Source organism: Schistocerca cancellata, unplaced genomic scaffold, assembly GCF_023864275.1.
Source record: "Schistocerca cancellata isolate TAMUIC-IGC-003103 unplaced genomic scaffold, iqSchCanc2.1 HiC_scaffold_782, whole genome shotgun sequence".
Lineage (NCBI taxonomy): Eukaryota > Metazoa > Arthropoda > Insecta > Orthoptera > Acrididae > Schistocerca > Schistocerca cancellata.
This window is the reverse complement of record NW_026046793.1, coordinates 1-67,379: the sequence shown is the minus strand read 5'-3', so window position 1 is coordinate 67,379 and position 67,379 is coordinate 1. Positions and strand designations below refer to the sequence as shown.

Here is a 67,379-nt window from a genome sequence, read left to right as displayed (position 1 = left end):
GGGTCCCTCTAAACATGTCAGCAGGTCTAAGGTGTGCACTAGGCCTCCACATCAGATGCTGCTACTCTGGTAGCTGACTGTGTGGGGTGTACACAAGGTTTTTTTTTAGATTAAGTGACTCTCCATCCAATCCAGATAACAATAGCTGTACAAGACTCAGAAGTATCAGTGTAAGGTTGAAAGAAAGGCCTCTCACAGATGAGAGCATTAAAATCCTAACGGTTAACTGCTGAAGCATTCACTAAAAAGTGGCAGAGTTCAAATTGCTTACGAAAATCAGTGAAGCTCTCGTAACACTACGTACAGAAATCTGCTCGAAACCTGAAATTGATAGTAGTGAGATTTTTGTGGAAAATCTAAGTGTATATCAAAAGGAAAGGCAAATGCAATTTGTTGCAGCAGACAAGAAACTCAAATCCACTGAGATAGAAATTGAAGCTGCATCTGACACTGTTTGGGCAAGACTCAGTATCAGGTGTGGGCATAAAATGACAATTTGAGCCTTCTATCATCCAACTGACTCATCTCTTGATGTAACTGAAAACTTTGGAGAGAACCTCAGTTCATTTGCACGCAAGTTCCTCGGCCATAATGTAATCGTTGGTGGAGACCTTAATAACCCGCTAATCGATTGGGAAAATTACAGTTTTGTTAGTGATCTGTGTGATAAAACATCCTGTGAAACATTACTGAAACCTGCCTAGAACAGATAGTTCAGAACTCTACTCACGTTGTAAATATATTAGAAATATTGGTAACAAATAGACCTGACCTCTTCGAGGATGCCCACGTGGAAACCAGTGTCAGTGACCATGACACAGTTGTGGCAACAATGATTACCTAAGTACAAAGGACTACTAAAAAAAGGAAAGATATATGTGTGTTCAATAAAATAGATAAGAAATCAGTAGTATCATATCTTAGTGAGGAACTTGAAACTTTCAGCACAGGGCATGAGCATGGCTCAAGTTTAAAAAGAATAATTGACCGTGGACTGGTTAGATATGTACCTAGTAGAACATTTCATAATGAGAGAGACTCTCCTTGGTACTCAAAAGGGAACCTCCCAATTGCACCCCCCTCAGATTTAGTTATAAGTTGGCATAGTGGATAGGCCTTGAAAAACTGAACACAGATCAATTGAGAAAACAGGGAGAAGTTGTGTGGAACTATGAAAAAAATAAGTTAAATATACAAACTGAGTAGTCCGTGCGCAAGATAGGCAACATTTAGGACAGTGTGAGCTCAGGAGCGCCCTGGTCCCGTGGTTAGCACGAGCAGCTGCGGAACGAGAGGTCCTCGGTTCAAGTCTTCCATTGAATTGAAAGTTTAATTTTTTATTTTCAGTTTATGTGACAAACTCTTATGTTTTCATCACTTTTTTTGAGAGCGATTATCACATCCACAAAAAAACCTAAATTGGGCAAGGTAGAAGAATCTTTTTACCCATTCGCCAAGTGTACAAGTTAGGTGGGTCGATAACATATTCCTGTCATGTGACGCACATGCCGTCACAAGTGTCGTATAGAAAATATCGGGTTCCCATTGGAGACGCACGTCCTTTCGTCTACTAATCGCACAGTTTTGCAGTGCGAACTTATTACAGTGAACAGAGATGTCAATGAATGAACGGACAGATCATAACTTTGCGAAAATGGTTTTGCGGTGCGGTCGCAAAACACAGACACTAAACTTATTACAGTGAACATAGACGTCAATGAATGAACGGACAGATCATAACTTTGCGAAAATATAGAAAGTAAACTTTTCACTCGAGGGAAGACTTGAACCGAGGACCTCTCTATCCGCAGCTGCTCACGTTAACCACAGGACCACGGGACTCCTGAGCTCACACTATCCTTGATGTTGCCTATCTTGGACATGGACTACTCAGTTTGTATATTTTGCTTATTTTTTCATAGTTCCATACAACTTCTTCCTGTTTCCTCGATTGATCTGTGTTCAGTTTTTCAAGGCCTATCCACTGTGCCAACTTATAACTAAATCTGAGGGGGCGTGCGATGGGGAGGTTCCCTTGTCAGTCATTCTAAAGAAACTTCTAAAGAAACAGAGATAACTGAATAATAGCTGTAAAAACAAAGCATAGGTTTATACAGTGCTTTTTTTCTAAAAAAAAAGTTTGAGGGTACTCCGACATTGGATATAATGCAGCAAAAATTACTTGTAACTGAAGCATGGGATACCACTCGTCTGCTTTTAGCCGTGACGTCATCAACATGTCGAACTACAAAAAAATGGTATCGGACTTGTTCCAAAGTCCAACACTCTGGACGATCATTTAATTTTCTATCATGCACTAGTTCGTTCACTGCATTTTCCACGTAGGTTCAATGCTCAGGTTTACAGTTTCACTTTCGTCATCCACTGATGAACTTCCTAGCTTTTCACTCGCACACGAATTATTGACAGTTTTTGGTTTTTTAGACGCAGAACAAGTAAAATAGTTTGTTAGTTTTCTGATTGAAACAGTCAATGGCATCGCTTTTCCCACCAAAAACTGCACTGGTATCATTCCTATTGCAATTACCAACACGAAAAAATTAAATAAAAAATTTACGCCTGTGAAATAAATCTTTGGCACTCTTCCAAGTTCTCAATATCGTAAAAAAATTACTTTGTTGACGAAAAAGTTTAGGGTTAGGCATCGCCCAGCGTTCCCCCACAAAAACAGCATTGGGTTTATAGATACAGAGCTGCTGAATGAAGCAGGTTTGGCTGTCAAGAGGACAATGGTTTAAGTCTTCAATGACTACCATAGCTGACCTGTGTCAAACGATTTTTCATAAAACCCTAAGAAATTACGGTCCTATGTAAAGGCTGTTAGTGGCCCCAAAGTTAGTGTCCAAACCCTAATGAATGAAACAGGAACTGAAATTCAGAGTAGCAAAGCAAAAGCTGAAATGCCTAACTCTATTTTCAAATGTTCCTTTACGAAGGAAAACCCAGGAGAATTGCCCTGTTTTTAATCCTCTTACCATTGGAAAGATAAATGAAGTCAGTGTTCAGTGGTAGTGTCAGTGGTGTTGAGAAAGGGAAGAAATCCTTAAAATTGAACAAAACTGTAGGACCCGATGGAATCTGTCAGGTTCTATACTGAATTTGTGGCCAACATAGCCCCTCTTTCAACTATACTCTCTTGTAGACCCTTCAAACAAAAAACCTTGCCCAGTTCAGGGAGAAAAGCACAGGTCAAACCCATCTACAATGAGGCTAGAAGAAGTGATCCACAAAACTACCGTCCAATATCCTCGACATCAATTTGTTGTAGAATCTTAGAACTTATTCTGAGCTCCAACATAACGAGGTATCTTGAACAGAATAACCTCCTCAATGCCAACCAGTATGGAGTCCAAAGAGTCAATCATGTGAAGCCCAACTTGCACTTTTCTCACATAACATACTGAAAGATTTGGATCAGACTGTCAGGTAAATGCATTATTTCTTGATTTCTGGTAAGTGTTTAACTCAGTACCATACCTACACTTACTGTCAAAAGTACGATCATACGAGGTATTAAGTGAAATTTGTGGCTGGACTGGAACATTTAGGCAGGGAAGACACAGCATGCTACCTTGCACAGAGAGTCATTATCAGATGTAGAAACATCATCAGACATGCCCCAGGGAAGTTGCTGGGACTCTTGCTGTTCATGATGTCTATCAATGAACTTTCACACAATATTAAGACTTTTTATAGATGACGCAATTATCTGTGCTGAATGAAGCTGCATAGATATTCAGTCGAATCTTCATAAGATTTCAAAGTGGTGCAAAGATTGGCAACTTGCTCTCAATGCTCAGAAACAAAAAATTGTGCACTTTACAAGAAGAAAAAACAAACATAGTATCCTACAACTGTAGTATCAATGAGTCACTGTTGGAATCAGCCAACTCATACAAATACCTAGATGTAACACTTTGTGGTGATATGAAATGGAATGCTCACAAGGTCTCAGTTGAGGGTAAAACAGATTTCGGTTTGTTGGTAGAATACTGGGGAAGTGCAATCAGTCTATAAAGGATATTGTTTACAAATGACTCGTGTGACCAGTTCTGGAGTATTGCACAAGTGTGTAGGACCTGTACTAAAGAGGACTAACAGGGGATATTGAACACATACAGAGTAAGGCAGCAAGAATGAGCACCAGTGTGGGAGAGTGCTACAGTGTTGCTGAAGAAATTGAACTAGCAGATTGCTGAAGATAAATGTGAACTATTCTGAGAAAATCTACTAACAAAGTTTCAAGAACCAGCTTTAATTATTACTCTAGGAATAAACTTCAATTCGCTATGTATCACACACATATGGATTGTGAGGGTGAGATTAAAAAAATTACAGTGTGCAAAGAGGCATTCAAACAATCATTCCTTCCACACACCATACGTGAATGAAATGGGAAGAAATCCTAATAAGCACTTCATGATGGTTTGCAGAGTACAGGTATAGGTGTAGATGTAATTGTAGATTTCTCGTATTTTGAAGAGTTAAGTGTAAATCAATTGCATGTTAATGCAGTACTGTAAAAAGGTATGAACCGATGTTCAGCTGCCATTCACAGAGACAATATATTACTGTACGATACAGACATATTTTACAATACACGCACCACTAAACATTACACTTTTTTGTAAGATTTTTGATTGTGTGAATGTTTTCATTTTGTTACTGTTTTAATATGGAACAATATTTCATATAGTATTTCCAGTTGAACATTGAAGTTGTGCTGTACTGTATTATGACGATGTGGGTCAATAAAAGTGTTGTTCTGATAATCCAGCCTTTTTGTGGTGTGACCATGCTTCTGGTCCTGTAGGATGTGGATAGTGGGGTTCTGCTATACTTGGCAACATCAGTTCGCTTGGTTGTGTTGGTCTAGTATATCACTGATGTTACTCACATCTCTCTTTGATTGTTATGATAGTCAGCCTTGTGGTACACAACAGACTTACAGAGGCCTAAATCATCTTTAATATTACAAAAGTGCTTTCTATCTTAGTTGAAAGGAGTGAAATACAACAGATACCATGTTCTCACTGGACTCCACCAATCTTTCCAGATATTTGGTCAGCGTAAGCCAGACAAGCAATTCTTAGTTCCTGTTCTTCTTTCTCAGTCTCAACCTCTATCTCACATATTCTTTATTTTGATTTCATATGATAATGAGTACCCATTCCTTCAGAACATTATTCATAAGTGTTTTAAATTTTTCAGCAAGGGTCTTCTTGTCTGAAAGTGTTTGAGCTCCAAGTGTAACAAAGCGAGATGGGATATTTTTAATTCCCCTCTTATTTTGCCATCTGTCTACTTAAATTTGTTTTTTTCATTTTTGAACTAATTACCAATAACATACATGAGTATAATCTGTATTTTCATAATACAGAAAGGGTGGCCCTCAGTTTTAAGGAATATAACACCAGATCTAATTTTGTGCTTAGTTTTATATGTGTAATTGACTTTCTAATTTATTTTGACTATTATTAGTTAGTATCTTTCATTATAGGGTGAAATCAGTAATTGTTTCTTAACTTAAATTCTACTGTTGACATATAAACAAATATAAATTCTGTAATAATTGTAAAGATTTGGAAGATAAAATACTAGTAATCTTAAAGTATCCATTTGGCTCTATTCAAAAACATGTTAGCAAAGCCAGCCTTTAATTAATTTCAAAGTAATTAACAGTTTTGTCCAAAGTATTGTTTGTGTACTTATATTTGTTAATTTCATGATTTAAACAAATAATTCGGCCTACATCTTGTAGTAGAAGAAACTGTTAAAAAGAACCAATTTTTTGATGTATTCAGTTAATTTAATGAGTTAAGTTTTAATTGTAATTTCTGTAGATTAAACATTGAACAATGTGTAGTTTCAGGGCCTACTATTCTGATGATATACAACGGCCCACTTTTTGGTCATGAGTCAGTCAGTCAGTCCACGTCCGAATTTCAGATGAGAAATCTGTGTTGGTTAGAACAACAACGACAATACTTCAACTTAACTGTGGAATAAGTGTTAAACAATTAGGCCACGTGTCAAACCAATGACAGTGTCTGCTCCATATGTACCTTGCTATTCTTCAAGAACTGTGAACTTTGTGGTTAGGTTTTTACTGCTCGTAGATGTTCAACAGTAAACTATTGTAGCAGTATTTGAAGTTCTGCCTGCAAACTATTAAAAAGACTGTGCACTGGGCAAATAACTGTATTATTAGCGGGTTGTGAACAGTGAAATTAAAGTACTGTGAAGCGCAACTGTGCACCTGTCGGCTACATTGTTTACAGTAGTCAGTGTCGGAATCCACAACTCATTTTTCAGCCAGTGTAGCAATGCAGTACGTCATCACCGAGGACAACAAATGAAGAAACAAAGCAGACGGAACCACTACACATGAACCATTCTTTAGCATCAAATTCCTTTGTGATGGATGGCAATGGCTTTATTCTTGGAGATATATGTCAGTATACGTAGACTTTCTACGTACACTGTGACCTAGGGTTGGTTGGTTGGTTTAGGGGAAGAGACCAAACAGCAAGGTCATCGGTCTCATCGGATTAGGGAAGGACGGAGAAGGAAGTCGGCCGTGCCCTTTCAATGGAACCATCCCGGCATTTGCCTGGAGTGATTTAGGGAAATCACAGAAAACCTAAATCAGGATGGCCGGACGCGGGATTGAACTGTCGTCCTCCCGAATGCGAGTCCAGTGTGCTAGCCACTGTGCCACCTCGCTTGGTGTGACCTAGAGATCCATTGTGATTCTTCTCATAACTAACACATCAATGAAAGGTAGCTTGATCTCTCTCTCAGTTCCATCACAAATTTTGTATTATGATGGACAGAGTTTAAATGTTCCAGTAACTCTTCAGCTCTTCTGTTCCAAGTGCTAACACCCCATAAATGTATCATATACCAACAGAAACAAATTAGCGAAATTAGGGTCTTTGCATAGGCTGGTACTGAATAATGGACTACCCACTACCACATCATTAGTTTGTTCATAATAGTTACCGAAGAACAGGAGATAAACTGATGTCACAATGTGCATAAAAACGTCTGTGAAACAACTGTCTGGCTTCAGCGTATTCTGAGAGCCTTAATCATGTTGCATGACAAGCCTTGAGTCATTGAGAAGGGTCAGACTTCCTTTTGATTTTACTTGTAGGGTCGACATTTATTTGTCTGTATGCTACATAATTGAAAAGGTGAAAAATCTTATTGTAGTCCTTGTGACATTAGGATTGTAGGATCGCCTTATTGGCAGGTAGGACTATAATTTCCTTGTCCCCTTGCAGATTTCTCAGTGTTGCTTGCTCTTCCTTGGAGATGCTGGATCTTAGTATAGGCACTGTGATAAGTGCTCTAAAGGTTTTACAACAAACCACCTCTTCTGCTTCCGGTGGTAGAGAAGCTGCAACATATTCCATGGAGCTGATGTAATCTACTACTGGTATAATTTTTGGAGTGTGTATGAAATTGAGCCCTTTAGCAAGGATCTTCACTGTATTCTCATCTACATGATTGTCGGTGAGATTAATGACAGTATGTTTCCCTGTACCTTGTCTTGGCTTTTTGTGCTAATGATTGAATTTTGTTTTCTGGTGCGAAGTAATTTTCAACTGCACTGATTCTGTTTGTGACAAGGCCATATTGTCACCGCATTCCCAAGAATTCCAGAGTGTGTAGCTGACATGTAAAGATGGAGATGAAGAATTTTTTTAAGTGATCTCTGGCATTCTTCGGATTTCATGAATTCTCTCTCTTACTAGGGCCAAGTTTGCAAGGCTGGTGTGTTAATGTGATGTTCGATGTATGCAGATGTAGGTACGGCTTTTTCATCCTGACACCTTGTCGAATAGATCTGTGTACTGAGAAGTCTACCTTTCACCTGGCACAGCTTCTCCAACTGATATGCATTGTGAAATGTTTACTCCCTGTTGAATGAAGTGAGGTGATCTCTCAGGCTTTCCAAGTGTGGTTGGTTAATGGTGTGTTGTGCTGAGTCCTCCTCCCCCCCCCCCCCCCCCCCCCCCCAAGGCAACTGCGGAAGCGGAATATTGATATTATGGTCAGTTTCAGTGGTATTGCCCTCTTGACCAGGTTCCACTTTGACACCTTGGAACTAATCATGGAAAACATTGAAGATTGTATCACAGAAAGTTTTGTGTGTTTTCTGAAGTCAACTTATTTCCTATTCAAAGGAAAATATGATGACCAAACCCCTGATGGCAAACCTATTCATGGAACCCAATTAAACAAAGGTACTAAAATCCTCCAAGCTGAAACATGTTTCTATTGGCACATGGACGGCACTTGTCTTTTGGTCACATCAAGCAGAAAAACTTTAGCTCCTGGAACACGTAAACTCTTTGTAACATAAAACCCATGATGCAACTTTGAAAAGAGAACTAGCTACCTTTCCTTGACATGATATGAGAACACGTTGACACCTTTGTCACAATGCATAAGGCAAACCTATATGCACTGACCTATCTCCATGCCTCAAGTCATCATCAGCTAACAAAAATTTGTTGCTACAAAATCTGGTCAATACTTTCAGACAAGGAGAGCATCATTGAAGAATTACAAGCAATGCTCCAAAGGAGTGGGTACTCAGATTGTCAAAATCAAGAATGAATGAGAAAAAGATTAATGAGAAATAGATTAAGTCTGAGAAGGAAGAAGAGAAGCAAACAAATGCTTACATATCTAATGCTGGCCAAATATTCAGAAAGATCAGTAGGCTCCTATAGAAATATGGCACACAGTGCATTTCACTCCTTTCAACTAAGATAAAAAGTAGTCTTTACAGTGTTAAAGACAATATGTCACCTTGAGGTTGAAGCTCTTCTGTCCACCTTTGCTTACAAATAGATTTGATTTTGGAGAGGGTCCACCTCGAGCAAAACACAATTTTATTTTTTCCTCTATCTTCCAGACATGTTTCACTGAAGTTCCAACATCATCAGTGGGGCTTTATTTTTGTCCTTGTTACAAAATGCTATCGTTTTCCCATGTTTTTGTATTTCTTATTATAATTGTTTTTTTCACAGTTTGTCATTTTTTGTGGTTTCACCACTATCTCCACTGTGAAGACCTGCACTATGTAACATTCACTATAACTGTTTACAAATTATGTCTCCAAAAGTCTGGCGTATATCAAATGCCATTAGAACATAGCCCGTCTTACGTGGGGGCAGACTATTGGGACATTCGAGGAGAGGTGAAAGCACATCAGTGACACATCCGACTGTAACAACCAGGCAAACCAGCTATCGCTAAGTACTGCCTCGAATATAATTATGAAATGAAATATAATGTGAACAGCCTTGTAGTGGAAATATCAGGTTTCTGGGACAGCATAATTAAGGAGCCAACTGCAATAAGTATGTTAGAAAACCTAACAAACAAGGACAAAGGCTTGATTTTCAACGAGGCTTGAGGCCCTGCACTCATTTTTTTTTCTCTCTGGCCATTATATTCACCAGAGCTGGGACACAGAATTTGCATTTCATGGAATTTCAGCTTGAGCTCTGAAAAACAAGCACATCAAAGGGCAAAGTAGGTGTCTGGAATCCAACTCAGCTAGAAATAGCAGCATGACACCAATAATAAGTCAAGTCTTTCGGAGTGCATGCATCGAGTACACACAGCAGCAAACTTTGCAGCACTTTAGGAAGACAGTTGGGCTAGTAATCAACATGTTGTACATAAAATGGAAACAACTCAGCAAAATAACTGGAAGAACACAATCTGTCACACCGATAAAACCTGAGAGATGGCAAGAAACTGGCTACTTTGCAGTAACACGAGTATCCACATGGTCAGTGGGACGAAGTCTGGAGCACTATCTACTGTCAGTATGTTTGTCACTGTGGTGACATACACTAATACAGTGGCAGTGAGAAGAACACCGGTGGAAAGAGGCACAACCACAGCGGTGTGCGCAACAAAAACATTGTATTTAATACTGACAAGACAAATTCTGTTTAGATGAGTCCCAGCTCTGCATACACTATTGTGATGGATGTAATCATGTGGGGTAGCTCTGAGTATAAACATTGTCATATGAGCCCAGCACCTAGTGTGATGATATGGGGGCACTACCAAGTTCACAAGTTCTAAGGTAACATATCACTTTAACAAGCAGAGGTGTTGCACAACATTTACCAAACCAACGAATGATGATTGCAACAACAAAAATTTAAGTAATGAGTTAGTATAGCATGCTGTTTGGAAATTTGTTTTCTTTCTGTGTGTTTAAGTTGAATGGACACAGCATATCTGCTAGTCAGGATGACAACAGGAATCTTACTAAGCTTCATAGTACCTGTTGGTTTTGCATTGTCTGCTCCTACCTTGGAGATATGGTACAATCCACAGGAGGAGGACGTCTGTGACAGTCGTGATGATGTCCCCAATATCTGGAGAGTCTTTGAGATCGTTCAGTTAGCTGTCATCCAAGAGAGAATAAAGGTCAATTACTATCATACGTAATTGTATTGAGCAAATCTAATGATACTGCTCCTTGGTCATAAAGGAATGTATGACATGTTTGACTGTTGTAATTAATAGATCAATGTATTCATATTAACAAAGAACGTTTCTACATTATTTATTGGAAATTTGAGATTTGTAAGAGATCTGTTCAACTTCCAGCACAGAAGTTGCAGAAGGAAATAAAGTCCACAGTAACGAAGACTGCACAGCTAGTCCGATCTAGGTATGAATAATTCTATAATGGCAAACAGAAATTTATACACGGGTATATTACATTACATAAAACATGATATAACACCTCAACACAATCACTTCTGGTTCCAACAGATATTAATACAGACAGCATAATTTGCATTTCTGGCAAGTGGCTTAGCCGAGATGAGTCTCCGAAGTCACTGTGACAATCTGTGAACAAGGCAACTTAATATCACATGTCACCATTGCTGTCCTGACCTACGCACCTAGATACAGTGATTGTTCTGCTACTGCTCTGGCCAATATGTTTTCCAGAACTTCGACCAACTGAAAACACCTGCCCATTTGCTGAGAGACTGGCACGCCAACAACCAACAGCTGCTATGACTGATGAACTCTGCCATAAGGCTGAAGCAGAATAGAATGCCAGAATGAAATTTTCGCTTTGTGGTGGAGTGTGGACTGATATGAAACTACCTGACATACTAAATGTGTGTGCTGGATCAAAAGTTGAAGTGTGGACCTTTGCCTTCTTTGGGCCCATACTCTACCGGCTGAGGTCGCCAAGCACGACTCGTGAACAGCCCTCAAAGTCTTACTTCCATAATTATCTGGTCTTCTACCTTCCAAACTTCACAGAGGCGTATTTTTGGGTAGCTCAGTCAGTACAGCACTTGCCACGGAAAAATCAAAGGTCCTCAGTTCATGTCTTGATCCGGTACACGGTTTTAGAATAGAACGAATTACCCATACCTAAAGTCAAATCTCAGTTCAACCCAATGCTCAGCCTGGTTGGAGCCATTGTTGCGGCTACAGTTGGCAGCTTTGTGTACGTTTCACATCCTGTATACTCCACAACCACATACAAACAAAATTGTGTATTCTTCTTACTATACAGCATAGTGAGGTGACAGAAGTCTTGGGATACCTCCTACTATCATGTTGGACTTTCTTCTGCTTGGCGTAGTGCAGAAACTATGTGGCATGGACTCAATGGATGTCCCGTGCAGAAATATTGAGCCATGGTGTCTCTATAGCCATCCATAACTGCAAATAGTGTTACTGGTGCAGGATTTTGTGCACAAACTAACCTCTCATTTATGTCCTATAAATGTTTGATGGGATTTATGTCGGGGAATCTGGTGGCCCAATAATTCATGCAAATTGTCCAGAATGTTCTTCAAACCAACAGCAAAGAACTGTGACCTTCCACAATTGTTTGGGAAGTTGAAATCCATGAATGGCTGCAAATGGTCTCCAAGCTGCTGAACATAACCCTTTCCTGTCAATGATTGGTACGGTTGGACCACAGAACCTGGTCCATTTCATGTAAACAAAGCCCACATTATCTGAAATCTAAACTCATCTGAACAGGCCATAGTTTCCAAGTCATCTAGTGTCCATGCAATATGGTCACAAGCCAGGAGAATTACTGCAGATGATGTTATGCTGTTAGCAGAGGCACTTGCAACAGTTATCTGCTGCCATAGCTCATTAACACAAATTTCGTTGGACTGTCCCAATGGATACGTTCATCATATGTTCCACATCGAATTCTATGGTCATTGCATCCACTGTTGCTTGTCTGTTAACACTGACAACTCTACACAAATGCCACCTCTCTCAGTCATCAAGTGAAGGTCACTGGCCACCACTTCACTCATGGTGAGAAGTAATGCCTGAAATTTGCTATTTTCGGCACACTTGACACTGAAGATCACGGAATATTGAATTCCCTAATGATTTCTTAAATGGAATGTCACATTAGTCTAGCTTCAACTACCACTCCACATTCAGAGACTTAATTCCCACTGTGCAGCCACAACCATGCTGGAAACTTTTTCACATGACTCACCTGAGTACAAATTACAGCCCCGCCAATGCACTGCCCTCTCATACCTTGTGTACACAATACTACCACCATCTATATATGTGCACATTGTTATCCCATGACTTGTCACCTCATTGTACATGCACAATAAGTAAGATTCCATTATTTGCTTTTTTTCTGTGTGTTGATGTCAAGCACTGCCTTAATCAAACAGACTTTCCATAGGTGGAGTACCGATACTGAAAATGTGTGGAATAAAAAGAAATATTTTTTTTTGTTTTTAGTTTGAGAAATCTTGGTGTTTTTTGGTACAAAGTGGATGCCTTGGAAGGTGTGTGTGTGTGTGTGTGTGTGTGTGTGTGTGTGTGTGTGTGTGTGTGTGTGTGTAGAATAGTGAAGGACTGGCCCTGCTGGGAGGGGAGAGACATACAGGACAATAAGGGGGCAGGAAATAACGGGACATTAGGAAAGCATATGGAAATAGTCTTTTGGTGACACAGGAAGAAATAATGCAAGTTCAGTACAGAACAACAACAATATGAAAAATGATAGATTGCTACTCATCGAATAGGAGGAGGCATTGAGTTGCAGACAGACACAATGAAAAGACTGCTTATCTTTTAGCAAAAATTTCATTGTAGTTTTACTGAAAGCTTAGCTGTTTTCCATTGTGTGTGTGTGTGTGTGTGTGTGTGTGTGTGTGTGTGTGTGTGTGTGTGTGTGTGTGTGTGTGTGTGAGAGAGTGAGAGAAAGATAAAGAGAGAGAGAGAGAGAGAGAGAGAGAGAGAGAGAGAGAGAGAGAGAGAGACTGACTCAATGTCTCCTACATGTGGTGGGCAGCCTTCTCTCTTCTTCATATTACTGAGAGACTGAATATGTTTCTTAACTATTTGGGCAGATTACTTCCAGTCTCATTGTTTTGGCAGGATTATAGACATATTGCACTACCCCACCTTGCAATACAGCCAGTCATAACCTATAATTAAAACACGGCACACCTGAATTTTCAGACTGTGGTTTCTATATATGCATTCTCATTGCTCTAACAAAAAAACTGTGGGCTAAGCATGACCAAGTCTGAGATGAAGGTAATAATCATTTACAATTGTTACAAAAACATTAGTCTGATGAGAAATGAACATCAAACTTAAGATGAACAGTGAAATTTAAAACCACAGTACTAAAATTGAAAATGTTACAGTTTCAGAATGTAGTTTTATATTCTTGTGCAAAAGTAACAGGCTGCCAGTAAAAACCAGAGAGGAGATTTGAAATCTCTAGCTTTTCAAAAATTAAATACAAGAGCATCTTATCGCTTACTGAGTATTAAGATTCAACAGTCTAAGTTGCAGTCCATGCCTAACAAGATTTCAACTTTTCAGTATACAGACAGCCAGTATCGCTATTTGAAATCAATAGAGACACCCTGATGTGAGAAATAATGAAAGGTAAAGTGTCTTCTAAGACACAGCGATTAGCTGACTTGGTGGCTCTCTGGCTACAAATCCAAAGGTCTGGGGTTCAGCACTACAGTGGCCCTAATACTTTTCTGTAAATTACCAAGTGATCATCAGTTCATGTGAAATATTACAAGCTGTGTAATGATTCTGAGTCAACATTAAAACGTATGTCTCTCCTATAATTGGTTGGTAAATCAGTTCTAAGCTCAAACAAAGAACCCTGCTACTAAACTACTGTAGTGTCCAAACCAACCTTCAGTTCGAGGACAACTTTACATACATAATACCATTATTTATAACACATTACAAAATAATCTAGAAGCAATTCCCATAACTAACAATGTGACAGTTGTAATTTGTGGTTAGTATATTTCACAGAAGTTGCCTGCAATGACTCTTTTGCTCGCTAATACACAACTTGACTCCCTCCATATCCCTAAATACTCATTTGCAGGATGCAATTTATTGAACACCATGTGTAACTGAATATGGTGTTACAAATGCTGGATAAAATAAAGATTGCACTTTTATTTTTCAACCATTATGAAGCTGACACACAAACAGAAAGACAGAGTGAAGTATGTGCACTTTCATAGTACATTTTACAGGACTGTGGGTTTCGGAAATTATCTACAGAGTCAAGGAGAATAATTCTGAAAAATACAAACAGTTGATATGCCAATGCTTCCACTATATGTTTGTTTCATTAGCATTTCAAAGATTTTATATAAATTATGAAAAGAATAGATTGCTACTCGCCACTTGGAGGAGACATTGAGTCACAGACAGACACAACAGAAAGACTGCTAGACACACAAGCTTTACGCAAAATGGCCTTCTCCTGAGATACAAAACACTCACACTCACACACAATACTTATACTACTTCTATATATTGTATTCCACGAGAAACAAAGTAAAGAAATAATGTGTCAAGTAATTTTTAAAAAATAATTTTCTCATTAATAAGTTTATAATCAAACATTGCATTTATGCATGAAATTACAAAGGAGAACAGTGCTTAAAATGTAATATTGGAAGGTCATTAACATACAACATGAACAGAAAGGGTCTTGACACACTTGCCTGGGGCACACCTTAAGTTACTTCCACATCTGACAATGACTCCATCCAAGATAAACTACTGTGTCCTTACTATCAACAAGTCTTCAATCCAGTCACAAATTTCACTCAATAACACATCTGATCGAACTTTTGATGATAAGCAAAGGTATTGTACCGAGTCAAATGCTTTCCGGAAATCAAGAAATAATGCGTCCACCTGACTGCCTTGATATATAGCTTCCCGTATGTCATGTGAGAAAAGTGCTAGTTGGGTTTCACATTATCATGTTTTCAGAATCCATGCTTCCAACCTAATATTTTGGGTAGGAAAAATATATGGTGTATGTGATGGGGTTGCAATCCTAAGAGTAGAATCCTATCACATCAAAGCATTGACCCATCAAACCTTCCAATGCTTAAAACACCTCAAAGAAATTTCTTCTATTATGATCTACTGCTATCAATCATCATATTGCACTTTGTCTACTCTCCTTTCAAAATGGGTTTTTTCAAAGGCATCTTCATTTAAAAAACAGCAATAAGTCACAATACATGATGTCTGGAGAGGAAGACTGGCAAACAACTGAAATTTAATTTTCGGACAAACGGTTCAGTTGTGATCAGATGGGCATCATAGCGATGCAACTTGTCTTCCACTGACCTGGGCTCTTGCCCTGAAATACCTCACAAAGACTGTACAGAATTACTTGACTACTAGCTTGTTACTTCTTAACCTTTTAGTGCCTTTTCATTTAGTAGCTGTTATAGGTAACACCCACTGACTTACAGTTAGTTCCTCCAATGCTCAGTACCAAATAAGGCAGCAAGAATCCTCCAGTGAACCATCAGCTGCCAGGTTTTCAGCTTCCTCCCAGGTCATGTCCATGCACTGATGATCCTTTGCAGAAGTTTATTTCTTTGTGCTACAAGATCTTGCTGTATCCATCTGTTTATTTCAACAGAAATGTTGATTTGGGGTTGTTCCATCTTTCATGCAGAGAACATGCCCCACAAGCTTCAGCCTTCTTTCAGCAATGACTTTGTGCAGGCTGGATAGACCACTTCTCAGCACTTCTTCATTTGAAATGTGGTGGTGATAACTGACCTTCAGAACTTTCCTGAAGAATTGTTGGTATAAAACATTGAGCTTGTGTATCAATTTTACTGATATTTTCCACATCTAACATGCATATATGGCCATCGGAAGGATGATAATAGTACGACCAAAGCTTTGTGGACACACCCTTTGAATATATGTTGGAAGATTGTAGAAGCTCTCCCAATTCTGCTGCTGTTGTCCACATCTATGTCCCCATTATTACAGGTAAGGTTGTTGGGGTCAACAGAAGCGTCCGATCCCACGCGTCGGTTTTGACCCGTGACATAAGGGTGTTATGGTGTGTGATGTCATGACGGCACGGAGTTTGGTGTGGCGTGTTTGTAGATGTCATCGTGTTGTGGTTTGTTGTGCCCTCTGGTGGTATGTTCAGGGTTTTCATTTGTTTGGTGTTTTGGGCTCAGTTAGCTGTTGCTCAGTGTCAAGTATTGTTCGAGTGTGTTTGAAGTGGAATTCGTTTCAGTGGTTAACGATTTTGTGGTTTTGTGTGAAGATTAATTTAGTGGTGATCGCTGTACGTCGTGTGGTATTTTTATTAAATTTAATCGGTTGTGGTTTTTTGATCAGGAATGGATATGACAGATAAGATTAATAGTTCCCGTTTGAGGGCTATGATGGGGAACACCCCTTTAGAGCTCATTAAGTTTCTGCAGCTTTTTGGCTTAATTGCCAAGGTGGTCAAATGCAGTGTTTGCCGTGAAGAAATGAAGTTGGCTAAAGTTCCGGCCTCTCAGACCAGGGTCGGTTATATGTGGCGCTGTAGGAAAGACGACATTTGGCGTTCCATACGGCGCGGTACCTGGTTCGAGAAGTCTAGGTTGGGCATGTGCGAGATAGTACTGGTTACTTATTACTTTTGTTATAGATCCCCACACAGTTTTTGCATGCATGAGACTGGTGTGAGTGAGAGGAGTGTGCTTGATTGGTTTTCTTTTTGTTGTGAAGTGTGTTCAGAGTTTACTAAGTACAGGGGTAAGCTGGGGGGGGGGGAGAGGGGGGGGGCATGGGGTTGTTGTGGAGGTGGACGAGTCGCAGTTTAGGAAAAGGAAGTATGGGAGGGGTAAGTCTGTGGCTGGTCTCTGGGTGTGGGGGGCTGTTGTTCCAGGGGGTGGGTGTTCCGAATGTGTTTTTAGGGTTGTGGAAGGGAGGTCTAAGGCTGAATTAGTAGGGTTAATTGAGGAATATATAGAGCCAGGGTCCACAGTAGTTTCTGATGCTTTTTCTTCATATAGGGGGTTGGGTGAGAGGGGATTTCATCATTTAGTAGTGAATCATAGCTTAGAGTTCAAGAATTATGAGATGGGGGCTTCTACCAATACAATAGAGGGGATGTGGGGGGTGGTTAAGGCAGTTCTTGGGAGGGGGAAGAGGCGCTGTTCTAACCTTCAGTCTCATTTAGATGAGTACTGTTGGCAGAAGAGTATCCCTGAGGGCTATTGTGTTGTTCGGGTTTTCTTAAGGGCTGTGAGTAAAATGTATAGGCCGAAAGTAGTTGGTTAGGGTGGTCTGGGTAGGTAGGTGGGTGGGTGGGTGGGTGACTGGCTGGCTGCAGCTCAGGGTGGGGTGGGTGGTTTATTTTGTGTTAGAGTGTTTGTGAGGGTGGGGGGGGGGGGGGGGGAAGAGTGTGTGTGTTCGTGTTTTAGTTGTGGAGGATCTATTTTGCTGAAGTTTTTGTTGAGTTGTAGTGTGTGATTGAGATTTTTTTATGTTGCATTTGGTTTTTGTTTGTGAGATTTTTATTTTGGGTTGAGGGGGGAGGTTGGGTTGGTTGGAGGGGGTTGAGGTGTGGGTGGGTCGGGTTTTTCTTTTGGTTGAGTATTTTTTCGTTGGTGTGTGTGTGTGTGTGTGTGTGTGTGTGTGTGTGTGTGTGTGTGTGTGTGTGTGTGTGTGTGTGTGTGTGTGTGCGCGCGAGAGAGAGAGAGAGAGAGAGAGGAACCATGGACCTTGCCTTTGGTGGGGAGGCTTCCGTGCCTCAGCGATACAGATGGCCGTACCGTAGGTGCAACCACAATGGAGGGGTATCTGTTGAGAGGCCAGACAAACGTGTGGTTCCTGAAGAGGGGCAGCAGCCTTTTCAGTAGTTGCAGGGGCAACACTGGATGATTGACTGACCTGGCCTTGCAACATGAACCAAAACGGCCTTGCTGTGCTGGGGCTGCGACCGGCTGAAAGCAAGGGGAAACTACTGTCATAATTTTTCCCGAGGGCATGCAGCTTTACTGTATGGATAAATGATGATGGCGTCCTCTTGGGTAAAATATTCCACAGGTAAAATAGTCCCCCATTCGGATCTCTGGGCAGAGACTACTCAGGAGGACGTCGTTATCAGGAAAAAGAAAACTGGAGTTCTACGGATCGGAGCATGGAATGTCAGATCCCTTAACCGGGCAGGTAGATTAGAAAATTTAAAAGGGAAATGGATAGGTTAAAGTTAGATATAGTGGGATTTAGTGAAGTTCGGTGGCAGGAGGAACAAGAGTTTTGGTCAGGTGAATACAGGGTTGTAAACACAAAATCAAATAGGGGTAGTGCAGGAGTAGGTTTAATAATGAATAAAAAAAATAGGAGTGCGGGTAAGCTACTACAAACAGCACAGTGAACACATTATTGTGGCCAAGATAGATACGAAGCCCATGCATACTACGGTAGTACAAGTTTATAAGCCAACTAGCTCTACAGATGATGAAGAAATTGAAGAAATGTATGATGAAATAAAAGAAATTATTCAGGTAGTGAAGGGAGACGAAAATTTAATAGTCATGGGTGACTGGAATTCGAGAGTAGGAAAATGGAGAGAAGGAAACATAGTAGGTGAATACGGATTGGGGATAAGAAATCAAAGAGGAAGCCGCCTGGTAGAGTTTTGCACAGAGCATAACTTAATTATAGCTAACACTTGGTTCAAGAATCATGAAAGAAGGTTGCATACATGGAAGAATCCTGGAGATACTAGAAGGTATCAGATAGATTATATAATGGTAAGACAGCGATTTAGGACCCAGGTTTTAAATTGTAAGACATTTCCAGGGGCAGATGTGGACTCTGAACGCAATCTATTGGTAATGAACTGGAGATTAAAATTGAAGAAACTGCAAAAAGGTGGGAATTTAAGGAGATGGGACCTGGATAAACTGAAAGAACCAGAGGTTGTCCAGAGTTTCAGGGAGAGCATAAGGGAACAATTGACAGGAATGGGGGAAAGAAATACAGTAGAAGAAGAATGGGCAGCTCTGAGGGATGAAGTAGTGAAGGCAGCAGAAGATCAAGTAGGTAAAAAGACGAGGGCTAGTAGAACTCCTTGGGTAACAGAAGAAATATTGAACTTAATTGATGAAAGGAGAAAACATAAAAATGCAGTAAATGAAGCAGGCAAAAAGGAATACAGACGTCTCAAAATGGCTAAGCAGGGACGGCTAGAGGACAAATGTGAGGATGTACAGGCTTATCTCACTAGGGGTAAGATAGATACTGCCTACAGGAAAATTAAAGAGACCTTTGGAGAAAAGAGAACCACTTGTATGAATATCAAGAGCTCAGATGGAAATCCAGTTCTAAGCAAAGAAGGGAAAGCAGAAAGGTGGAAGGAGTATATAGTGGGTCTATACAAGGGCGATGTACTTGGGGACAATGTTATGGAAGAGGATGTAGATGAAGATGAAATGGGAGATACAATACTGCGTGAAGAGTCTGACAGAGCACTAAAAGACCAGAGTCGAAATAAGGCCTGGGAGTAGGCTACATTCCATTAGAACTACTGATGGCCTTGGGAGAGGCAGTCCTGACAAAACTCTACCATCTGGTGAGCAAGATGTATGAGACAGGTGAAATACCCTCAGACTTAAAGAAGAATATAATAACTCCAATCCCGAAGAAAGCAGGTGTTGACAGATGTGAAAATTACCGAACTAACAGTTTAGTAAGTCACAGCTGCAAAATACTAACGCGAATTCTTTACAGACGAATGGAAAAACTGGTAGAAGTCGACCTTGGGGAAGATCAGTTTGGATTCCGCAGAAATATTGAAAACGTGAGGCAATACTGACCTTACGACTTATCTTAGAAGAAAGATTAAGGAAAGGTAAACCTACGTTTCAAGCATTTGTAGACTTAGAGAAAGCTTTTGACAATGTTGACTGGAATACTCTCTTTCAAATTCTAAAGGTGGCAGGGGTAAAATACAGGGAGCGAAAGGCTATTTACAATTTGTACAGAAACCAGATGGCAGTTATAAGAGTCGAGGGGCATGAAAGGGAAGCAGTGGTTGGGAAGGGAGTGAGACAGGGTTGTAGCCTCTCCCTGATGTTGTTCAATCTGTATATTGAGCAAGCAGTAAAGGAAACAAAAGAAAAATTGGAGTAGGTATTAAAATCCATGGAGAAGAAATAAAAACTTTGAGGTTCGCCGATGACATTGTAATTCTATCAGAAACAGCAAAGGATTTGGAAGAGCAGTTGAACGGAATGCACAGTGTCTTGAAAGGAGGGTATAAGATGAACATCAACAAAAGCGAAACGAGAATAATGGAATGTAGTCTAATTAAGTCGGGTGATGCTGAGGGAATTAGATTAGGAAATGAGACAATTAAAGTAGTTTTCCTATTTGGGGAGCAAAATAACTGATGATGGTCGAAGTAGAGAAGATATAAAATGTAGGCTGGCAACGGCAAGGAAAGCGTTTCTGAAGAAGAGAAATTTGTTAACATCGAGTATAGATTTAAGTGTCAGGAAGTCGCTTCTGAAAGTATTTGTATGGAATGTAGCCTTGTATGTAAGTGAAACATGGATGATGAATAGTTTGGACAAGAAGAGAATAGAAGCTTTCGAAATGTGGTGCTACAGAAGAATGCTGAAGATTAGATGGGTAGATCACATAACTAATGAGGAGGTATTGAATAGAATTGGGGAGAAGAGGAGTATGTGGCACAACTTGACAAAAAGAAGAGACCAGTTAGTAGGACATGTTCTGAGGCATCAAGGGATCACCAATTTAGCATTGGAGGGCAGCGTGGAGGGTAAAAATCAGAGGGAGACCAAGAGATGAATACACTAAGCAGATTAACAAGGATGTGGGTTGCAGTAAGTACTGGGAGATGAAGAAGCTTGCACAGGATAGGGTAGCAAGGAGAGCTGCATCAAACCAGTCTCAGGACTGAAGACCACAACAACAACAAGGTAAAGAGAAGTGTTCGATCCTAACTTATGGGGTTGGGAGCTGCTTTTGAGCTACATACGTCTAGGGAAGTATCCGATTCCAGATGGTATTGTGTTTATTGGTATTTGGGGAGTTTTGTGACGTCGATTTTTTTCGTCGTTTTGCGTGGTTTTGTATGGGAGTGAGTGTCTAAATTTGTTTATATTTAGTTTGACCCCACCCAAAAACCCCCAATTTCCCGCATTTGTACCATTAGTGTCATTAGGCTTCTTGTGGAACATGTGTGTGTATGTGTTTCGATGTATTTTCATCTTCATAATGTGTATGTAACGACTTTATATGCACCATATTGGAATTGTCGTTTATGGTCGTTTCCGCCAGATTTGTGACGTCATCAGTCAAAGCAGACAGGTGGGATCGGACGCTTCCGTATTTCCGGTTGTTGAGACATAGAAATTGGTCACCATCTTGTAGTCCTTTTTGTTCCACTATAATCTGGGTAGACACATTTACACTTTATGCACATTGTGTTTCTCGTCACCATTTATTTTTAGCACTACAGAACTGACCTGACACAATATCATTATAATTTTCTATTTCACATGGCATACGTGTTTTCAGTAATTGGGAAGAATGCTTCCAACACATTGTCCATGCTGTTTTCACATTGTATCCACACACCTATTACCCATCTCTGGCTGCAATGTTGTTGAATCAGAATCCCTCTTGAAGGTTTTAGTATTTGCAGCAGGCATGACAACGCCGCTACTCCACACGGTCATTACAGGTACTACAAACACCAATGATGACTTTGTAACAACTGGGTAACAGAATCCCGTGAGTGGAACAAATTACTCATGCGAATTGAACTATAGGAAGCACAACTTTTGAACCCACGTAGATAAGCACCTGACAATGTATTCGAGCACACAGTTGGTTTGCACAGCCAATAACTGAGCACATGACAACTCTTGGCACGAGGGCAAAGCTATGACTAAGACTAAACTCAGTGGCCAGAGACAGTGGTCACTTGTGTGTTAGTTGCACTTGCACGAATGCACGTATGTTCGCTAGATTAAATGGAGGCCTTTTGGCTGCAAGTTCACATGTGCAGCAGTCTTTTTGTCACACGTCTGCCATTCGACATCTCTTTTATATGGTGAGTAGCAATCTATCCTTCCCATAGTATTGTCGAATTTTTGAGGAGTTTGAAAGGGACTAAACATTGAGGTCATCACCTCCCATTAATTTCTTTAATAATCTACGCCAAAAACTTTCTGGAAGAAGGAAAGTAGAGACTGCCAATTTACTCTTTTCTTTGTGGCGTCACCTGAGACAGGGAGCCAGGTGAAAAACAGGAGGAGGAAAATAAACATCAAAAAGTAAGGAACTGCAATCAAATAGGAGAGGTAGGCGATCTGAAGCAGCCAGAGTCACAACTGCTCCACCTCCCCTCCTCCTCTCACGCACCTAGTTTGTAGCTGAATGTCAACTTCCTCATCTGATAACAGCTCTTTATTCATTGCAGAATAGTGGCAGAATGCTCGCATCACAGAATGGGGAAAAATAAGATGAGACCATGGTGACACACTTTAAATGAATACAAAAACTCTCTCTAAAGTTTAAAAACCATGTCCACAGCTTGGACATCACCTACCGAGACCAGAATTGTGAAGCACCAGTGTTCATCACAGGGCAGTGAAGTTGGGGGCACTAGCATAATGTGGGGCACCAACAAGGGGCTTCACAATGGCAATACGATGGGTCCCCTTGCCTGATAATATGACAATGAGCCAACTAGACATAGCTATAATGTAATCAACATAGAATAGTAGATATCCTGTGAGAAGTGTGAAGGGAAGATGATCATGTGATCGTCAACCTCCAAAATGGTTTCCTTTTATGTTGTTCATTCTGGAACAGCCAGCCATAAGATGGACAATGCATTATTTTATGCCAACTGATTTGGTAATGACCACATCTACACAGTATACCTTACCATGGATGAATGCCTCTTCAATGAAAGAGGAATCTATCATCAAAGAGCCTCCATATCAGCATGATTCAATAAATACTTGGTGCCTATCTATTCCCCTTACACGTAAGAACAACTATCATCTTAATATTCCCGTATTGTTGGGGCCAAACAGATAACTAGCCTAGATCTGTCAGTTTCAAAACATCATTTGCTAAGGCACTTCAAGTTCAGTGGCTTTGGGCTTCTAACTGGACTCCTTAAGACTTGACAATCAAGAGGGAGTTTATAAAATTTATAACTTTTTTCCTTCATTCAATTCCCTGTGTGAAATGCCTTCGAGTCCTGTTGGAAAACAAGTTAAACTGGAGACAACATATTGATAAATCTAAATGGTCAGTTCTGCATGTTTTGCTAGGAGCATCTCTCATTGTGGTGGTTTGTTTCACATGTTTTCACTCCTCATTGCCTTCTGGAATTATCTTCTGGAGTGTGTACCTAAAGAAATGACCAGAAGAAGTGACCAGTAAGAATGGCATGTTAAGTAGAAAACTGCTCATCTTGCAGATGCCTTTTTAAAAACCTAAATTCTTGCATTTACTTCTTAATATATTTACAATGTTGCTGACAAAAATAAATTGAAGCTGAACTGTTTTTTCTCCTCCTCCCCCCCATGCAAATGTATTCTACCTGGTGCAAAAGTACTCTACTTCCCATCAGACAAAGCAAAAAATGGGTAATCACAACCAGTTCAGAAGAAAACTTAAAACCTATCTCATTAGTCATTCTTTCTACAAATTAACTGAATATCTAGACTCAAAGATTTAAAAGGTATGTTAGCTATATGGCAAGTAGCAGCGTGTTGTGAGGCTTCGTGACAACTGCAACCATGGCTGAATATTTACACATGTAGGAAACCATTTTCTCTTAAAAAAGAAACCAGTCTAATTGTTTGTCTGTCTACAACTCAACACCAGCAATCCATCCTTTTCATGATACTCTAATTTTTCCATCCTAGATTTTCCATTGTTGAAATATTATGTTGTGTATGAAAGCTGTTTGATAAAAAGTTTTTCCAAGTAGCAGCTTTATTCCTTACTTGGTTCGATTTAGCTGCTACTTACAACCATACTCTGCAAACCACTGAACAGCGTGGTAGGGAATGTCCCACTGCACCCATCATTTTATTAGGGCTCCTTCCCATTCCACTTACATATAGAGATGCAGAAAAAAATTCTGTTGAAATGTGTCTGTGCAGACTGTAATTACTCTAATCTTACCCTCACAATCCCTACAGGAGATGCTGTATATTCCTAGACCCATCATTTAGAGCTGGTTCTTGAAATTTTGTAGTAAGTTTTCTAGGGACAATCTACATATATCTTCAAGTGTCTGCCAGTTCAGTTTCTTCGGTATCTCTGTGACACACTGAGAAGTCTAACAAACCTCTGACCATTCATGCTGTCCTCTTCTGAATATGTTCAATGTCCCCCATTAGTCCTATTTTGCATGCATCACACTAACTTGAGCAATAGTCTCGCATAGGTCAGATGAGTGATTTTTAAGGAATCGCTCTTGTAGACTGGCCACATCTCCCTAATATTCCATCAGCGAACCACAGTCTGCCACCAGCTTTGCCTACAGCTGAACCAAAGTGATCCATTACACATTCCTACAAAGAGTTGGCCTGCAGCCAAGTAAATGTCAAGTTGACAGATTCCAACTGAGACCGTTTGATACCATGGTTCTTTCATTTTGTGAAAGTGGACAATTTTACTTTTCTGAAGACTTCAAGCAAGTTGCTAATCTTTGCATCACTTTCAAACCTTATCAAGATATGACTGAATATTTGTATTTAATTATTTTCAGACAGTACTTCATTATAGGTAACAGCATCATCTGAAAAGATTCTGAGGTTGCTATTAATATTGTCTGCAAGATCATTAATACACAAGATCAACAGCAAAGATCCCCACACACTTCCCTGGAGCTCATCTGAAATTACTTCTGCATCAAGGACTCTCCATCCAAGGTAAAGAAATCCACTACCCATTCACAAATTTCTCTCAATATTCCACACAATCATAGTTCTGATAATACGCACAGGTGTTGTATTCAGTGAAATACTTTCTGTAAATCAAAAAATACTGCATCTCCATGACTGCCTCGCTCTATGGCTTTCAGGACGTCATGTAAGGAAAGTGTGAGCTGGGTTTCACAAGTTTGATGTTTTTGGAGTTCATGCTGGTTGGCATGGAGTGTGTCATTCTGTTTGAGATCTCTTATTACATTTTATATTTGAGCTCACAATATGTTCCAAGATTCTACAACAAAAGGATGTCAAGGCTACTGAACAGTAGTTTGGTGGATCATTCTGCTACCCTGCGTGATCGGTGCTTTTCTCAGCTACTGGGCACAGTTTTCCATTCAGTAGTTAAGTGTGAATGGCACTAATTTATTGTAACAGTATTGTGAAAAGGTTAGTTACAACTCACCATATAGCGGAGATGTTGAGTTACAGATAGGCACAACAAAAAGACTGTCCCAAAATGAGCTTCTGGCCAACAAGGACTTTGTCTCTGACAGCTGAAGTCAGACTACTGGCTTCAGCTGTGAGGGACTGTGGTTGTGTTCATGTGTCTTTTTTTGACAAAGGCTTTGTTGGCCAAAAGCTTGTTTTCTTTTTGTTGTGCCTATCTGTGACTTGGAACCTCTGCTGTATAGTGATTAAGAACTATCCTTTTCACAATATCGTTACATTTCAACCTGGATTTTTCACTGTTTGCACTAATTTATTGTTAATATGTCATACAGATTTTTCTATTATTTGCTTATCTTCTGTTAATGTACACAATGTCTCACTCCAGCATCCACAAAGTTGGTTCTTGATGGGATCTACACAATGTAGTAAATAACTGAACGAATACTTAATTCGTTTTTGTAGCTGCACTGCCCCAAAGGATAACTGTTTAGGGTAAAAGTGGCTGAAACTATGAAAATAAGCCAGCACTCTGTCTTCAAGTGAACAGTCAGAAATTAGGTAGGTACAAAAACAGTGATCTGAGCTTTGTTATTTAATCTGTTTTGACTAATTTTGCTATCTAGCTAAATGCCAACGAATTTCACACACAGGGTTTAACTTACTGTATGATCCTAAGGTATGTTTATGGCACCAGCAAGTCATTTTAAGGTTCTTGGGATGTGATTCGTCTAATGCAACTAAATAAAAGACTCTTTTTATTGTACTATAAGTGGTTTACGTATTATTTGTGAAGCGTCTCCTGTGGAATTTTGAGTTGTTATTTGTGTGTATATGCCACCGGGAGATGTTATTTGGCAGTTTGCATATCAAGGATATCTGAATTTCGGCATTTAATAAACTCATTTCGACTTAGCAACTCGTTTTCGTTCTACATCGTGTTTTGCTCGTAAGTTTGGCAGAAATGCAAAATTAAACTGGCTAGAATTGCACGTTAATTGCGTACATAGCACTGTACAAAAACGGCAAGTGAACTGACGTTTAGCTGTGGTGCATTTCAACAGACAGTTCGCATATTTTGCTGAGATTTCCGACTGGAGCAAATAGAATCCAAGGTATTAAGTGACACCTAACAAGTCGCTACAGTCTACACACACAAAACAATTTTTCCACGCAAAATTAAAATTTTTGATAAAATAAGTGAATTTTATTGACAGTTGAAACAAATCGGATGGAACGTTTTCAAGCTGATGATCACTGAAATCAGAAACGAAGGGCTGAAGCTGTAATGTGATTAATATCATTGCTGCAGTAAGAGGCTATAGACATTACAACAAAGTGGGAAGAGGACTCACTGTACTGAATTGTTTATACACTAAGGAATCTTTACTGTTCCAAGTGAATAGTTTGCAAACAATGTCCTACATAAAGAGATGGACAAGCACCAAAGAAATAAGTCTTTACATGAACATGGAAACAGATGCAGCCACCAGTTACACCTCAGCAGGAAAGAAAATAAAATCTTGTGCTGTATAACAAAATAGAGTTATGCAATTAAGTGATCGAAGACAAACATGAAATATACACCTCCAGTAATACTGTACACTCAAAATTATTCATTAAATAGCAGTTTTGAAACTTCTGGATTACCTGAAATATGTAAATTATATAGACAACTGTACTATTATAACTACTATAACTGAGGGGCTTTTGCAATACATTCAATTGAATAGTGAAAATGCTGTACAAACATGTAACAGAGCAAATATTTCAGACCTATTTATGTAACTGTGTGTACTTGGGCACATATTTGTGACATACATACAACTTACATTGTCTACAAGTGGATAAATATACAGTAGTCTAGAATAGTCAACCATCAGGTTCCCAAATCAGAAGACATCTGAATTCTCGGGTCTGCTCAGTCCAAATTCAAAACTTTGTTTGGTACAGTCAACATTACTTCACTCCTAAATCCAAGAAAGCTCTACAAATTAGGAGAAATAGTTAAGAAAAGTCAAATTTTAACCATGCTAGAAACAAGATTGCAAAATGAGAATGCCACCATGTAGCACAGATTTTGGAAATTACAGACTATTCAAAAAGCAAAAAAGGCAAAATAACACCAATAAATATACCCCATGTGGTAGATTGTATGAACAGTTTCATAAGACATTCAGAGATCCATAATCAAAGTGAAGAACAAAATTAATGACAATTTACTTTGAATGTGCAAATAAAATTTAAACAGTAGGTAATTAATGTTAATCAGCCAAGGGGAGGGGGAACAGAAAAGTAAACATGCGATGGGGGGTGATAGAAAAATTAATCTCTAAAATTCCACAAAATCATGGGAAAATTTTGACAGTATTTTAATGATCAGTTAGTGCAAGAGAAAATGCAAGGAAATAATTTGTGACTTCCTTGCGCACAAATGGAACAAGCAAAATGGATACTTGTCTAACTGTGTAGAAATTGTAACCACAAAACTGTCAACACATTTCAAACAAAACAAAAAACACCTGACAAGAATTTAGGCGAAATCCGTACTGATCATATCACAATCTCATAGCCACATCACAAGGGGATTTTAAATATGTAGAAGTACACAAATATCCAAATATTTACAGATCACTACCTAACCACAGTGAAACTAAATTTAAAGCCTCAAAAGTTCAGCAAACAGATACAGGTAATACCGAACATGATACTGATTAACTCCAAGCAATGCTATTAGCAAATGAACTCAAAACACAAGCACAAAACTCCAAAGAAATCTCAACAGAAACTTATCGAAACTACATAAACTCAAATTCCTCTACAAAGATGGAAAGAGACATCCATGGTGGAACAGACTGCGCAAGCAGTAAAGTCTAGACAAAGAGCATTCAAATCATCAAATAATAAATTGAAAAAAAAAAAAAGTGCCAAGCAACTCCAAGCAGCTTGAAAATTGAACAAAAAGACATTATGAGAAGTCATCTTCAGGCTTATAAAAAACAAGGATTCTTATATGAAACACTTAAAACAAATCTAAATGGATACCAGCCCCAAAAACTGTTTCATGAAAGAAAGTGCACACTTGGCACATAACCAAGAAATAGATAATTTAAAAAACTTCCAAACTGCCCTAAACCCAAAGAAAGATTTCTAACAGAAATTCTAAAAACCAATTCAGATTCACAAGCATCAAATGAAGGGGAAATTGCTGAACAAGAGGTTAAAAATAAGCATTTTGTTAGGACAGAACCGTTGCATTAGTCCTAAAAGCTCCCACACCACAAAACAACCTGAATTCAAATTCGGTGAACATCAGGAAAATTCCAGTCCAAACGGATCTTGCCTGAAACAAATTTTAGCTATGAAACTAATTCTCACATCAAAACATTTATAATAAGAAAGTATCTTTATAGATTTTAAGAAAGCTTATTAGAAAAAGTAATCCGAAAGTGGCGAAAACAAATTACAGTTTAAAATTGATGAACCAATCAAATTCAAGAGTGATTCTCAACCCAAATATATATGTTAAACTATTCAGAGACAGCTTTCTGGCTAACAAGTGACATCCGTGACAAAAAAAATGCATATCAAAATACACAAAACTGAGGCACGACAATACAGCCACAAAACAAGTCTGTCTATATGGGACTGAAGAAATCCAATGTGAAAAACGAAAATAACATTTTTAGTTTGAAATCGCATTTAGGAATGAAAATACTGTACATAGAAATTGAACGGGCAGAAATTGCGCTTCAGGTACTCTTCCTGGCACAAAAATCCAATGAGACCATTACAGTTTGATCCTATGAGCGCAAAAAGGAGCTATTCTGTAAGACAACGTAATACAAACCATAAGAAAAGGTAAAACTAAACCATAAAATGCCCCTAGTTGTACATGGCGTGGTCAAGTAGGTCCCAAACGTGATAATTATTATATTACATTAGGTTTTCGTTACAATAATGAAATGAAGTATTCAGCAGTAATCCAGCGAGAAAACGAAAAAATAGCACTATGGTTACAGGTGGCTGTCAGGAAAAGCGGATTTAATTGAATAGCTCAAACCTTCGCAATGTTTCATCATCTGGTGGAGGAAGACCAAGCCCTGCTCTCCAATTGACGACTTTTAATTTAAATTCTTCCATCTTCTATCCAACTCTGTTGTCACTAGCTCACTGGATGTCACGCCGATTTCCCCTTTCAACTCGCGCAGTCGCGCACTCTTTCAAACGTCAACAGTGTACAATTCGATTATCGACACTTGTTGTCGATTACATCAAGGTCGATTAAAAGTTAACCGAAAAAATAGGCCTTTCAAAAATTGTAATACACCCCCTCGTTTTAAGTTAAATGAGGGAATTAATCGCGATTAAAGTTAACTGAGGTTGTAGACTCGTTTACCTTGAATTCATCGCAGTTGAAAGTGAAACGAGGTAAGCAAGTGCCCGCCGTATGAAGGTGGCATCCCGTTTTGATGTTTTATGGGCCAGTTGTATAATCTTGGGCTGTTTTTTTTTCCTTTATTGTCTTGGGCTGTAAATCCACGAGGCATTATAGGTAGCTATTTCAACTGGCACCGATATCTCATTGGTTGGCGGTAAGAGCCAATGAGACGTAGCTGCTTGTAGGTAGATCTTTGAACGCTTCGTATGATTTTCGCGGGACCTCTGTCACCATATGAATGCTGATTGTGTCTGTTAGGCTTCCCATTTCGTATGATTGATCGGAAGTGATATGTTTTCAGTCGGCGCGAATTTGGACATTACAGCTGCTTCGTAAGTTTGAAAGATAATTGCATAGCGTTGGTTTGTGATTGTGTATTTTGTTGGGTTGTACGTGTTTTGTAAGAGAGGCTCGTGATACGTAATTGCAGTCAAGAGGGAATGAGCTAACGCCTTTTAAGTGTATTGTTGGGTAAATAGCTCCGGTTTTTAGTTTGGGAACAAGTGAAGGATTAGAGGTTTTTGGATATGTATGCCTATTAACGCGTTCGAACCAAAAACTTCGTATTGGACCGCAGTATGAATATACGGATATTTGCTAGAATGTAAATATAACCGCGGAAAGCGCCCTATATTAAAGACTGTGTCACGACACATTCTTTGCAGTCTCATGTGTAAATTAAACCAGTTTTATTAGGATTCCTTGAAAACTTTAGAATTTGTGCATACGGTGAATATTTGAATGCAAATAAACGATACTAAACGAGAACCTGCGGTGTTCACGTGTGGAATGACAGATACTCAAATGAAACATGGTGACAAAAATAAAATTGCAATTTTAAAACCCCACAGAAAGTAAAATGCTTTTAGTAACATGATGGCTGAGGTACTAGACCTATGTATATTACAAGGATAAAAAAAAATCACATATCACATTTTAATTTTTATAATTTTTTCCTAATTAAAAAAGTAATTTTTTCTATAACTTAGTTGATTGTGCAATAAAGCTTAGGTGTACTGCATAAGTACGCTTGCTCAATATACAGACTGAATAACATCGGGGATAGGCTACTACCTTGTCTCACTCCCTTCCCAACCACTGCTTCCCTTTCGTGCCCCTCAACTCTTATATCTGCCATTTGGTTTCTATACAAATTGTAAATAGCCTTTTGCTCCCTATATTTTACCTCTGCCACCTTCAGAATTTGAAAGAGAGTATTCCAATCAACATTATCCATAGCATTCTCTAAGTCTACAAATGCTAGAAACGTAGGTTTGCCTTTCCTTAATCTAGCTTCTAAGATAAGTTGTAGGGTCAGTATTGCCTCATGTGTTCCAATATTTCTACAGAATCCAAACAGATCTTCCCCGAGGTCGGCTTCTACTAGTTTTTCCATTCGTCTGTAAAGAATTTGCGTTAGTATTTTGCAGCCGTGACTTATTAAACTAATAGTTCGGTAATTTTCACATCTGTCAACACCTGCTTTCTTTGGGATTGGAATTATTATATTCTTCTTGAAGTTTGAGGGTGTTTCGCCTGTCTCATACATCTTGCTCACCAGATGGTAGAGTTTTGCAGGACTGGTTCTCCCAAGGCTGGCAATAGTTCTAATGGAATGTTGTCTACTCCCGGAGCTTTGTTGCGACTCAGGTCTTTCAGTGCTCTGTCAAACTCTTCACGCAGTATCGTATCTCCCATTTCATCTTCATCTTCTTCCATTTCTATAATATTGTCCTCAAAAATATCACCCTTGTATAGACACTCTATATACTCCTTCCACCTTTCTGCTTTCCCTTCTTTGCTTACAACTGGGTTCCCATCTGAGCTCTTGATATTCATACAAGTGGCTCTCTTTTCTCCAAAGGTCTCTTTAATTTTCCTGTAGGCAGTATCTAGCTTACCCCTAGTGAGATAAGCCTCTACATCCTTACATTTGTCCACTAGCTATCCCCGCTTAGCCATTTTGCACTTCCTGTCGATCTCATTTTTTAGACGTTTGTACTCCCTTTTGCTTGCTTCATTTACTGTGTTTTTATATTCTCCTTTCATCAATTAAATTCAATATTTCTTCTGTTACCCAAGGATTTCTACTAGCCCTCGTCTTTTTACTTGCTTGATCCTCTGCTGCCTTCACTACTTCATCCCTCAAAGCTACCCATTCTTCTTCTACTGTATTTCTTTCCCCCATTCCTGTCAGTTGCTCCCTTACACTCTCCCTTACACTCTGTACAACCTCTGGTTCTTTCAGTTTATCCAGGTCCCATCTCCTTAAATTCCCGCCTTTTTGCAGTTTCTTCAGTTTCAATCTACAGTTCATAACCAAGAGATTGTGGTCAGAGTCCACATCTGCCCCTGGAAATGTCTTAAAATTTAAAACTTCGTTCCTAAATCTCTGTCTTACCATTATATAATCTATCTGAAACCTGTCAGTATCTCCAGGCTTTTTCCATGTATACAATCTTCGTTTATGATTCTTGAACCAAGTGTTAGCTATGATTAAGTTGTGCTCTGTGCAAAATTCTACCAGGCGGCTTCCTCTTTCATTCCTTCCCCCCAATCCATATTCACCTACTAAGTTTCCTTCTCTCCCTTTTCCTACTGACGAATTCCAGTCTCCCATGACTATTAAATTTTCGTCTCCCTTAACTATCTGAATAATTTCTTTTATTTTGTCATACATTTCTTCCATTTCTTAGTCATCTGCAGAGCTAGTAGGCATATAAACTTGTATTACTGTACTAGGCGTGGGCTTCGTGTCTATCTCGGCCACAATAATGCGTTCACTATGCTGTTTGTAGTAGCTTACCCGCATTCCTATTTTTTTATTCATTATTGATCCTACTCCTGCATTGCCCCTATTTGATTTTGTATTCATAACCCTGTATTCGCCTGACCAAAAGTCTTGTTCCTCCTGACACCGAACTTCACTAATTCCCACTATCTAACTTTAACCTATCCATTTCCCTTTTTAAATTTTCTAACCTACCTGCCCGATTAAGGGATCTGACATTCTACGCCCCGATCTGTAGAATGCCAGTTTTCTTTCTCCTGATAACTAAGTCGTCCTGAGTAGTCCCAAGCCGGAGATCCCAATGGGGGACTATTTTACCTGTGGAATATTTTACCCAAGAGGACGTCATCATCATGTAACCATACAGTAAAGCTGCATGCCCTCGGGAAAAATTACGGATGTAGTTTCCTCTTGCTTTCAGCCGTTCGCAGTCCAGCACAGCAAGGCTGTTTTGGTTAGTGTTAAAAGGCCAGATCAGTCAATCATCCAGACTATTGCCCTTGCAGCTACTGAAAAGGCTGCTGACTCTCTTCCAGAACCACACATTTGTCTGGCCTCTCAACAGATGCCCCTCCGTTGTGGTTGCACCTACGGTACGGCTATCTGTATCTCTGAGGCGCGCAAGCCTCCCCACCAACGGCAAGGTCCATGGTTCATTGGGGGAGGAAGAAGATGCTGTGATATGCAAATGATTAGCTTCTCAGAGCATTCACACAAGTTTGTTGCCAGTGGTGACACCTACAACGTGCTGACATGAGGAAAGTTTCCAACCGATTTCTCACACACAACAGTTGACCGGCGTTGCCTGATGAAACGTTGTTGTGATGCCTCGTGTAAAGAGGGGAGATGTGTACCATCACGTTTCCGACTTTGATAAAGGTCGGATTGTAGGCTATCGCGATTGCAGTTTATCGTAGCGCGACATTGCTGCTCGTGTTTGTCGAGATCCAATGACTGTTGACAGAATATGGAATCGGTGAGTTCAGGAGGGTAATACGGAACGCCGTGCTGGATCCCATCGGCCTCGTATCACTAGCAGCCGAGATGACACGCATTTTATCCGCATGGCTGTAATGGATCGTACAGCCACATCTCGATCCCTCAGTTAACAGATGAAGACGTTTGCAAGACAATGACCATCTGCACGAGTTAGACAACGTTTGCAGCAGCACGGACTATCAGCGAGGAGACCGTGGCTGCGGTTACCCTTGACGCTGCATCACAGACAGGAGTGCCTGCGTTGGTGTACTCGACGACGAACCTTTGTGCACGAATGGCAAAACGTTATTTTTTCGGTTGAATCCAGATTCTGTTTACAGCATCATGATGGTCGCATCCGTGTTTGGCGACATCGCGGTGAACGCACATTTGTCATTGCCATACTGGCATATCACCTGGTGTGATTGTATGGGGTGCCATTGGTTACACGTCTTGGTCACCTCTTGTGCGCATTGACGGCACTTTGAACAGTGGAAGGTACATTTCAGATGTGTTACGACCTGTGGCTCTACCCTTCATTCGATCCCTGTGAAACCCTACATTTCAGCAGGATAATGCATGACCACATGTTGCAGGTTCTGTACGGACCTTTCTGGATACAGAAAATGTTAAACTGCTGCCCTGGCCAGCACATTCTCCAGATCTCTCGCCAACTGAAAACGTCTGGTCAATGGTGGCCGAGCAACTGGCTCTTCACAATACGCCAGTCACTACTCTTGATGAACTATGGTATCATGTTGAAGCTGCATGGGCAGCTGTACCAGTACACCCCTTTCAAGCTCTGTTTGACTCAATGCCCAGGTGTATCAAGGCTGTTATTGTGGCCTGAGGTGGTTGTTCTGGGTACTGATTTCTCAGAATCTATGCACCCAAACTGCTTGAAAATGTAATCACATGTCAGTTGTAGTATAATATATCTGTCCAATGAATACCTGTTTATCATCTGCATTTCGTCTTGGTGTAACAATTTTAATGGCCAGTAGTGTAAAAATTTGTAACATCTAATATATCATCCTTGTAGCATGATATTTTATGACGTGCTGTCTGTCTGGCTTTTGTTTTTGGTTCTTCAGCTGATGTTGTTGTTGTTGAGGTCTTCAGTCCTGAGACTGGTTTGATGCAGCTCTCCATGCTACTCTATCCTGTGCAAGCTTTTTCATCTCCCAGTACCTACTGCAACCTACATCCTTCTGAATCTGCTTAGTGTATTCATCTCTTGGTCTCCCTCTACGATTTTTACCCTCCACGCTGCCCTCCAATACTAAATTGGTGATCCCTTGATGCCTCAGAACATGTCCTACCAACCGATCCCTTGTTCTGGTCAAGTTGTGCCACAAACTTCTCTTCTCCCCAATCCTATTCAATACTTCTTCATTAGTTATGTGATCTACCCATCTAATCTTCAGCATTCTTCTGTAGCACCACATTTCGAAAGCTTCTATTCTCTTCTTGTCCAAACTATTTATCGTCCATGTTTCACTTCCATACATGGCTACACTCCATACGAATACTTTCAGAAATGACTTCCTGACACTTAAATCAATACTGGATGTTAACAAATTTCTCTTCTTCAGAAACGCTTTCCTTGCCATTGCCAGCCTACATTTTATATCCTCTCTACTTCGACCATCATCAGTTATTTTGCTCCCCAAATAGCAAAACTCCTTTACTACTTTAAGTGCCTCATTTCCTAATCTAATTCCCTCAGCATCACCCGACTTAATTACACTACATTCCATTATCCTTGTTTTGCTTTTGTTGATGTTCATCTTATATCCTCCTTTCAAGACACTGTCCATTCCATTCAACTGCTCTTCCAAGTCCTTTGCTGTCTCTGACAGAATTACAATGTCATCGGCGAACCTCAAAGTTTTTATTTCTTCTCCCTGAATTTTAATACCTACTCCGAATTTTTCTTTTGTTTCCTTTACTGCTTGCTCAATATACAGATTGAACAACATCGGAGAGAGGCTACAACCCTGTCTTACTCCCTTCCCAACCACTGCTTCTCTTTCATGTCCCTCGACTCTTATAACTGCCATCTGGTTTCTGTACAAATTGTAAATAGCCTTTCGCTCCCTGTATTTTACCCCTGCCACCTTTAGAATTTGAAAGAGAGTATTCCAGTCAACATTGTCAAAAGCTTTCTCTAAGTCTACAAATGCTAGAAATGTAGGTTTGCCTTTCCTTAATCTTTCTTCTAAGATAAGTCGTAAGGTCAGTATTGCCTCACGTGTTCCAGTGTTTCTACAGAATCCAAACTGATCTTCCCCGAGGTTGGCTTCTACTAGTTTTTCCATTCGTCTGTAAAGAATTTGTGTTAGTATTTTGCAGCTGTGACTTATTAAACTGATAGTTCGGTAATTTTCACATCTGTCAACACCTGCTTTCTTTGGGATTGGAATTATTACATTCTTCTTGAAATCTGAGGGTATTTCGCCTGTTTCATACATCTTGCTCACCAGATGGTAGAGTTTTGTCAGGACTGGCTCTCCCACGGCCGTCAGTAGTTCCAATGGAATATTGTCTACTCCGGGGGCCTTGTTTCGACTCAGGTCTTTCATTGCTCTGTCAAACTCTTCACGCAGTATCATATCTCCCATTTCATCTTCATCTACATCCTCTTCCATTTCCATAATATTGTCCTCAAGTACATCGCCCTTGTATAGACCCTCTATATACTCCTTCCACCTTTCTGCTTTCCCTTCTTTGCTTAGAACTGGGTTTCCATCTGAGCTCTTGATATTCATACAAGTCGTTCTCTTATCTCCAAAGGTCTCTTTAATTTTCCTGTAGGCGGTATCTATCTTACCCCTAGTGAGATAAGCCTCTACATCCTTACATTTGTCCTCTAGCCAACCCTGCTTAGCCATTTTGCACTTCCTGTCGATCTCATTTTTGAGACGTTTGTATTCCTTTTTGCCTGTTTCACTTACTGCATTTTTATATTTTCTCCTATCATCAATTAAATTCAATATTTCTTCTGTTACCCAAGGATTTCTACTAGCCCTCATCTTTTTACCTACTTGATCCTCTGCTGCCTTCACTACTTCATCCCTCAAAGCTACCCATTCTTATTCTACTGTATTTATTTCCCCCATTCCTGTCAATTGCTCCCTTATGCTCTCCTTGAATCTCTGTACAATCTCTGGTTCTTTCAGTTTATCCAGGTCCCATCTCCTTAAATTCCCACCTTTTTGCAGTTTCTTCAGTTTTAATCTACAAGTCATAACCAATAGATTGTGGTCAGAGTCGGAAATGTCTTACAATTTAAAACCTGGTTCCTAAATCTGTCTTACCATTATATAATCTATCTGATACCTTTTAGTATCTCCAGGGTTCTTCCATGTACACAACCTTCTTTCATGATTCTTAAACCAAGTGTTAGTTATGATTATGTTGTGCTCTGTGCAAAATTCTACCAGGCGGCTTCCTCTTTCATTTCTGTCCCCCAATCCATATTCACCTACTATGTTTCCTTCTCTCCCTTTTCCTACACTCGAATTCCAGTCACCCATGACTATTAAATTTTCGTCTCCCTTCACAATCTGAATAATTTCTTTTATTTCATCATACATTTCTTCAATTTCTTCGTCATCTGCAGAGCTAGTTGGCATATAAACTTGTACTACTGTAGTAGGTGTGGGCTTCGTATCTATCTTGGCCACAATAATGCGTTCACTATGCTGTTTGTAGTAGCTTACCCGCATTCCTATTTTCCTATTCATTATTAAACCTACTCCTGCATTACCCCTATTTGATTTTGTGTTTATAACCCTGTAGTCACCTGACCAGAAGTCTTGTTCCTCCTGCCACCGAACTTCACTAATTCCCACTATATCTAACTTCAACCTATCCATTTCCCTTTTTAAATTTTCTAACCTACCTGCCCGATTAAGGGATCTGACATTCCACGCTCCGATCCGTAGAACGCCAGTTTTCTTTCTCCTGATAACGACATCCTCTTGAGTAGTCCCCGCCCGGAGATCCGAATGGGGGACTATTTTACCTCCGGAATATTTTACCCAAGAGGACGCCATCATCATTTAATCATAAAGTAAAGCTGCATGCCCTCGGGAAAAATTACGGCCGTAGTTTCCCCTTGCTTTCAGCCGTTCGCAGTACCAGCACAGCAAGGCCGTTTTGGTTATTGTTACAAGGCCAGATCAGTCAATAATCCAGACTGTTGCCCCTGCAACTACTGAAAAGGCTGCTGCCCCTCTTCAGGAACCACACGTTTGTCTGGCCTCTCAACAGATAACCCTCCGTTGTGGTTGTACCTACGGTACGGCTATCTGTATCGCTGAGGCACGCAAGCCTCCCGACCAACGGCAAGGTCCATGGTTCATGGGGGGTCAGCTGATGTAGGATTCATAATTTTTCTGATGTTTTACCAGTAAAAGTGTCTGGCATTGTCAAAGCTTCATCCTCCATTGCTGGTGGAGGAGTGTAGTGGAGTCGAGCTCGCAGCCGTAGATTTTATGTACCTTGTGTGCTGATGTCCAAGGGCCTCTTTCCATAGTCAATTCCGGTGTGGTTCTTAGCTTGCTATGTGCAGCAGTCGTTCTGCAGCATGGGAATTCAGGATCCATTCACCTTGAGGTGTTTTTCATTCTTGTTAGTGCCGTGTTTGTGTATTTCTGTAGCTGCTCTGATGAAGCAGGTGTGATAGCTTTTGTCTACAGCAGTAACATCCATTTTGATGAATTTTACTGTGCTCAGTCACACACAATGCGTACTATGTGGAAAAGTTTGTATTGGAATGACAGGATGATCAATGAATACCAGGACCACGTAAAATAAGCGGCATTGCAGGTTGGGGCAGGTGCAGAAATTTGTCATGGCAGAGCATGAGACCAGCCACATAGTAAAATTTGCTGACACAGAAGTTACTTGTGTAGAGATCAGCTATCACACCACCTTGTTCAGAGACGCCATAGAAATACGCAACATGACACTAGCTTCAACAAGAAAGAAGAAAGCTTAAAGGTGAACAGACCCTGGATTCCCTTGCAGCAGTGAATGACTGTTGCAGATAGTAATGAGAGAACTGCACCGGAAATAACTACACCAAACCCAGCAGTCTGTGTGCCAGCAGTAGTCTGTTTGTGTGCCAGCAGTAGTCTGTGTGCCAGCAGTCTGTCACGAAACCTTCAACTACTTTCTACCATTTTTTGTGATGGACATGCAATTCTGTTCTTTTAATTTGAGTTAGTTTTTATGATGGCATTAGCTGAAATGGCATTATAAGTAAACATATTAAGTGATGCTGATGTTTTTATTTGTGGAATATTTACAATGATCATGGACTTGTACAGGAAATTTATTTCCTGTATTGTCACTTCCAGATTGTTGCATGAGAATCTCTATGTTGAAGCTTTAACATGACAACACATGTAATCATTTGTCATTGCAATAGCAAGATGGCATGTCTGCTTAATGATGGGACATATGTGGTGCACTTATGGTCTAGGGGTAGTACCTGTGAGTACTAATCAAACTGTACGTGGTCCCAGGTTCGAAACATGCCACCACTTAAATTTGATTAATAATCGTGATTGTCAGCCAAAGACTTCCGGCATAACAAGCCACCCTCATTCTTTCAATGGTCGGCCTTCTCAAAAGGATGAGGAGTGGACAGAGGTTCAGAGCAACTGGGGTGGGTAACTGCCCTTAAAGGCAGAAAAATCAGCAATGATAAACAGCATGAGGATGCAGAAGGCAAAGGAAACCACTGCATTAGAGGCACATAACTTGTATCCTCAGGACATGTGGCCTGTAAGTGAGTGTGTCATGATGACCTCTCCATTGCCAAAAGATTCTGGACTAGTCCCCTGTTCAGATCTCTGGGAGGGGATTGCCGTAGGGGAAGGTGACCTTGAGAAAAAGCTTCAATAATCAATGAAAGGATAACATTCTAAGAGTTTGGCCATTGAATTTCAGAAGTTCAAATGTGGCATGGAAGCTAGAAAATACTGAAAAGGGAAATGCAGAGGCTCAATCTAAATATAGTAGTAGTGGTGAGTGAAGGGAAATAAAAAAGACAAAGATTTTTGGTCAGATGAGTATATGGTAATACCAACAACAGCAGAAAATGGTATAACATAAGAATAATTTATTATGAATAGTGTGTGCCCCCTTGCAGGTCCGGGGGCTAGAATAGGTCAAAAGTATTACTGCCTGTCATAAGAGGCGACTAAAAGGAGTCTCGTGCTTTTTGGCCTTTGTGATGGTCCTCTGTAGGATTTGACATCCATTTTTCAAAATTTTCCTGACGAGCAAGCCAGTTGGGTAAGGGCACCTTACATGGTGCTTCGTGTCCATCGTGCATCGAGATATATAGCCAACTTCCTTCTTCTGGCATTGCAGTCCCACTCATCCTCCATCTCTTGGGTGAGGACACCTTTGTGATTGTTTTCCTCCACCCACTATGCAGTGTAGTTTCCTGCACCGATGATGACCATGGAATTCTTTGCACCTCATATCCAGCACTGTAGCATGTCCGTTGTGGTGGGGCTGCCATGTACCCTGTCGGTTGATGCCTCCACTGTTAACTCCCCACGTGTGCCAAGGAGTAGATGCCACTCACCCTGGGGCATCAGGACTCCAGGCAATGGCCATCATGCCAGGTGGCCTTTGCTGCGGCCGGGAGGTGCCCGTGCTCCCGCACCACCTACTTCGGGTGCAACAACCCTCCGCCCTCCCTCCCCAACCATCAGGGATTTCAGTCTCCACTTCTGAGCCAGAGAAGCGTAAGGCCTCTTCGGCTCCTCTCACCAGGAAGGGGTCCCTTTGGTCACTTTCTTCCAGGTTTCTGCTAGTGGGAAAGGTGACACCTGCCAGTGGCTGAAGAGCCCAAAAGCAGCTGGTTGTAGGGCTTCACACTCATCCTCAGTCCCAGAGACTAAATCAGTGAAGTCCTCCCAGCCAGGGAAACCCAAGGAACAGTGCGAGAAATCAGAAAAGAAGACCCCCAAGAACAAGGAACTTGTGGTGGCGCACACACCACTGCTTCCTAAAAGCTCTGCTGGACCCTCACACACAATGGATATAGACTGCTCGGGCAAAAAGTCGGTGGCAGCAGGTGACCCTGAGGCATAAACTGCCTCATTGAACGTTCCAAGCCTTCCCAGTCGCACGCTGATGTCATCCTCCAGTGGAATTGCGGCAGTTTTTTGCACCGCCTGGCTGAGCTATGGCAACTGTTAAGCTTTACACCTGCTTTCTGCATTGCCCTCCAGGAAACCTGGTTCCCGGCAATGCAGACCCCTGCCCTCTGCAACTATAAGGGATATTACATGAACCGTAGCTATTATAATAGTGTCGGGTGGAGTTCACATTTGTTGTAAACTCGGTCTGTAGTGAAAATGTGTGCCTTCAAACCCCTCTTGAAGCTGTGGCTGTCAGAATATGGATGACACTGGAAATAACTGTCTGCAACGTATATCTCCCTCCAGATGGTGCAGTACCCCTGAATGTATTAGATGCACTGATTTATAAACTCCCTAAACCTTTCCTACTTTTGGGAGATTTTAACGCCCATAACCCCTTGTGGGGTGGCACCGTGGTTACTGGCCGAGGCAGAGCTGTTGAAACTTTACTGACGCAATTCGATCTCTGCCTCCTAAATACTGGGCCCGCCACATATTTGAGTGTGGTTACTTAGTTACTTGACCATTGATTTATCAATTCGCAGCCCAGGACGTTTCCCATCTATCCACTGGAGATCACGTGACGACCTGTGTGGTAGTGACCACTTCCCCATCTTCCTGTCACTGCCCCTGTGTCAGGCCCACAGATGCCTGCCCAGATGGCCTTTAAACAAGGTGGATTGGGGAACTTTAACTTAAACTCTCCCTGACATGGTAACATCGATGTGACGGTTGAACAGGTGATCCCTCGCTCTTTAGGGTGCCCCCCCCCCCCCCCCCCCCTCGGCGAGAAACAGTCCCTTGGTGGTCGCCGGAAATTACTGAGGCAATTAGTTGGCAAGCTCTACAGTGACATGAGCGGCACTCTTTACAGTATCTGATAGCCTTTAAGCGGCTCCGTACCCGTGTATGCCAGCTTGTAAAACGACGGAAACAGGAGTGCTGGTAGAGGTAAGTGTCGACCATTGGGTGCCATATGTCACCTTCCCATGTCTGGACAGAGATCAGATGTCTTTTTGGGTACCAGACCCCAACAGGTGTCCCTGGTGTTACCGTCAATGGCGTGCTCTGTACCGACGCAAATGCGAATGCCGAGCACTATGTTTGAACCTCTGCGTTGGAGAACTACACCCCAGCCTTTTGCACCCTGAAACGGTGAGTGGAAAGTAAAGTCCTCTCATTCACTACACGCCACAGTGAACCCTTTAACGCTCCATTTATGGAGTGGGAGCTCCTCAGCGCACTTGCACATTGACCCGGCACAGCTCGTGGGCCGGATTGGATCCACATTCAGATGATCTCTCTTCTGACTACAAGTGCCATTTCCTCATCATCTTCAACTAGATCTGGTGTGATGGCCTCTTTTCATCGCAAGGCGGGAGAACACTGTCGTTCCACTGCTCAAACCCAGTAAAAACCCCCTTGATGCGGATAGTAATTGGCCCATCGGCCCTACCGACGTTCTTTATAAGCTGCTGGAACATATTGTGTGTTGGTTGTTGGGTTGGGAGATGGTCACATGGCCTACTACCTCCATGTCAGGGCGGTTTCTGCCAGGGTCGCTCTACCACTGATAATCTTGTGTCCCTCAAGTCTGCCATCCAAACAGCCTTTTTCAGACACCAACATCTGGTTGCTGTCTTTTTTGACATACGTAAAGCATTTGACACGACCTGTTGACATCATATCCTTGCCACATTGTATAAGTGGGGTCTCCACTTATCCAAAACTTCCTCTAGCTCCGTACGCTGTGTCCAGGTTGGTGCCTCCCATAATCCGCCCCCCCCCCCCCCTCCCTCATATTCAGGAGAATGGCATTCCTTGGGGCTCCGTATTGTGTGTATCTCAATTTTGTAGTGCCAATCAACGGCTTAGCAGCAGCTGTAGGGCTGTCGGTCTCCCCTTCTCTGTATGCAGATGGCTTCTGCGTTTTGTACTGCTCCTCCAGTACTGGTGTTGCTGAGCAGCACATGCAGGGTGCCATTCACAAGGCACAGTCATGGGCTCTAGCCCACAGCTTCCAGTTTTCTGCCGCAAAATCGTGTGTCGTGCACTTCTGTCAGCGTCGTACCATTCGTCCGGAACCTGAACTTTATCTTATTGATGATCCACTCACTGTAGTGGGGATACAGTGATTCTTAGGACATCCAGAAGCTCAATTGACTTAGTCAGCGTAAGCAGAAGTGCTGGCAGCATCTCAGTGCCCTCCGCTGCCTGAGCAACACCAACTAGGGTGCAGATCGCTCTACGCTGCTGCAGCTCTACAGAGCCCTTGTTCAATCCTGCCTTCACTATGGGAGTCCGGTTTACGGCTCGGTGGTGCCCTCAGCATTGCATTTAGTCAACCCAGTGCACCACTGTGGCATTTGCCTAGCGACAGGAGCTTTTAGAAAGAGTCGGGTGACCAGTGTCCTGGTGGAGGCCGGAGTCCCTCGATTTTGGATCTGATGTGCACAACTGCTTGACAGTTTTGTTGCACACATTCGTAGCTCCTCTGAGCATCTGAATTACTGTCTTCTTTTCCTGCATGCAGCAGTTTACCTCCCGCATCGGCGGCCAACATTAGGGCTCACGATTTCGGTCCGCGTGTGATCCCTTCTCTCTGAACTGGAGTCCTTCTCTTTACCATCTCTGCTTGAGGTCCATTCACATACACCTCCATGGTGTATACCTCAGCCGAAACGTTGTCTGGACCTTTTGCACGGCCCTAAGGACCATTTTAACACCGACACTCTCCGCTGTCGCTTCCTCTCAATTCTTGACGTGTACTGGGACTCTGAAGTTGTTTACTCGATGGCTGATGGTAATGTTAGCTTCGCCTATGTTCAGAGACCATATTGAACAGCATTCCTTGCCTGCCAGCTGCAGTGTATTTACTGCAGAGCTGGTGGCCATATCTCATCCACTTTAGTACATTCGTTCCTGTTCTGGTAAGCAGTTTCCTCTGTTCTGACTCCCTGAGCAGCTTACGAGCTACCGACCGGTGCTACCCTCACCATCCTTTAGTAGCAAACATGCAGGAGGCCACGTCTGCCTGGGAACGGTCCACTTGTTCAGTGGTGTTTGTGTGGACCCCAGGACACGTTGAAATCCCAGGTAACGAACTTGTAGACAGGCTATGCGGAAACCTCCCCTGGAGATGGATATCTCTAATGAAACTGCCCTGCGTTCTGTCTTGTCGCAAGGTTTTTCAGCTTTGGGAGATGGAGTGACATAACAGTATGCACAACAAACTGTGTGTCATTAAGGAGACTGCGAATATGTGGAAGTCTTCCCTGCGAGCCTCTTGCATAGAATCAGTTGTTCTTTGTCGACTCCGTATCGGCCGTACATGGCTCACACCTAGTTACCTCCTCCGTCATGAGGACCCACCTCAATATCGGTGTGGCTTCCAAATTACAGTTGTCCACCTCTTGCTGGACTGCCCACTTTTTGCTGCTCTGTGGCGGACTTTTAAATTTCCCAGCACCCTACCTTCGGTGTTAGGCGACAATGCTCCAACAGTAGCTCTAGTTCTATGTTCTATTTGTGAGGGTGTGTTTTATCATTTGATATGAGTTTTAGGGTATGTCCTTTGTCCCTCTGTGTCCTCCACTGTACGGCTTTTAGGGTGGTGGTTTTAATGTAATACAGAGTGGTTTGCTTCTCCTTTCTATTCTCATGATCAGCCTGCCATGGTAATCTGCATTCTAGTTTCTAATTTATTTTTTCTACTTCAGTAATTATCGTAAACCTCTTTCGGTCTCACTTTGACTCGGACACACAAACAAGTGATCGTTACTTAGTTTGTGGAATATGACAGTTTTGTCTCCTGTTAGGATTTTGTATCGACATCTTGCTTCCCGTTGATAGAATTTTTTAAGCATTTCCTTACAGTAATTGACACTAAAGTTTTGTGGCATTTGTTGGGAACAGATCTTTTTCATAGCTAGATGTTAATGCAAAATCAAATACATTGCAGTCTCATCGTGCCTTGGGATGTATCACAATAAGTCGTGTGCCAGTCCTTTCGGATTTCATCTTAACATAATTTACTTCTCACAGAATCATGTTTGTGATGAATTGTAAACAGCCATCTGTGAAGGTGATTATCAAAAGTTGAACAATAGGATTTGAGGCACGGTTGTTGATTTTGGCCATTACAAAAATTGTAAAGTCGTATAACAAATCTCTCACACACAATTTCCATTTTTCGCAAGTTTCCTTAAATGCAAGCTGAAAAACCTTAGCCAGTTTCTGGTGAGCTGCTAGAATGAGTATGGTACAACTGGTGTCGTGCTGAAGTGGGGTTGATTGGTTGTGATGACACAGTTCTGTAGCAGTAGCCTGAAGTCTAGTTTAGGGTGAAAGGTGATAACTTGGTCGAGTTGATGAAAGCAATGAAAGTGAATGCTAAGTAAAGGTTGTTGTAAGACTGGCATCTAGTATAGTCTAGGTTCATATTTGTTTGTATTTAAACAGTTCACTACAGCCGAACACTGGTTGTGCTGTTGTCATTCTAGTTGTTTGTCTGTTTCTGAGCTGTTTTTTCTAACAGTAACAAATGAAAAACTTTAAAACAGTGGTAACTGTGCATTTCACTAGGTGACACTACTGTGCTGTGTAATTTGCTAAATATTTGTAAATACCCTGATATTTTCTGATGTCTTGTAACTTTTGTATTTATATTATTTCTTTGACTATTAACTTTTATTTTTAACACGGCAAACCAATCGTAATAGCATGTTGTACTATCCAGTGTGTGTAATCCACAAATACGACCAATCATAGAAGACATGATGATGCGCATCCGTCCAGAAGAGGAGGTGAAGATGATACGGAGACGTGTGGCTTTGAGTGAAATGAAAAAGAAGTCTGAATCTGATGAAAAAAATGTAAGTTTGCACTATTTTAAAAAAGTCTCTGTGGTGATTATTTGCTGTTATATATTGTTAGAGGTCTAGTCGTAACAGATCTTCCTATCCATTCTTTTTGCATTAGCGTTACCATTACTGATACAGCTGTGATTTTCATCTGTACTTTATCATTCATAGACTACTTGAGCAGATAGCATCAGACCAGATCTATCTTATTCTCTTTTATGTATGTGCTTATTTAACCCAGAAATTCACATGATGGTGTAAGATGTCTCACCATAACACTATGAATACAAGTAGCTCCAGTACACATGCACACAGAATGTTTTATGAGGCTAGGACAGTTGGTTAGCTGTGGTCTTGTTGAAGGCACATATCTGGTATTTGCCTGAAGTGATTTAGGAAAATGACAAAAAGCCAAAATCTGGGCGACAGGACAGAGCAAACTATTCCCGAAGATGAAGTCGGTGTCTGTACAACTGCAATGCTTCATTCAGTTGGTTCCAGTTGTTCATTGTTCTTATGTTAATTACATAACCTGCATGTACTCCCTCGATGGTAATATAGGTGAGCCATAATGGTGTGGTTAAGATTTGGGAAATCCAAGAATCTTGGGTTGTTGCCAGATTGTAATCAGTCACTTTCTGCTGCAAGCCTCGGTTCCACTTCAGTGTTCGGTGTGGCAGTGAAATGTTACATGTCTCAGTGATTGGGTATTTTTCATAACAGTCTGTATGCCATGTTCTGAGTGAGCAGACTATTATTTCAATTGCTCTGTCTGCAACAAATTTCAGCTGGTAATAGCGAATATACTGTTAATGATTTATTAGAGGAGGAGATGCACTTGGATCGTAAGAAGAGATTCCAAAATCGGATATTGGGTTTTAAGGCATACCCAGATGCAGATACTCGGATCACGATTGAGTAATGAAGAGTAGAGAGAAGTGTAAGATAATCTTCTGGAAGAATCAAAGTGGAAGGAGTTGGATACTGAAGCACTGAGGATGGGCGAGATGTGTTAGAGGTTATCTAAGGCTGTAGATGCTGTGACAAAAAATTCACAGTAGGCAGTTCAGTTGAAGAGGAATGAACTTTTCAAAAAAGGGCAGTCACTTAAGTTGAGCAGACAGACATAAAGGCAACGAAAGTGACTGTAAAGAAATGTTGGGTTACAGAAGAAATACAGGGTGAGCACAAAGTCTTGCCCTGATCATAAAAAATTATAACAGAATAACCATTTGTCATAATAAGTTACATTTGATGCTGTTACATAGGCTAGTGTTACTAGTTGTTGCGACCAGTAGATGGTGCTAGTGCTCCACAACACCAATGCGGTCTGTTAGGTCACGTTAATTGCTGGAGAAATGGCATCAGAGCAGGTGAAAGAGCAGTGTGTGCTTTCTTTTCACAAAACGAAATCACCAGTCGGTGTTCGGCGTAAATTTCGGGCTTCTTATGGACGCAGCCCTCCTGACTTTAAATCGGTAAAGCGAGGTATGCAAAGTTTAACGAAACGGGCAGTGTTGAAGATCGTCCTCGAAGTGGCAGGCCTTGTGTAAGTGATGCAACTGTTGATAGTGTTAGACAATCATTTCGACAGAGTCCGTCTAAATCGACTCGTCGAGCTTCTTGTGAACTTCAAATATCGCAAGCAAGTGTGGTGAAGATTCTTCATGAAAGGCTTAGGTTGTGTGCTTACAAAGTGCAAATCTTGCAGGCCTTGCAACCGAATGATTTGCTGACACATGCTGAATTTGCAGCTGAGATTCTAAACAGGATTGATGGTGCTAATGATTACTTAAATCGCATATTCTTTACTGATGTATCCACCTTTCGTGTCAGTGGAATGGTAAAGAGGCATAATGTCCATACAAGGGGTTCAGAGTCTCTACATGCTACTGTACAGTTACTGTGAAACAGTGAAAAAATGAATGTTTGGTGTGGCCTCATGCATAACAAGGTTTTTGGTCTGTTTTTCATCACGGAAAAATCCATTACCGCTAACATTTACTTCCATGTTTGGCAACAGTTCATTGCCACACAGTTAGAAGAATATAGACCGTGGATACTTTTCCAGCAAGATGGAGCACCCCCCATTGGGCTTTGATGGTGCGTGATTTCCTGGATGAAACATTTCCGGATCGGTGGCTTGCAAAGAACGGTCCAACACCCTGGCCACCCTGCTCTCCAGATATTACGCCCCTTCACCTTTTTTTCTGGGGCTATATCGAGGACAGTCTTCGTCACACCAGTTGCTGACATTGATGAACTGAAGGCTAGGATACAAGTTGCTGTGGATACCGTGACAGAATACATGTTACGAAACACCTGGTGGGAACGTGAATACCATCTCAACATTCTCCAAGCTACCGAGGGAGCATACATTGAGGTTTATTAACATAAGTGGTCTAAAAAAAACTAGTAACTAGTAACGGCATCAAATGTAAATTATTATGTACTTTCAACATAGCAGCACAGTCAGCAATTGTGATAATCTAATATATAAGAAACTATCAGCCTCGATTGTGGTAATGAAACAAACCTTTACCTAGGTTTCAGCCCAAATATTTGAGCCTTCTTCAGAAGATATACCTGAATCTATAATTTGTCTAAGAGGGCATGGTCTAGAAATAAGACATGCCCTCTTAGACAAATTATAGATTCAGGTATATATTCTGAAGACGGGTCAATTATTTGGGCTGAAACCTAGGTAAAGATTGGTTTCATTACCGCAATCAAGGCTGATAGTTTCTTATATATTAGTAAATTATTATGTCAAATGGTTATTCTGTAATAAATTGTTTTAATCATAGCTGCACTAGTTGGAACACTCTCCCATAACCTCCAGGCCTCGATCTTCCCTAATTGCTGTCCTCCATCTGCCTCTGCCCACTTCTCTTCTCCCCCTCTGTAGCACTGCACACCAGTGTGCATGGGTCAGTGAAGTGGTGAAATGCACCTATTCTAAACTTGCCAAATTACTTGTGCTCGAGCTACAGAAAGTGGTAGTAGTTGAGGTAATACACTGATGACTTCAGGGAATTGCTTCCGATGTATGAACACACAGGCTAAGAAGTGCACTGACCAGTGAGGGAGGTTATTGAGAGTAACATAGTACTTTTTAATTTCATTTATCTTCAGTAAAATTTGTAAGCAAATGTGGTGCCATATTATGTCTGAATTACCTTCATTCAAATATTTCTTGGAATAGTCTTTCGCCGGCCGGAGTGGCCGTGCGGTTCTAGGCGCTACAGTCTGGAGTCGGGCAACCGCTACAGTCGCAGGTTCGAATCCTGTCTCGGGCATGGATGTGTAGGATGTCCTTAGGTTAGTTAGGTTCAATTAGTTCTAAGTTCTAGGTGACTGATGACCTCAGAAGTTAAGTCGCATAGTGCTTAGAGCCTTTTGAATCAATAGTCTTTCATTGTGACATTCTCAACCATTTTGTTTCAAATACTACTTCCAAATCAGTTTAAAGTTGATGTGACATGCTTTTGGTTTTGGCTGACACTATTTTTGAATACTGAGGCGAGTATTTTTTGTACTGTAGAACAATAAAAATTCATTAGTAAATTTGTTGTGAGCTACTTTACCTTTCCTTCATACTGTGTTCTAATAACTTTCCTCAGTATAAATAAAATATATAGTAAATTATTACATATTCCTGTTGTTACAGAGTATTAATATTGAACATGCTATTCATATTGAACATTATACTGGGTGTACATAAAGTCCAGGAACACTTTAAATTATTTATTGCACACGAACTAAATATTGTACAGATGTCATGCATATTGCATTTTGAAGAGAAACTCTGAAAGGTGCGTTTTTTTGCAAGCATTGAGTATGCAAACCGTGAGTGACTCGGCAGATGTCAATATGGTAATAGAATTCTTGCCATGCCCGTACCAGTGTGGCAGTCACTTCTTGTATTCTCCCGGAGCTCTTCTACGTTGAGTGGTAGAAGCAGTACGTACACCAGATCATTAATTTGTCCCCATAGAAAAAAAAGGCTCTCACAGTGTGATTTGGCGATTGGGGAAGCCATTTCATGAAGCAGCTGTCCCCTTCTGTAACACGGCCGTGTTTTGGCTAGCACTGACTATTGGCAAATTGCCAAACTACGCTATGGCTGTATATATATGTGGGGGGGGGGGGGGGGGGGGGGGGGAGAGAGACTTTGAGTTTCTCTTCAAAATGACATATGTATGATATCTGTACAGTGTTTGGTTCTTGTGCAATAAATAATTGAAAGTGTTCCCGGACTTGATGTACACCCTGTATTCATATTTCTTAGCAAACTTGTTTACAATGCTAGCTCAATGTGTAATAACCACCATTAAATCAAGTGGCAACTAAAAGTGTTTAATTAGCAGCCATGGAAGTTAGATAAATAAAACTTGCTCTCACATACAACAACAAATTACTTCTGGAAAATTTGGAATTTCAACCTGGAAATCTCAGAAATTGTATGATGAGTCATCACCTTGAGCTTTTTTGCATGTTGATTGTTTTCCATATTTCTCAGCACTGACAGACAGTTTACTAAATTTATTGAAAATATTTATATAGTATGTCTGTCTTCCATAAACAGCTATCTGATGACTGACACTGGTCTATCAGTCCAGTTGTCATTACATTGAAGCCAAACCCACAAAAATAACAACTAATTATTAATAATGCTGCATTTTATTTCTTGCAGTCAAAGGAAGAAGAAAGGTTAGCATTGCTAAGAGAATACAGAGCATTAAAAATGGAAGTCCAGGAAAAGAAAGCAAAGGAATTAGCACAAAAGGAGAGGATAGAATCTCTTAAAAGAGAGATCAAAGAAAAACGTACGTCTTTTCCAATGTTGGTTAGTTAATGCCTTGTAATATGCAATAGTTGATTTTAATTATTGTTAATATTACTATTACTCGTAGTGTTTCAATACACTCCTGGAAATTGAAATAAGAACACCGTGAATTCATTGTCCCAGGAAGGGGAAACTTTATTGACACATTCCTGGGGTCAGATACATCACATGATCACACTGACAGAACCACAGGCACATAGACACAGGCAACAGAGCATGCACAATGTCGGCACTAGTACAGTGTATATCCACCTTTCGCAGCAATGCAGGCTGCTATTCTCCCATGGAGACGATCGTAGAGATGCTGGATGTAATCCTGTGGAACGGCTTGCCATGCCATTTCCACCTGGCGCCTCAGTTGGACCAGCGTTCGTGCTGGACGTACAGACCGCGTGAGACGACGCTTCATCCAGTCCCAAACATGCTCAATGGGGGACAGATCCGGAGATCTTGCTGGCCAGGGTAGTTGACTTACACCTTCTAGAGCACGTTGGGTGGCACGGGATACATGCGGACGTGCATTGTCCTGTTGGAACAGAAAGTTCCCTTGCCGGTCTAGGAATGGTAGAACGATGGGTTCGATGACGGTTTGGATGTACCGTGCACTATTCAGTGTCCCTTCGACGATCACCAGTGGTGTACGGCCAGTGTAGGAGATCGCTCCCTACACCATGATGCCGGGTGTTGGCCCTGTGTGCCTCGGTCGTATGCAGTCCTGATTGTGGCGCTCACCTGCACGGCGCCAAACACGCATACGACCATCATTGGCACCAAGGCAGAAGCGATTCTCATCGCTGAAGACGACACGTCTCCATTCGTCCCTCCATTCACGCCTGTCGCGACACCACTGGAGGCGGGCTGCACGATGTTGGGGCGTGAGCGGAAGACGGCCTAACGGTGTGCGGGACCGTAGCCCAGCTTCATGGAGACGGTTGCAAATGGTCCTCGCCGATACCCCAGGAGCAACAGTGTCCCTAATTTGCTGGGAAGTGGCGGTGCGGTCCCCTACGGCACTGCGTAGGATCCTACGGTCTTGGCGTGCATCCGTGCGTCGCTGCGGTCCTGTCCCAGGTCGACGGGCACGTGCACCTTCCGCCGACCACTGGCGACAACATCGATGTACTGTAGAGACCTCACGCACCACGTGTTGAGCAATTCGGCCGTACGTCCACCCGGCCTCCCGTATGCCCACTATACGCCCTCGCTCAAAGTCCGTCAACTGCACATACGGTTCACGTCCATGCTGTCGCGGCGTGCTACGAGTGTTAAAGACTGCGATGGAGCTCCGTATGCCACGGCAAACTGGCTGACACTGACGGCGGCGGTGCACAAATACTGCGCAGCTAGCGCCATTCGACGGCCAACACCGCGGTTCCTGGTGTGTCCGTTGTGCCGTGCGTGTGATCATTGCTTGTACAGCCCTCTCGCAGTGTCCGGAGCAAGTGTGGTGGGTCTGACACACCGGTGTCAATGTGTTCTTTTTTCCATTTCCAGGAGTGTATTTATACCACCATACTGCTGAAATTCAGTCCCAGTAGTGATCATTCAAATGGTGTCATAAACTGTTTTTGAGAGTGTGCTACAGAAAGTGCTAAAGTTGGAGACAAATGTCTGAGAATTCAGGCAAAGGAATTGCTAAAAGTATATAGACATGGGCACCATTAAAAGGACAGACTGCTTAAATACTACTTTGATGGTTGCTAGAAAGTTTTTCCTTTACTGTAGTGTAAATGATGTGCTGCTACTCTGTCAGAAGATTATAGGCATCTTTGCAATCATCCAATATCTTTCTTAAAAGCAGAGCCACATGACATCATCTGAAAATCTTTTTGGAAGGTTTCACATCCACATATATGCATTATTCCATCCAGGAATTTCCAGTGTTATGCATTCCCACATGTTGCATGATGTTGAAGAGAGAGCGGGGAGGAGGGGGGGGGGGGTTGAGAGAGAGAGAGAGAGAGAGAGAGAGAGAGAGAGAGAGAGAGAGAGAGACTGACTGACTGACTGAAGGTCATCAGTAAAGAACATGTAACTAACATTTCACAATTTGTTGTGATCAACCATAAAGGAACTAGTAGTACATTGGTAATAAAACATACATGCATAATAAATATACTCATTTCAAAGATGTTTCCTTTTCAGTGTATTATACTTAAACTATCTTGTCTACCGTGATCAATTCGATGAGATGATAGGAGTTATACAGTTGCTCTCAGATCCGCAGCACTGTAGCAGATGTGATTTCATGTCAACATCTAGATAGTTCTTTGCTCCAGGAATGCATCATTTTCACTTTTTGTCTTCATTTTACAACTCCTTTTAGACACATTCATTGTGATCAACCATTCTTCAGAGACCTTTAATGTGTGACAAAATTAGTGTTGCTTGCAAATGTCAAATTTTTGAATTGTTCTCCTTGCATTTTGATTCCTTTGCCAAATTTTTCTGTTGTCCTCCACTGCTTGTTCAGTCTACCTATTGAATAGCATTGGGGATAGGCTACAAACCTGATTCACTCCATTCTTGATCACTGCTTCCCTTTCGTGTCCTCAGACTCACAGCTGCATTCTGGTTTTTATAAAAGTTGTAAATAGTCTTTTGCTCCCTTTTTTAATTATACAACTTTCAGTATTTCAAATAGTGTATTCCAGTCAAATTTGTCAAAAGAATTTATGTAAATCTACAAATGCTATAAATACTGATTTGCCTTTCTTTAACCAATCTTCTAAGATAAATGGCAGGATCCATATTGCCTCATATGGTCCTACATTTCTCCAGGGAGATGTGATTATTCAGAAGTAATGACAAGGATGGGCTTTCTGTAAGTTCTGGTAGAAGTCTTGTCTGTATGTAGCCACTTTGTCAGTGACATTGTTGTCAAGGTTATGCAGTGCACACAGCCAAAGAAAGTGTCAGGACTGTTTGACTGGTGAAATGAAAGCTTTGAAAAAACTTGACTAATGCCAAATGAAAAGGCAGAGTAACAGGCAGAATATAATGCCCAATTAAGTCCCACCTCCAAGGTGTCATTGAGGCAAACAGTATCACTTTTGTGAGGAGTGCCAAAGACAATCACACAGTTGGCTATGGTGCTGAGTCCTTTCTCCACCCCACCCCCCACCCCCTCCCCTTTTCCCCACAGCATGACACAGCAGATAATGGCTGTTTGCCATGGGAATTAAAGGTGACAATGTCAGCTTGTCCTCAGGAAATGTAATCTGTCATTTTTGTATTGGCCTAGTCTGCAATTTCGTAGACACAGCCTTTGATCCCGTAAAAGCATTATAACTGCCATATTTTGAAGGTAAAAACAGTCACTCGGCAATCTACACATTGTGATTTCACTATTTCTTGGTTGACATTGCGTGATGGGCTAACAGCTTGAAAGTAAGGAAATTATTCAGTATTATGTGAATGAAAAGGTGTATACAGGGTTGTCCATTGATCGTGACTAGGCCAAATATCTCATGAAATGAGCGTGAAACGAAAAAACTACAAAGAACGAAACTTGTTTAGCTTGAAAGGGGAAACCAGACGGCACTATGGTTGGCTCGCTAGATTGCGCTGCCATAGGTCAAACAGATATCAACTGTGTTTTTTTAAATAGGAACCCCCATTTTTTATTACATATTCATGTAGTATGTACAGAAATATGAATGTTTTAGTTGGACCACTTTTTTCGCTTTGTAATAGATGGCGCTGTAATAGTCACAAACGTATAAGTACGTGGTATCACGTAACTTTCCGCCAGTGTGAATGGTATTTGCTTCGGGATGCATTACCTGTGTTAAAAGGGACTGTTCACAAATTGCGGAAAAGGTTGATATCGTGTTGACGTATGGCTATTGTGATCAAAATGCCCAATGGGCGTGTGCTATGTATGCTGCTCAGTATCCTGGACTAAATCATCCAAGTGTCCAGACCGTTCGCCAGATAGTTACCTTATTTAAGGAAACAGTTAGTGTTCAGCCACATGTGAAACGTCAACCACGACCTGCAACAAATGATGATGCCCAAGTAGGTGTTTTAGCTGCTGTTGTGGTTAATCTGCACATCAGTAGCAGACAAATTGAGCGAGAATCGGGTAGCAGACAAATTGAGCGAGAATTGGGAATCTCAAAAACATCTGTGTTGAGAATGCTACATCAACATCAATTGCACCCGTACCATATTTCTGTGCACCAGGAATTACATGGCAACGACTTTGAACGTCGTATACAGCTCTGCCACTGGGCACAAGAGAAATTACGGGATGATGACAGATTTTTGCACGTGTTCTATTTTACGACGAAGCGTCATTCACCAACATTGGTAACGTAAACCGGCATAATGTGCACTATTGGGCAACGGAAAATCCACAGTGGCTCTGAAAAGTGGTACATCAGCGACCTTGGCGGGTTAATGTATGGTGTGGCATTATGGGAGCAAGGATAATTGGCCCCCATTTTATCGATGGCAATCTGAATGGCGCAATGTATGCTGATTTCCTACGTAATGTTCTACCGATGTTACTACAAAATGTTTATCTGCATGACAGAATGGCAATGTACTTCCAACATGATGGATGTCCGACACATAGCTGGCGTGCGGTTGAAGCGGTATTGAATAGCATATTTCATGACAGGTGGATTGGTCGTCGGAGCACCATACCGTGGCCCGCACGTTCACCAGATCTGACGTCTCCGGATTTATGTCTGTGGGGAAAGTTGTAGGATATTTGCTATCGTGATCCACCGACAACGCCTGACAACATGCGTCAGTGCATTGTCAATGCATGTGCGAACATTACGGAAGGCGAACTACTTGCTGTTGAGAGGAATGTTGTTACAGGTATTGCCAAATGCATTGAGGTTGACTGACATGATTTTGAGCATTTATTGCATTAATGTGGCATTTACAGGTAATCATGCTGTAACAGCATGCATTCTCAGAAATAAGTTCACAAAGGTACATCTATCACATTCGAGCAACTGAAATAAAATGTTCAAATGTACCTACGTTCTGTATTTTAATATAAAAAACCTACCGGTTACCAACTGTTCGTCTAAAATTGAGCCATATGTTTGTGACTATTACAGCACCATCTATCACAAAGTGGTCCAACTAAAACATTCATATTTCTTTACGTACTACACAAATATGTAATAAAAAGTGGGGGTTCCTATTTTAAAAAATGCAGTTGATATCTATTTTACCTATGGTAGTGCCGTCTAGCGGGCCAACCATAGCGCCATCTGGTTTCCCCCTTCAAGCTAGACAAGTTTCGTTCGTTGTAGTTCTTTTGTTTGATACTTATTTCGAGAGATATTTGGCCCAGTCATGATCAATGGACCACCCTGTATAGTTGAAGCTTACATTTGTACTGGCTCATAAAATTGTTCAAACACTGCCTAAATATTTAGCACTCTATGAAAGAGTAATATTCAGAAGTTTGTAACAAAATGGTGATGCAGCGGTGTCTTATTCTGATTGTAACTGTAAGTCTTCTGTTAGTAATATGGAGCTGGTTGTTTAATAGGACCGTACCAAGACATTAGTTTTCAGGACAGTGAAAAACATGAAACACTGCATAAAAATTCCCCCCAGGGGGTCCACAACTCTTTTGTGGATACGTGCGTAGCGACCACGGGACCCCGAGCTAATGTGGCCTTCCTTCCTTTCCGGGCTGCATACCTTCCCATTCTGCATCCTTCCCCATCCCTATCTTCGCCCCTCCTCCCCTCACCTCTGGCTCTTTCCTTCCCTTTCTCCCCATCTGGGAGTATGGTTTGTGCCTACGTCCGGAGACGGACGCTCGTAAATGTACTGCATTCTTCGCCTTTCTTGCTTTTATGTCTTCCTTCCTTTGTCCTTCCCTTTTTCCTTACCTCTTCTCTTTCCCTTTTCTCCGCTGCGGCGTTTGAGACCTCTCTTCTTTCCTTTCCCTTTCTCTTTCTTCCTCCCTGTGCGTGTCCGAAGGCCGACCCACGCCCTTCGTGCGTAGCCGGTGACGGGGTAATGCGTAATTCCCTGCCCCGGGTAGACAGGTAGGACACGTACGTACCCCCTGGTAACGGCCAGGCCCAGGGAGGGGTGATTACCCGAGCTGATACCTTCCGAAAATGCCGATTGGTCCCTCCGTCCGTTTGTCGGGAGGTGTGACCTGAGGTGTGAACAATCACCTAAGGCGGGGGTGCCCTCAGAGAGGGCCCCCACAAGGGAGGAGCGCGCCATCGGAGACGCCGGTAATCATGGGGGATTCTTCCGCAATGGTTTCCTCACCTTCCACTATGTCTGCTCACAAACGTAAGTATACTGAGTCTCAGCCACAGACGATTCTTCCATCGTTGCCACAGTTCCTTGTTGTTTCTCGGACTGATGAAGGTCACGACTTCTCCACGGTCAACCCTTTCATTATTCAGAAAGGTGTCGACGCAATTGCAGGTCCTGTAAAGTCTTGTTCCAGATTACGGAATGGCACCCTGTTGTTAGAAACACACAGTGCCCTCCAGGCACAAAAATTGCTGCGTACTTCTCTGCTCCACACCTTCCCTGTCCGGGTGGAACCGCACCGTACCTTAAATTCCTCGCGTGGAGTCGTTTATACACGCTTCCTCGATGGATTGTCTGACGAAGAAATTCAGCACTATCTGTCTGACCAGGGCGTAACGGCAGTTCATAGAGTAATGAAACGGGTTGACACAAACATCATTCCAACCCGCACTGTCTTCTTGACATTTGACACAGTTCAACTCCCATCGCAAATCAAAGCTGGCTATGAGATAATTTCCGTTCGCCCTTACGTCCCGAACTCTACACGTTGCTATCGATGTCAGCGGTTCAATCACACCAGCCAGTCCTGTTCCAATCCAGCCAAATGTGTTACGTGTGGCAAGGATGCCCATGAGGGTGCTTGTCCACCTCCATCCCCCATCCCCTCGCTGCATCAACTGTATGGGTGACCACGCTGCTTCCTCTCGAGATTGCCCCGTTTTTAAGGACGAGAAGCTCATCCAGGAAATAAGGGTGAAGGAAAAGGTGTCGACCTTTGCTGCTCGAAAATTATTCGCCAGTCGCAAGCCCACCGTGCCTCAGACAGGAAAATACAGCACTGTCCTTGCTTCTCCTCGGCCAACAAAGGAGGCGGCCACGCAGACTTGCGACCTCACCTTTAGTACCACGGTCGTCAGATCGGCCAGCGCAAAGATCGCTCGTTCAACCTCACCACTTTCGCCTGCCCACTCTGTGGCTCACCCTTCGTCGGGTTCTGCTACATCTCGAGCCCAAAAGTCGGACGCCAAGTCTTCAAAAAAAGAGCATACTCGTGAAGAGTTTTTACGTACCGCAACTTCACAACCATCGGTTCCTTCTTCATCTAAACCACATTCTTCTAAGAAGGCTACAAAGAAACCCAGTTCCTCTCCTTCTCCGCCAAGGCGTGCCCCCTCTACAGCACCACCTGGCGGAAATCGCCCTCGGCCATCTTCTGTGTCGCCGAGGCGCACTGCTGGTGGCCGGTCAACCGGCCGATCGCTGGTGGCAGGAGCTGCTCCTGACCAACCTATGGATCAGGATCTTCTGCCTTCGGCTGACTGCCATTCCATGCTGTCGGTCGCTAGCTCCGAGCAGTCTTTGACTTGACAGCAACTTTGGTCACAGTCCTCCATTTTCTGTTCACCCCATGTCCATTATCCACTGGAATATCCGCGGCATTCAAGCCAATAGGGATGAATTGTCGATCCTCTTAAGATCCTACTCGCCGGTCATCTTCTGTCTTCAGGAAACGAAGCTGCGTCCCCATGACCGCTTTGTTCTCCCTCATTTTCAGTCCGTCCGATATGATCTCCCTCTGTTGAAGGCTCTCCAGCCCATGGAGGACTCATGATTCTTCTCCATGATACTCTCCATTATCACCTAATCCCCTTAAACACTTCCTTCCAAGCTGTCGCCGTCCGTCTTTCGCTTTCCGGATACACGCTCTCTCTTTGTACTGTATACATTCCATCGTCCACACCAATGGCACGAGCTGATCTCCATCTTCTTGGTCAGCTTCCACCCCCCTATTTGCTGGTTGGGGACTTCAATGCCCACCACCCGCTTTGGGGATCTCCACATCCTTGTCCACGTGGCTCCATATTGCTAGACGTCTTCCACCAAGTGGATCTAGTTTGCCTCAACACTGGGGTCCCCACATTTTTGTCTGCCTCCACGACAACCTTATCTCATTTGGACCTTGCGGTCGGTACTGTTCCGCTAGCTCGGCGCTTCGAATGGTTCGCCCTTGATGATACACACTCGAGTGACCACTTTCCATGTGTCCTCAGACTGCAGCCTCAACTGCCATATATGCGCCCGCGACGCTGGAAGTTTGCCCAAGCCGATTGGACACTTTTTTCATCTCTCGCGACATTCGATGACCGTCGCTTTCCCAGCGTCGACGATGAGGTCACACATATTACTGACGTTATCCTTACAGCTGCGGAACGTTCAATACCATGCACCTCCGAATTGCCCCGGCCCCCCCTAGTTCCGTGGTGGAACGAGGCATGCCGTGATGCAATACGTGAGCGGCGACGTGCTCTTCGCATTTTCCGTCACCATCCTACTTTGGCCAACTGTATCCGCTATAAGCAGCTCCGTGCGCGATGCCGTCGCGTCATCCGCGATAGCAAGAAGGCAAGCTGGAAATTCTTTATTAGCTCATTTAACACCTTCACTCCCTCCTCGGAAGTTTGGAGTCGGCTTCGACGGTTCTCAGGCGCGCCTAGTTTCTCCCCGGTCTCTGGGCTCACTGTCGCGCATGATACCTTAGTGGACCCCGTCGCAATTTCTAACTCGTTGGGTCAGCACTTTGCTGAGATTTCGAGCTCTTCAAATTACCCGCCAGCGTTTCTCCCGAAGAAACGTGCAGCGGAAGTGCGACCGCTTGCTTTCTCCTCTCAAAATCACGAAAGCTACAATACTGTTTTCTCCATGCGGGAACTCCAACATGCCCTCTCATCTTCTCGCTCCTCCGCCCCGGGACCGGATGGTATCCATGTCCAAATGTTGCTGCATTTATCAACCCCTAGTCTGCGTTACCTCCTTCGCCTTTATAATCGAATTTGGACCGACAGTACCTTTCCCAAACGGTGGCGGGAAGCTATTGTCGTTCCTGTTCCGAAACCTGGAAAGGACAAACATCTCCCCTCTAGCTATCGCCCCATTTCTCTCACGAGTAGTGTCTGTAAGGTTTTGGAGCGTATGGTGAATTACCGTTTAGCTTGGTGGCTGGACTCCCGCAGTCTTTTAACACCAGCCCAATGCGGATTCCGGAAGCATCGTTCTGCAGTTGACCATCTTGTTGCTCTCTCCACTTATATCATGAACAATTTTCTCCGGAAACGCCAAACGGTAGCAATATTTTTTGATCTGGAGAGAGCATACGATACCTGTTAGAGGACAGGCATCCTTCGCACACTATTCTCTTGGGGCTTTCGAGGCCGGCTGCCCCTTTTTCTTCGTGAATTTATGGCAGAGCGCACTTTTAGGGTGCGGGTGAACACTACTCTCTCCCGTACTTTCTCCCAAGAAAACGGGGTACCCCAGGGATCCGTGCTGAGTGTTGTACTGTTTGCCATCGCCATAAATCCAATTATGGATTGTCTCCTTCCTGATGTCTCGGGCTCCCTCTTTGTGGACGATTTTGCGATCTACTACAGCTCTCAACGGACCAGCCTTCTTGAACGACGTCTTCAAGGATGTCTCGATCGCCTCCACTCGTGGAGCATCGAAACCGGCTTCCGTTTCTCACCCAGTAAGACCGTTTGTGTCAATTTTTGGCGACGTAAGGAGTTTCTTCCGCCCTCCTTACATCTAGGTCCTGTCAACCTTCCGTTTTCAGACGTCGCTAAATTCTTGGGTCTTATGTTTGACAGAAAACTGTGCTGGTCCTCCCACGTCTCCTATCTTTCGGCTCGCTGTCTGCGATCGCTTAACACCCTCCGTGTCCTGAATGGTACCTCCTGGGGAGCGGACCGAGTGGTCCTTCTCCGCCTCTATCGCGCCTTAGTGCGCTCAAAATTGGATTACGGAAGCATAGTCTACTCCTCTGCTCGGCCGTCTATTCTTCGGCGTCTCGACTCTATCCACCACCGTGGATTACGTTTAGTGTCTGGAGCTTTTTACACTAGCCCTGTGGAAAGCCTTTATGCTGAGACTGCTGAACCTCCGCTGTTCAATCGGCGAGCAGTCCTCCTGAGTCGTTATGCTAGCCATCTGTCTTCTATGCCTGCTAATCCAGCCCATGACCTTCTTTTCGACGCCTCCTTTGATGTAGGGTATGCAGGCCGCTCCTCCTCCCTACTACCCCCGGGAGTCCGCTTCCGTCAATTGCTCGATTCTCTTTCCTGCCGCTTTCCGAAAACCTTGTTGACAACTTGGGGTACAGCACCACCTTGGCTCCGTCCCCGGATCTGCCTGCTCCGTGACCTTTGTCAATTTCCCAAGGATGGTACCCCTACACTTGTTTATCGTCGGGCATTTGCTGCTCTATGTGCACAAATGACGGACGCCACATTTATTTACACCGACGGCTCGAAAACATCATTAGGTGTAGGGAGTGCCTATATTGTTGGCGACACCCCAAATCACTTTAGACTTCCCGACCAGTGTTCGGTTTATACTGCGGAGCTTTACGCTGTTCTCCAGGCTGTCCACTACATCCGCCGCCATCAGCGGATTCAGTACGTTATCTGCTCAGATTCTCTCAGCTCTCTCCTCAGTTTCCAAGCTCTTTACCCTGTGCACCCTCTGGTCCACCGGATTCAGGACTGTCTGCGCTTGCTCCACCTGGGGGGCGTCTCGGTGGCGTTCCTCTGGCTCCCGGGACACGCTGGTATCTGTGGGAATGAGGGGGCCGATATGGCGGCCAAGGCTGCATTCTCTCTTCCTCGGCCAGCTATTCAGTCGCTTCCCTTCACCAATCTATGGAGCGGTTTATGTCGCCAAGTTGCTCATTTATGGCATGCGCATTGGTCAACACTTCCCCGTAATAAATTGCGGGAAGTGAAAGCCCTTCCTTGTGCTTGGACTTCTTCCTCCCGAACGCGTCGTCGGGAGGAGGTAATTTTAGCTCGACTCCGGATAGGGCACTGTCTTTTTAGCCATAGACATCTTTTAAGCGGTGATCCTCCTCCACTATGTCCCCACTGCTCTCAGCCGTGGACGGTCAGACACCTTTTAATTGAATTAATCAGTTACGCTCGCATCTACAGCTATCGCCTGATCCATCGTCGATTTTAGCAGATGACACGTGCTCAGCCGACCGCGTTCTCCAGTTTATTAGTGACAGTGAAATGACGTCAGTCATTCGAAGTTTTTTTTTTTTGGGGACAACCACCCCCTGTCTGTACTGGATTTTTAAGCATTCTTTCTACTTTTAGTTTCTCCAATTTTATGAGTTTGTTTCCATTGCTGCTGGTTTTCAATTTCGGTTTTTTACTGTCTTAAGTCACGGGCTGGGCGCTAATGACCATAGCAGTTTTGCGCCCTAAAACCACAACAAAAAAAAAAAAAAAAAACTGCATAAAAATTGACAACATATAATTTGAAGATTGGTTTGCTGTAGCACCAACTGATATTTGTTTTTTATATTCTGTCATATTTGCTGGGCATGTACTCTCCACTAACTTCTAGTGATAAACCAGCAGAATCACAGAGGACAATAGTAACATTTCAAAACAATGTCAACGACATATAAAGAAACACAATTAGTTATTTCAGGCATTTCCATAATGGAGATGATGATGATGACTTTTGATTTCATTTCCGTGAAACAGATGCATTGTAAGAGTTATTAGCACATGCCACTTCATCGCTCATAGCTTTCTTCATAACCAGTTTGTGGTTCATACTCTCCCAAGTTCCAAAAGCTTGTCACTTGACAGTAACATTAGATAGATGTTAGTCAGACAAATGTCCCAGTGCTCAAAACTATGAATTCCTCTAGTGAGACAGTCTAGTGTTTGGTTATGTTGGAAAAAAGGTGAGAAGAGATTAGAGAGACATCACCAAGAACTGCAGTTGGAGAGAACAGAATATGTGGATTAAGAAAGGTGAGTACTCAAGGAATGTGAATTTTAAAATTTTCCTGGCGAATTGACTGTTCAAACAAATCTCGGGCTTGCAGCCGGTCGTCATTCAATACTTCGCACGATATTTCAACTGGGCCCCTGCCGGTCATCTTCAGGTGAGCCGTCGCAAACTGGCGAAAATGTCCTCCGTTCCACAATATACATAGCGTACTGTAACTGTTCTGCGCATACGTCGAAAACTTGATAGATGAACCACACTGCCCGCCGGCAGCGTCCTCCCTGGTGGAACAGTGGAACTCAGTCGCCCTCTGCGTTGCCGTTTGCCACGGCCGTCGACTCACTCTGTCGTCTTCGATTTGAGCAAATCGTGGAGATGATGGGATACTGTGCACTGTCCAGCTGGTAGCCGCTGTCACGGTTTAACAGATTTTCCACCAGTTGTATTTCTACAGATTCTTTAATAATGGAGTCCCAGAAAGATGTTGCTGTGGACAAAATCATTGTTTTCTCATACTCCATTGAATGTCCAATAGAAATACAATGTTCAGCAATAGCGAACTTGCTTGGCTGCAAAAGGCTGGTGTAACGTTGATGTTCAGTGTAGCATTCTTTCACGGTGCGTGTGGTTTCACCTATGTAAGCCATACCACATTGGCACGGTATCTTGTAAATTCCGGCCTTTCGTAGTAACAGACTGTCCTTAACTGATCCCACAAGGTCCGCAATCTTCGATGGTGGGCGGAAAACCACTTTTACCTGAAATTTTCGGAGGATTCTTTATTGTTAGTGCCCTGTTACCTTGTGGTGTGTACAAAGACTAGATGTATGGTCTGCTAAGTGACTCTACCTATAGGAGGATTGATTACGATCCTACAGGACGTGTGCAATGGAAAACTTCAGCACTATTAAATTCCTCCTCCTTACCGCAAGAGACCATCAAGAGGTTAAGACCACATGGTTGTATACCTCCGAGACTGTATGGCCTTCCAAAGATTCATAAAGAGGGTCTTCCTCTGTGTCCAATAGTGAGCAACATTGGAGCTCCTACATATGATTTATAGACTGGGGGCTCTTCGTCTTAGCAGTGTAGACCTTCTAGTAAGTTTTTATGTGGTCTCACTTTTTACAAAAGTTCCTCTTGCAGATTCTTTGACACTGATTGGTAACATGTTTCCTGTTGATATCACTGCTTTGTTCAGGCACGCTCTTTCCGCAAATTATTTTATGTTTAATCAAGATTATTTTGAACAGACTGGTGGTGTCGCCATGGGTAGCCTCCTGTCTCTTTCGTGGCCAACCTTTTTATGGAGGATTTTGAAGAGAGCCCTTGAATCAGCTACTCTGAAACCAACAGTATTTTGGTGGTATGTGGATGACACTTTCATAGTGTGGCCTCATGGAGAAGATAAATTAATGGAGTTTCTACATCACCTCAACTCCATTTATAGCAACAACCGGTTCACCATGGAAATAGAGAAATATTGTTGTTTGCCTTTCTTGGATGCCCTGGTTTGAAGGAAGAATGATGGTTCTCTAGGGCATTCAGTTTACCGGAATCCCACTCGTACTGATTTGTACCTGCAAGCATCGAGTTGCCATCACCCATCGCAAACCATGAGTTTGCTTAAAACACTTGTTCATAGAGCTCATACTCTCTCAGATCTAGATAGCTTACCTCAAGAACTCGCCCATCTAAAGACAGTATTCAGTGAAAATGGATATCCCATCCGGCAGATTAACAGGGCACTAACAGTTAAAACTAAGAAGCAGGAAGTGAATAAAGAGGAGAACAAGCCAGAACAATCTTTAGCTTTTCTTCCTTTCGTTGGCAACACTTCGTTTAAAATAGAAAGAATCCTCCGAAAATTTCAGGTAAAAGTGGTTTTCCGCCCACCATCGAAAATTGCGGACCTTGTGGGATCAGTTACAGACAGTCTGTTACTACGAAAGGCCGGAATTTACAAGATACCGTGCCAATGTGGTATGGCTTACATAGGTCAAACCACACACACCGTGAAAGAACGCTGCACTGAACATCATCGTTACACCCGCCTTTTGCAGCCAAGCAAGTCCGCTATTGCTGAACGTTGTATTTCTATTGGACATTCAATGGAGTATGAGAAAACAATGATTTTGTTCACAGCATCGTCTTTCTGGGACTCCATTATTAAAGAATCCGTAGAAATACAACTGGCGGAAAATCTGTTGAACTGTGACAGTGGCTACCAGTTGGACAGCGCACGGAATCCCATCATCTCCACGATTGCTCAAATCGAAGACGACAGAGTGCGTCAACGGCCGTGGCAAACAGCAATGCAGAGGGCGACTGAGTTCCACTATTCCATCAGGGAGGGCGCTGCCGGCGGGCAGTGTGGTTCATCTATCAAGTTTTCGGCGCATGTGCAGAATAGTTACAGTACGCTATGTATATTGTGGAACGGAGGACGTTTTCGCCAGTTTGCGACGGCGCACCTGAAGATGACTGGCAGGTGTCTAGCTGAAATATCGTGCGAGGTATTGGACGACGACCAGCTGCAAGCCCGAAATTTGTTTGAACACTCAAGGAATGTTTGAGGTCTTCTAAAAGAACATGACAGCCCAGTTCTTATTGTGTAGATTAACATCCATTATTTTCACCTAGGTCATGTTTGAAATGTTCTGTTATCATTATCTTTCTATGCTAGTATTATTAAATAACCTCATACAATACTGATGCTGTTTGTTATAAACTTAGTTATTCCCTCTTTCCTGCAATTATCAACTTACCCTGCCAAGAATGTTTCCCTTAGTCTCCATTTGCCAGTAACATTGTCATGTGTAAAAGAAATTTTGCTTCCTCCTGCAATTGTTCAGCAACTAAGTTAAAGAGCATTTCTCTCTATTCCTTCAACAGCATATTTCATTCACAACACGAGTGATGCATGATTGATGCATGTAGAGTGTAGAGTCTTCGCGTAGATGATCCTGGTCTAGGAGGAAGTGTGGTCGTTGTAGGACTTGCAGTATTACAGCTTTCAGTTACTCATATTAGACACCTGTTTTATTTCAGATCAAAAAGCTTCAAGTTTGCTACATGAAATTCGTGAGCTGAACAACCTAACTTTGACTGTGAAAGCAGCATCTCAGCAGCTTGAGAATGGCATGAAGCTAATGTGTGACAGTAATTGCATCGCATCGTACAGCAAGAATGCTAAGCAGGTAAGTGAAGAGGTCTACTATAGCATTCATTTTGTTGTTAATATAACTGTATGTATTTGGTTGTTGAGGGTGTTACCTTGCTGCATTCATTAAGTTATTTGCACGTTCAGTGTGCCAGCAAAGGTACTTTCATAAAAGAAATCTGTCGCCCCCCCTCTCATATCTTCTAGATTCATAGAGCAATTTCATTATGATACTATTCCTAAAAAACAGGAAAAATCCTCCTCAGAAAGTTGGCATAGTGTTTCCCTCTCAAGCTGTGTGCGAAAACCACTTGAGTGGTGTTGCAGAGGAAGCCACTTCTCATCTCGACTTAGAAAGTATCATTCTCCATTTTTTTATATAACCTGATCCTACTGTAGGCAGCATTGCAGAGAGCTTTCATATACAGGTAGAACCTTACATAGCTATTCTTTGACATCGGTCCATTAACAGACAAGTATTACGCAAATGTTCTGTGAACTCAGATTGCAATACCTGGAGGCAAGGAGGCATTCTTTCAGGAAATCACAACTGAGAAAAATTATAGAACTGGAATTTGTGAGAAATGGGAGAATGACCCTACTGCCCACCAATATACATCTTGTGTAAGGGCCACTAAGAGGAGATTAATCAGGGCTTGTACGGAAACAGTTTTTTGCCCCTACCTCCATTTGAGAGCACAAGAGGAGAGGAACTGCAGCTATCCACAGAGGTCCAGTGTAGGCTGTGATCATCATATGACAGTGAAACTTTGTAGACATGTTCAGGTGGAATGATTTATGCGTGGGAAAAATTAGTTCAAATTTTGGCCACCAGACGCAAATGTGGTGGTGTTAATTAGAGATGGGCAAAACTGTTCTTTTCAGAGATTGGATCAGAACTGTTCACTCCCTGAAATGAATTAGCTCTTTTTCATGACTCACCACTCATTTACAATAGAAAATAAATGGAAGGCACATTGCCCTTTAAACTTGGTTTATTCCAGTACTATACCTGTATTTTGATCTTAATTGATCCTATTTTGAAGTAACACAGATAATGAGTAAGAATTTTGTATTGTTTATTGAAATTTCCACGATATGACAAAGTTTTTGATTATTGATTTATTTTGCACTATCGTGGTTCTTTGGGTGATCAGAAAATGTTGTAACTTGAGATTTACATTAACAATATATTTGGCTATAATGTATTAAAATTTCATTAACCTCATACAAATACATCGCAAGCCATATATTTTTAAAGTGAACGTTTCCTTTCGAAGAC

At 42.1% G+C, this 67,379-nt stretch overlaps 1 protein-coding gene across 1 annotated transcript; it reads left to right on the top strand.

Moving 5' to 3' along the window:
• Nucleotides 1-30,434: 30,434 nt before the first annotated feature.
• Nucleotides 30,435-66,134, top strand: LOC126143161 (uncharacterized; the record flags this gene model as incomplete). Its single annotated transcript, XM_049915360.1, has 4 exons — nucleotides 30,435-30,560; nucleotides 45,908-46,043; nucleotides 50,728-50,860; nucleotides 65,986-66,134. Coding segments are annotated over exons 1-4 (459 nt in total), but the record flags the coding sequence as incomplete, so codon positions are not given.
• Nucleotides 66,135-67,379: the final 1,245 nt, after the last annotated feature.